This window comes from Enoplosus armatus, chromosome 5 (genome assembly GCF_043641665.1).
Source record: "Enoplosus armatus isolate fEnoArm2 chromosome 5, fEnoArm2.hap1, whole genome shotgun sequence".
Lineage (NCBI taxonomy): Eukaryota > Metazoa > Chordata > Actinopteri > Centrarchiformes > Enoplosidae > Enoplosus > Enoplosus armatus.
This window is the reverse complement of record NC_092184.1, coordinates 21526312-21587259: the sequence shown is the minus strand read 5'-3', so window position 1 is coordinate 21587259 and position 60948 is coordinate 21526312. Positions and strand designations below refer to the sequence as shown.

Sequence of the window (60948 nt, the reverse complement as noted above, 5' to 3'; positions counted from 1 at the left end):
GGCGCATTCTGGCAGGACCTGAAACAAATTGATTTGACAGTGACAGCTTTTCAAATGGTTTGTTCACCATGCAGGACAATACAAGTGTATGCCAGGAGATATTTACCAGCAAATGTTAAGATATTGGGGTTTGATTGAAGAATTGATTGACACAAATGTCCAAAAATGACAAATTGGTGCTTTAAACAAACATACACACACAGCTTCTTTTTTTTTTTTTTTCCAGATGACAACATCACAGGAAGCCATCAGCCATTGTCATTATCATCACACCCCCTTCTCTATGTGATGTTTTCCTGCCTCTTTCCTGCTATTTTCCCCAGTAAGACTTTTGGCCGTCTGTGAGAGGAGAACAAAAAACAAATACACAAACTTAATTCAAATGTAGCTTCAATTAAAATAGGTCATTTTATTTCAACATTACCCAAAACAAGGGGAGAATATAGATCTAGGTTATTTAAGGAATGAGGAGCCTAATATGACACATCAGTTGCTGCCTTATTAACTTCATTGTTTAACTTCCCTGCAAAGCACTAAAGAAACTTCCTAGTTGACTTGACATTGGATAAACATACTTCACCCACAGGGTTGTGGAAAATCACAGTGGATATTAGACGGATGTTGGACTGGAAAAGTTAGATCCCTCTTAACCCATTACTGACCAGACCAGGCTCTCTACAAGTTTACACCTGTACATGTGCACATGAAGTCCAAAGACTACGCGCAGAGGGAAACCGAATTTGGAGAGGATCACCGTATGATTGAGGGAGGGACTAAAAGTGTGCATAATATTCCTTCCTCTGTGGGACTCGCTGCGAGCAGGTACAGCATCTCTGCAGTCCACCGCTCAGCTGTCACACTCAGCTGCCCTGCGCTTCCAGTTTACAGGAAACTTCTCACACCAACAGCCGGTAAGTGCAAAGTTTTATTGTACCAGAATTAACTCTACATCAGCTGATGGGATGGGAGGATGTGTGATATTATCGGTGCTCGGCGCTCCTTTGATGCTTCAGGGTGAAAGTGTTGGCTTCAAAGTTTCTCTCTTTCCCGTCAGGAATTCTCATAAAGCGTGCAGCGCGCTTTTTTTTTCCTGATTGAGATGCGCTGCTTTCGACCTGTTTCATCTCTCTGCGTATTTTTGCGACCTTGCAGGAGCGTTCAAAGCGTCATAAAAAAAACAAAGTAAAGTTGCATGCACATTTTTTTTTAATCTCTTTTTAAAATCAACTTTACCTCAATACTTAATTTTCCCTGACTTTGAGGGTTTGACACTGCCATCAAGAAGAGCACTCAAAATATACAATGTCTAAGTATGTTCTATTTATATAATAAAATGTATAATTAGGGTTATATGAATGCTTTGCTCTTTTATTTCTTGTTTTTTCCCCACCAAATCAATGACATTTAAGTAAAAGCCTAAAGGTAGTGCATGCATTTGAATGGCAGAACTGATTTGCACATTATTCACTTTGTGTATGGGTACTTTTTTTTCTGAAACAAGAGCATCTGAATCTTTTTGAGCTGATGAACATCTGCACGCATTGAGCACTGGTGCATCTTCCCTCAGTCTGTCAGCAGCTGCCACAAACTAGATATGCCAAATTGCTTAACATATGAATGTGAGGAGGATGAGACCTGCCACTGCCCATATACACCATCCCTCCTAATCCTTCAGCTCAGTTCCCAGTCTCTTTTGTTGATGCTGCTTCAAGTAAACAATGTTAAGTGATAAGCAAAGTGTGTAGGAGGGGAGGAAGGAGAGGAAGGGGAAGGAGAAGAGGAGGAGGAGGAGAAAGAGGAGGAGGCAGATGAGAGGAGGAGGCAGTGATACGGTGAGAGAGAAGTGATGAGAAGCCTCTGGATGGATGGATTTGCTTCAGCTGAAATCCTTTCTTTTCCACATAAAAATCAGCACTGTTCAAAAGACATATATCAAAACACTCTTGTACATCCGATAACCTAAATTGGGCAAAGACTGTAAATAACCACAGTTGTCACCTTTCTAAACTGTGGAGCTGATGTTTTTATTGAAACCCAGCTCTAATGTCTCACTCTCCCCCCTCTTTTTCTTTTTGACCCCCTTCCCTCTCCCTCTTTCTCTCTCTCCTCTCTCACACACCTACGTGTACACACACACAAACACACAGGCCCCCCAACCCCACCACACACATAGTATATACCACACACTTGCACACCAAGTGTAAACAGCGTGTGATAGATAGGTTGCTCCACTCTGCCTCGTCTGTTTGCGTGTTGATCCCTTCAGCAGGCCCTGCTTCTCCTGTCCACAGCGTCCGTGATGAGTTACTACGTGGATCCAGTTTCTTCCTACCCGGCCCTTCACCCCTGTGACCGTCTGGGTGCAATGGTAAGACCTCCCTCGTAAATTACCTCCCGCGTTAAGGCTGCCTCAGCTACCTGCCACACAGCAGGCCTGGAGTGTGAGGGAATGAGCGTGTGTGTGTGTGTGTGTGTGTGTGTGTGTGTGTGTGTGTGTGTTAGCTGCTCACCACATGGTAGTGCAGGAATGTGTGCAGGAGCATATGAGCAGTGTGCACCTCGCAGAAACACACTCTATCTGAACGTTTTTTCCTGTTGGGTTTAGTCCACCAAAGTTGCAGTAATAGTGCCTGTATCTGTACATGCTGTTCCTCATGATTTCGTCAAAAGTTAGGAAACAGAGCTGTTGAACAAGATGATTTTCTAGAAAGGCTGTGAAATCGCCCTTCTGAACTCCTCTGTGTTGCACAACAACCCTGCGCCAAGATACACTTCTCTTATTGTAGGTAATATTGTAAATATTGAGACCTGCAGGCCTCCAACCTTGCCATTAAATTGGAGTCAGACCATCCCTACTGAATAACACTTTTCTCAGCTAAGCCACCCGCACAGTGCTTTGCAGCAGTCTGTTTGCAAGAACACCAAGGCTCTTAACGCTTTCCAAATGAGAGAGCTGCATACAGAGTCAGAGACAGTAGCTGGGAACATTGGGATTCCTGTCAGATGAGCGTTTGAAGGGTGAAGGCCAAGGAGCGGCAGAATAAATGCCTCCATTTGTATGCAGAGCACCGGCACATTAGGATAAGAGACTGAGGTTATATGCAAATGGCAACCCCACCCTGGCCTGATAGAAAACATAGAAGGATACAGCTCCCTGGGTCCTAATTGGCTCAGGTGGTGGGGCTTGCCTTTGAAATTGAGACGACTGTATACCAGGGCAGACTTGGTCAAAAGGTGAATCTGGGTCACCCCGGTAGCTCTATTCTCCTGAATTTACATGAATTATCAGCAAAAAGCAGCAGGGCCTGATGTGTTTTTTCATTTTTTTAATGTTTACCCTTTTATTCAATGTGTTATATGCTTCACAAAGACTGTATGCAGAAGGCAGTGGGAAAAATATCAAGGCTTCCGAGCAGCCTGTAGCAATGAAAAAGAAAATGCCAGAAGCCACTGCAAAGGTGATCTTAATTTATAAGAAATTATACAACCCAGTGTGCGGCTCCCCTAGTGCAGTACATGTAACATAAGCAACGCATTTTTAGCAGAGCACCGTATGCAGCTTCGGTTTTGGAATGACATGCAGTCAACCCGCTGATTTAGTTCTCTTCACTAATATTGCTCTAATGATAAATACAAGCTACATCATAGCACCCCGCATAGTTACACTGCAGAGAGAGGAGGCATGAGGGATGAGTGCGAAATCAGTCCCTCGTTAACTCATTCACTACCCTGTACAGTATGTCGCAGACACTCAGTAGTTTACTCAAAAGTGAGTATTGAGATTTCAATAAAATGGCGGAGAGTAAATATAGTGCACTATCTTGTAAATAGGGAGTGATTTCAGAAACAGCCTAGGACTTTTTTTATGGCAGGAAAAGGTGTCACTAATAATATCAACGACAGCTCAGTTCCATAACAACATCCAGAGCTCTTGAACTGCAGCCTATTATTATTGTTATTAATTACACCTGTGCTTTTCCTTTTAACACACAGGTGCATTTAATTACACCTGTCCGCTAACTGCGACACTGCGACTCCTTCTTAGAACCACTAGGGGGCAGATAAACTGGACTGAATTAATATGTGCAAGCACTGTATGTGACACATGAGACGTTTTTACGTGTGTGTCGTAGGTTTTATGTGCCCACATTGCAAAAGTGATTTAAAAAATATGCACCTTTCTTTGACCAAAAACATGTAAATAAGCAACCTGGCACAAACTCATCTATGATGACTCAAATATCTAACTGATTTACATTAAACATTAAGATGTTCATTTTGTGGACTGGAGATACATAAGAAAATATATGGAACATGTGTACAGTATGGTGTTTATACTATTACTTAGTTCAAATTGAAAAGACATACAAGGCTCCTGCAGTGTTGTCATTAGCTGTCCCTGTCCATTTTCCAAATTGTAGACTGACGCTTCATTGCATCTACTATTGAACTGATCAGAGAATATCATGGTGTCAATGTTATCTCCACTGTTATCCATGTCAGTTTATCTGCCTAATCCATAAATCATCCATGTGGCTCCCTCCATGCCTATCTAACTTGTTCCCCCTTGCTGACTGGACTGATAGGAGAAGGCAGCGTCCCACGCAAACCTCCAAAGAACCTCGTAAACTGGCCTCCCTGATCCTCCGGTCCTGTTTGCCATCCATAAAGCTGGCTGGCTACTGATAAATGCTGCTGGGCTTAAACAGGGGCGGCTTATCAGATCGGCAGTCACTCTGTCAGCCGGTCTGTCAGTTACACATATGACATATAACATATGACAGTCTAACATCCTTCTTATTGGTGGCTACATCGTCACGACTAACTGAAGCACTGCTTTTAGTCTCTTTTTGCATGTTACAAATATGAAATGATCAATTCTTGCTCTTTAAATGTCTTAGAAACATGTGTACAGTAACGTGGGAAGTACATTACAAACACTTCATCAATATTCTAAATTGTATTCTAAAAACAACTTCTATAACACTTATTTAACACAGTAAGTTTAAAAGAGCATATCATATCTAACACACTCTCGTGAGAAAAATGTCAATCCCCTGTTCACATCACTTTCAAACAGAAACGTCCAACAATATCTATTGAGTTTTGTTTTGCAGTCAGATGGAAGTTTGGATATGCTAAAAATGGCCAAGTGGCTATCTTCTTCCCTATATCTCTTGTATCCACATAGAATTTCACATCTCTCTTAGCTCGCCTGTCAAGCGTTGACTTTAGACTTCCCCCTTGGTGCAACCTCGTATGTGAACGTTTCTGTGATAAGCAGGATAAAACAACACGGCAAAGATAAACGGAATGAGTCAAATTTAGCTGCCAGGGTTATCTGTGCGGGAAAACAATGAAAAAAATGTTTTCAAAATCCAAGGTTACACTGTCGGCCAAAGCCACTGGATAGTTTGATCAGTGGTTTTCAGCTTAATCTTTCACTACAGAAATAACTGTTTTCATTGGTTAACAGATTAAACTTATTTGCACTAACTATTTGTTTTCCGAGCAGCAAAACACGAGCAAGTTGCACTGCCCCTCTAATGGTTTAAGCATGATTTTGTACTTGGAATTCAAGCTGTTCTAACTGTTGAAATCACTGACTTTATAGCTTGAATTATATCCAACACTCAAATGTTTTACTTCATGCTATTGGAGCTATCATAACCAATATCTCAGTTAAGAAGACCCCATCGGCTATTGTCAGACATACTAACTGAGCCCTTGCTACAGACCGTGTTGATATATTTCCACAGCTCATTGTCTTGGCTTTATAAAGTTTTCATTGAGCTAAGTAACTTGCATAATGTTTATAAAATAACAGGCTTAAGTGTTTATTTTTTTAAATTTTGAATTCAGGTGGGTAGAACTCACAACATTTTATTAGTTCCACAGCCATGAGGTGGGGTAAATCGCTCTTCAACAGCATCCCTAAGCACATAAAACGAAGCATAAGGAAGTAAATCAACTGTGTAACTGTGTAAATGGAGTTCATTTGCAAAAAACAATAAAAGCCTTAAAATGAATAAACCAACACCAGTATGATTGATATTCCCTTGAGTGCACAAAACCCCCCATCATTTATGAAATTTAAAAAAAGATTGAAATATCTTATCAAAACAACCCAACACCAGTTTGATTGATATTCCCTTGAGTGCAAAAAAACCCCCAGAGAGAACTGTTTTTGCAAAAGAACCCTTCTTTCCATGCCGCTCACTTCATTTTGGCTAAACCATACTGTGCGCTGTTTGTCTCCAGAGACAGAGTGGAGGGGTGGCGGTGGGCCCTCAGACCCAGCTCCCAGGTGTGGTTCACCCTCAGCAGCAGTACTACCCATCGCAGCCCCTTTACATCCAGGATATACCCCTGCAGGAGGTACCCAACGGACACGACATGTGCCCTACAGGTAAGAGATGGACACAGACGGTCTGACATTCAGTCATGATCAAAATGTACAAGTACACTGTGTGGACTTGTTGGACCCATAACTTATATTTTTGATGGAGTTAACCTTTAATAACAAATAACAAAAAAAAATTTGTTTGACTAATAGATAACTATTTCTTAGCAGCTTTGATGCACAAACAATTTATTTTAATCTATAAAAATAAAAGAGCTCACAAATTACCTTCTTTTTTTACTCATACTGTACATGCTTATATATAATGATAAAAAAAATAGTCAATAGTTCATAGTTTAACTTCGAGCAAACAAAAGACTTTGTGTTAACTGGAATGCTAAATGGGCAATCAGTCACACTCTGGCATTCATGTCTGCGATCTTGACACACACGTTCAAACTCCCTCATTTAGTTTTTTAGGACAGACACACACACACACACACACACACACACACGCACACACAGTCGCAGCCTGCTGTTCTACGTCTGCTGCACAAGGGATGTTGGTGATGCTGACCCTGAGGGCAATGCCTTTACCAGATACCCCCCCGTCTCCCTCTTTTCTTCTGGGGACAACCAAATGCCCTGCATTTTTCTGCTTCCAATCCTCTTGTTCTATTTTTTCTTTCTTTTTTTTCAAACAAGTTTTATTTTAAACTGGAACATTCCTTCCAGTGCATTTGCCCGTGTTTGACTCTGGCCTCTTCTCGTCCTCAAAAGTGATTGATGCTGGTGGACTGGGACGCACGCCACGGGAGTAGGGTAGGGGCGCTGGGGGGCACAAGCTTTCTTCCGTCACCTCCCTGAGCTGGATGCAGGGGGCAAGACAGGGGGCCAAAGGGCGGCCATCTTTTTCCCAAGCCTCTAGTTTGGTCTCTGGAGAGGTGGAGGGGGGCCGAGTGTGCATATGTGTGTGTGTGTGTATGAGAGGGAGTCAGGATTTGATGGGATTTGCTGATGTTTGTTGCCAGAGACACACTCCTTTGGAGCCTTCACTTCATTGCTCCCAGCGCTAAACCGTTGACATAAACATTGCTGAGTGGAAAAAAATGACCGAGCGTTGACCCTTTTTTTTTTCATCCTTCTCCTAAATCCTACACTATGCAGAGTGCAGGTCTGAGAGCATTCGAGCCACCTGGAGATGTTGTTACAGTCATTTAGCTCTTGTTGTGTCATATAGAGCTGCTGAAGTTTTTGTGCTACCGGCTATACGGCGTTATGAGTCTGGGTGAACCTCAAACGCAGCCAAATAACCTCTGACTGTGTCTCCACACCCTGCAGCCGTTGCTTTGACTCATTTCTCTCAAACCGAAAACACGATCTCCCCTTGAATGATTTGCACTTGCAATTTCAGAACGCGCATATTCAATTTGTATATAATTAGAAATGGAGGTACAAACAATTTCCACTTCCTCCTGCTGTGTCAGTGATTTGGCACTTCTGAGATTTCTACTTTGAAGTCACATGTTTTTTTTAACCACTGAAGTTGCGCCAGTATTTAACATTAAATACGTGTTTTATTTAATCAAGCAGGAAACATCTTGAAGATTTGCTGGAATATAATGACTTCACTTGTAGGGTTACACCAGGTTAAGTTATTCTGTTTGATTCAGGTGTGTAAAAATAAAACTATAATTAGTACATTCATGAAAAAAAGTACAATAAATACGTACAAATATAAATATAATAAAAAAATGAAAAGAAACATATCTTGCTATATTCCTTAAGCCTGCACTTGGGGCAGCAGTAACAAGTAGTGAACACAACAGTGACATCTCATCACCTTTAATTTGATATGGCGAACTTGTTAGCGAACAGTTGCTTATTTACACATACAGCAGTCATGGAGCAGCATTACCATTCATTCAAAGTCGTGTTTTTATATAATATTCACTCTTTTAGCTCTATTTTTGGTCTCTACCAACTCCTCAGGGAAATATCTGGCTCTTCAGCTGCTAATTGCTTCACTGTGTTCACCAGCTAGTTGCTAACTGTGTCTGTCTGCTGTTTGGTGCGGAGCAGGTAGTGTACAGTGGGGTTTTAGAGCTGTCTTAGCTGACTGCTGCAGCCAAAAATGACCAGTGAGAGTGAACCAAAACAGTACATGTCTGGGCCGGACAGCTAAATAATGAGCTGAAACTCACTATGAAGCTCCGTAAAGCCAAGGGGCACTGCAGAGTCAGGTGGTAATTCTCTGAAGCCACCCCTTTCACACTGTCACATTGTTATTTGATACATTTTTATTGTAAAAAATATGGATTGGTTGAAAATAGACTAAAATTGAAGAGAATATCTCACTGGCACAAAGGTTAGGTGATAACTAAATAAAAAATAAGTCCTTACTTGGCAACATTCCCAACTATCCCACAAGCTAAATCCAGTGTCTTGGATACATGGGTTGATGTATTTTATTTAACTTTTAGAGTGGGTAAGTTACATAGGATTTTATAGCTCAACTCACTTCATGGAGAATGTATTGGGTGTCGTTAAAATGAAATGTGCTAGTGTGAGAAAGAAAGAGTACAGAGCAGATGTGAGGCGGGGATGTTGGATGTTGAGGGAACATCGCATGTTTGGCCCAGAGCCCAATGTCACACACACTGCTTCCTGACAACAGCCATGCCATGGTGATGTTTACACTAACCCAGCTCCACTCTTCACTATCCAGCACTCACACCACAGGGCCTGTTGTAAATTCCCATTGTGGAAATTCAGAGTCAGTGTGTATTTCTGTGCGATCTCATTGAAATCCAGGCACAGATATCACACACATGCATACACACTCCACCAACATCCTGCAGTGATGCACTCTCCGCATATTCATTCATTAAATTCACACCCTGCACTCTGGTGTGTATTGTATTACAGCATCCTCCCATTCAGTAAAGCAGGCAGGCACACACACACACACACACACACACACACACACATCCACTCCCAGGCACTCATGAGTTCACTGTACATTTAAACATGCCCTCCCATTTAGTACACGCAGACACAGCTGTGATCTGGCACTCAGGGACCATTGGCCTGTTTTATTTGATGTGATTTGACAGCTGGACAGTTGGAAGAGGAGGGGGACAGGGTGGAAAGCAAAGGGGAGTGGGCGGAATACAGTTTGAGGAGAGAAGACGGATAAGGAAAAGGGATAAGTCACAGGACTGGGACTGGCGTTGGTGGGAGGAGAGGAGACGAGGGGAGGAGGATCTGAGATGTGGAGCCTTGAGGAGGGGGGGGGGGGGGGGGGGCAGGGGGGCTTCGCCTCTGATGAGGGGCACGTCCTCACGGGCGCAGGCCCATTTTTTATTTCTAAAAGTAAACAGGCAGCCTGCGGGGGTCTGGGGGGTTATGGGAAAGGAGGAAACAGTGATGCTAATCAGGCCGGCACACACTTCCCCCTCCAACAATAAAACAAAACAAGAGTGGAAACACGGAAAAGCGACAGACAACTGTGGAGGAATGGGCTACACTGCAGCCATAGTCCTAGATTTGAACTGCATAGTGTGATGACAGTTCTGAGGCAAGAGGTGTTAGTCAATAAACAGAGGAAAGAGGCAATCTGTTCAGCTACACTGTGCATTTGTATTTTTAGAAATCTGAATTATTATTGAGTTTCCACATAAGACTTCTGAGAAGTGGTTGCATTGTGCATTGGAATCAGGCATTTACAGTAGAGTCACTCAGGAATTTCTGTCCCATTATTCAAAGTACTGCTTTGCTGAACTAAAAGGAAACCCTCTCAAAGAATAATTTTTGATAAGCCATTTATTTGAGTGTTTTTCTAAATAAATACTCCTGACCTTAAGAAATGTCTCAGTATTTTCCCACACTAAACGCCACTGCCTGAAGAAAACCCTCTTACTTACCTGTTAGCATTTTTAAAGGGATGCTCTGGCTCTAAAGTATCAGTTTCTAAACGTCCCTTTCCCAGAGTTCTACGAGTTTTGTTTCTAGAAACTGTAAGTGTGGCAAGTTCCTCTTGATAGTGCGGTGACTAATTACAAACCACTTCAGTTGGAGAACATGCAGTTCTGAAACACATGCAATCACTGACGGGTGATGATGCAACAGATGCCAGCTCATCAGGAAAGGTGGCGCTTTAATGAATCCTAAGAGAGACCTCCCATTGTTTTAATGTTTATATCATGAGCTTAGCAATATTCACAGACTGTTAACTACAAAGAGGGTACACCGGTAATGGTACGAGCGAATACCTCTTACTGTGTCTCGTAATGTCTGTTCGTAGTTGAATCGAGTCCATCCTGTAGTAGGCAAAGGTCAATTCTTCCCTATAATCATTCAATAAAAATATCATTCATACAACAATTGACAAAATACATCAACCAGCAGCTGTATTTTCACAGCCAGATTGTTATCTTCTCAGCGTGTACAATTCTTTTGACTGTTTCTACTTACTATAGAACATACAAGCTTCATTTATTCAACGGGAAATACATTAAAACCGCAAATTGATGTATTTTCCCTTAAGCTTGGAGGACTAGCGGAGCTTTATCTGAGAGCGCGGTGGTAACAGAGAGGAGGGAGGGCAAGACGAGAAGAGGGAGGTCTGGGAGGCAAAGAGACTCGGAGGGGGGTGGGGATAATTGAATTATCTGCACAATGGAGTGATGGGGGGCACGTGGTGCCGCTAATGGAGGAAGAGATGTCCTTTTTAGCGAAGCTAATTGTTCAGAAAAGAGCTGAGCCTTTGTTCAGGGAGGCCCTGCTACTTTCCCAGTGCACTTACATGCACACGATTTAGTAGAGCGCACACACTCACACACAGACGCACACACTCTCTGACACACACACATGCTCTCAGAGGAGACTTTGGTATGTGAGGCACAAGAGAAAGATGTGCACACACACACACACACACACACACACACACACAGGGATACACCGCTCCTGTCCCAGCTAACCCTCTGATCTCAGCAGGAGTGCATCCAGCCTGTGGCACCTTCAGACAGCATCCACCACAGATAGAGCTGAGACTGAGCTACTAGACAGAGGCCACAAGGACCCCACTGTTTTACTGTTTTACTGTCTGCTCTCCCTTTCCCTCTCTCTCTCTCTCTCTCTCTCTCTTTCTCTGTGTGTGTGCGTGTCCATCACCCGTCTGTGTGCGTGTGCTTGAGCGTGTGTAGATGAGTGACTGATTGATAACATGCTAAATGCCGTCTATTCACACGACATACCAAACCTGTCAGGCCACATCCATTGTCTGAGACGTTTAACACTTTGATTTTGTCTCGGCTAAGCCATCGTTTCAGATTTTATGTTCGTAAATGTGAAAGAAAGTAAAATCGAAGTACTCTTGTGACTTGCTACATCAAAGACAAATATCACTTGACAGCTGTATGGATTGCTCTAAATCGAATAACCTTTCAGTTAACTCTGTGAAAAGTAGCAGGTGCGACGGTTACATCTGAGGATTATAGACAGGCAGACAACACAGATGTGCCAGCGAGAGACTGACAGCGAGCAGGAGAGAGAAAGCTGCTTTAGCTAGGGGTGCTATACTGCAACACAAGTGAGTGAAGCCAGCTAACTGTCAAAACCATGGCAACAGCATTTGCCAGGTGAAGGAAAGAAACACTGAAACCAACTCTCGTTTGATCTGGGACATGTGTCCTCAAGTGTACTGGTGCACTCACTGGCTGGTTGGCTTCATGAGTGTAAGACAATTAACAATAATCTCTCTGCCTAAATAGGAAATGACAGTTTGTTTCAACAATTGTTGTTTTTTTTCGTATTGTACAAAACTTTGACACAAGCAGTTCCTACAGTTGATATCGAGATCTCTATGAAGATAAACTGAATGTTTGGTATTTAACCGTTCCATTTTTCTATGGAAGTCATTTTCCTCATGTCAGTGTTCATAAGAATGTGTTTGTCTTCAGGGTCATTGTGCAGCAGGCTGACTAAGGGCAATACAAATGGTCATTGCTCCGAGAAACAGATCAGAAACATGCTGTTCTGAGAATACAAGAAAATAAATATATTCAGATGTTTCCTGGCAACAGGAATGTAAAGCAATAACACTTTTTGTAAACACTTTGTCACATTTCGTCATTTACTTGACTTTTTTTTAACAATTTCACTTGAATAGTTCTGTTTTTATCATATAAGTTTTAGTATGCATTTTGATTTATTACTGGTAAAAATACAATTTAAGTGCTTTTTTTATAGTTCTAAAAAAATCTGATGTAAAGAAGTGAAGACAGGCAGAAGAAAACCCAAACTGAAATGGGCTACAGTGACGCCAGCCCAGATATTAGTCAGCAACACCATTAAACCCCTAATGGCTGCCCTTAGGCACAAAAGCACCCGGGCTGTCCTTTTAAGAACAGATACGAGGGAGTTCATTAACAGAAAACAAAGAAGTCCAGTCAGAGAGAGTGAGACTGACTGACTGAGATGAAGTGAGAGGTACTGTTCCAGCTTCTTCCATTCTTCTCCTCCATCAGCCCCTCTACTTTGCCTCTGGTGAGGCAGCTCCTCTCACCGCAGAACCCACCAGCACTCTTCCCAGACGAGGCTCCTATCAGGCCAATGAAACCTGATCCAGGGCTGCTAATGGAGCTGGTGAAGTACCACCGGTTGAAAAATCCATGTGTGATCAATATCCCTGGCTCCCCAGCCCCCATACACACATACGCATACAGTACACGCAGAAGTATCATATTGACGTGCATGATGGTTGCGCCATATGACTCAACTCTAACAAGGTTTCTTATGATGAGGTTGGATGTAAGGAAAAAGAGGGCTGATGCCTTAGAGAAATCCATTTACATTGTTTCATGAATGAATAAATACCTGAGTCTGCACTACCCCTTCAGTGTGTCTTTCTTGTTCCTCGCTTTTGTTAAGAGCAGTAGGTTCCAGTGGAACTGTCAGAATTACTATTATAATCTGTTATTACTGCTTCTGTTGCCATGTGTTCCCTAATGGCAGTGGCTTGCTCAGAGTGGAGCCTTGCTGTGGCTAAAAAGCCCAATCTTTCTCTTGCCTTTGTTCTTTTCCAGTGACAGAACAAGTTCTTGATTTGATTTCCAGTAAGGCATGGCCATTGTTCCTGATTATTGTAGATAAGAAAGCACAAACGTATAAAAAAAAACAGAACAGGCAGTTTGCCCTGTTCAAACTGAATTTTCATTGATGGTCTTAGTGAAAGGAAACCCACTTTGGTTGATTTCAATATACATACAACTGACCTATTTTTAAACCATGCTCCGCTTATATAACTCATTTTCATTTAAAAACAATTGCATCCATAATACTGTACCTATTTGCAAAGATGTACCTTGCGACTAATACCTGATGCAGCTGTGTAAAGAAAAAAAAGAGACACTGTTGGTTTTTATTGATCAGTACAAGGTGAACAGGAAATACCCTGAGGTGTTTATGAGAGTGAGTTACAAGTTATGAGGAAGCCTGGACCTGCAGAATATAGGACACAGACAGTCCGGACTCTCCTTTTAGCTCACAGTTAATGGTTCCTCACAATTAATCTACAGCTAAACCGTTTGTACGCAGCTATTTTCAGATCTAAAACCATCTCCAAAGACAGATTGCTCTCTCACTCAGCCTCATGTATCATGATAGTGTTCCTAAAATGTTTCTATAAGGTCTCACAATGTGTCAAAAATGGCAGCCATATTGTACTCCATGCTGTTTTTGTTGCCTATAGTATGCCTGTAACATTCCACTACAATTCCTTGTTAGAGACCTATAGTGTCATTTGTAATTTAACATATTTTAACTTTTTTTTTTGGCATGAAAGATGATATGATGGGTTTACTGAATGAACTGCTTGATGTCATATTTGGGTAGCAGTGTGGTTCAGCATTACTGCAGCTCTTTCTCAGGCTACTCAGCAGCTCTCACATCTCCAGAGTGTTTCTCGTCCCTGTAAAACGCGAGTAATTTGCGGGAACATGTAGACTCCTAACTGCGTCTGATGACGTGAAGGGGTCTTGGTAGAAGTTGGTTCTCACAGAGACCTCGGGGGAGGTGGTAATAGTGTGTGAGTGTGTGTGTGTGTGTGTGTGTGGAGGGAGTTGGGGGGGGGGGGGGGGGGGGGGGGGGGGGGGGTATTGTAATTGAATTGTGAATCAACTGGCAAGTCAGCCCCAAACACCGCCCCCTTCAGCTGTCGTCGCTCTAAATGCAACGCCCATAGCACAGAGATAGAGAGGAAGGAGTGAGTGTGTGAGTGAGTGAGTAAGAAAGAACGAGGAAAAGAGGGAGTGTGTGTACATGAACCGGAGAGGGAGAGAGGGAAAGAGAAAGATAAGTTAGGAGTAAAAGAATCTGATTTGCTTTTTTTTTTAGTGTGAGAGGAGAGGTAAAAAAAAACAAAGCGAACCTCGGCCAGCAGAATTGACCGGAGCGCCAAAGGAAGAGAAGATTTTCTTTCATATTGTGTTTTTTGGAGCTGTTAGAATAAAAGAGGGACGCGGCGTTAAGTCACACCGATCTGATGATCATGACGGCAGCTGTCGATATGAAACCGACGTTAACAATCATAAAGGCTGAAAAGATGGACGGTGAGTAATACAACTCCTCTGTGAGGGCTTGACAGCTAACACGAGACTAACATTACTCCGAAAGGTTTCCTTGTAACACAACCAGCCGGCGGCAGATTACGTTGATGTAAACCTCAGTGATCATTCTCGGTAATTAGATGCGCTGTGAGGGACATAACGTCCTGAACGTATGTCAGTGTGAAGACGGTGATGGTTGCTCAATATTGGACATCACGCAACACTTGAGAAAAATGCAATCACGCCAGAGGCTCTACAGTCCCGCGATAGCCTACCAGCATGTGTTGCTTAGTTTTATTGAATGAATCATGCTCAGACCGGTGTGCCTTTTCATCATTAACAACATGATGTTGTGTGTGACACAAGGGCCCATATGAAAAAGTTGTTTGTACATTTGTAGACATAAAAGTAGACTTAATGTGGGCAAATAGATTGTCACACAACAGAGTAACAAAAATGTCTAGTTCATAGAACAATTATTGTGACATTTCCAGTGTTTTAATATTTAATGTTGCTGACATACTTTCAGACACACTGTGCTTTAAACTAATGACTTTTTCAGATTTGCTTTTACATGTATCCTTAAACAGTGTGTGTAAGTGTCACATTTTGTTTTGGGTGTGTGTTGCTCAAATTGACTATTGATACATGCTCTGTAGTTCTGATGTAGTGAAATCCCTCTCTTTCATCCTGCTTTGATCTCACTGGGGATATCTCTCTATCTCCTCCCCCTCCCATCTAAGCACCCATCTCTGACCCAATATTCCCTGCCATAGTGGGAGAGCCGGGGCATTCTGCCCAGCCGGCATGGGAGACGGGCAGTAGTGCCTAATCGCCCCCCTCCCCACCAACCCCACTGTCTCCTCTACCTCCCTCCCTTCTTCTCCACCCCCCCCCCCCTTTCCTCCTCCGCAGTGGTTGAAACTGGCTTTCCAGAGGGAAGGAGAGGCAGGCTGAGGTGATGAATCTGCAGTCCTGAGGCTTGCCTCTCTGACCCCGCTGCCTGGAAGACTTGGCTTGCTCCAGGGGTAGTCCAGGGCACATACAGGGAAGCCCACAACTCTGAGCTGTGTTTGTGTTTGGCTTTAAACCTTTGTGTGGTTTCACTTCTCATTTTAACACAGAGTGATGTTCCACATGGTGGCATGTTTGGATGATTTGCATCGAGCAGCTTTTAACGTGAACTAATCCCCTGTGCTTTTGCAGCTCAGGTGGCGTTGAGCCTGTTGGTAGAGCAGCAAGCAGCATTGATACATCATGGAAATTTGATACTAATTGCTGTTGTTGACCCACTAAGGGGCTGTGACTCACCACGTTAACCACCTTCGCCTCACTGTCAGTACCTGCAGATAGATTCACACACACACATCTCACAAACTCACATAAAAAGTGCTGACAGCTGCAGTTAAGTTGCCAAAGCGTAGCACTATCTTGCAAAACCATTTTGCAATGCTCGCTCCTGCTTACGCTCACTTGCGTGCACTCGGGTCACGCTGAGGCTGCCAAGGAGTAGTTCACAGCTTCACACAAACGCATCTTTTCTCCGCGTCTCTCACACACACTGACCCACACACTGTTCTGTTCACTCCTTGGTATGACCATGCTTACAAAATAAGTGTACTACTAATGTGCAAGGCTGTTCCTGATCCAAATAAGACACAACAAGCGACGGTCTGTGTTGCAAAAGGACCATGGCAGGCTCTTTGCTTACAACTTACTGAAAGAGATAAGTGCTCCATCCAAAGCCAGAATGCATTTGTTGGGTTGTCGAAGTAGCAGCTGTCCCTGTGTGGACATGGCTGCTCGGCATTTGAAAAGCAAGCACAGAGCTATGGTATTGTGGGAATTACAGATGCTGTCATTTTTCCTTTCTCCAAGCACCTGCAACCACATACTGTACATATGTACATGCATACATACATACCCCACTAACAGGCTTAAGGGGTTTCCAACCCACCTTACCATATTGTTTGTTTTCCTTTGTAACAGAAGTGCGGCCAGTGTCAGCTTACCCAAGGCCTGTCCTCTCTCTCTCCAGCGGAGGTAATACCTTTTAAAGCGCTCACACACTGCCAGGGTCAGAGGTGCACCCAAACAAGGCATCTAACTTTCCACAAAGTTTTTGTTCCTCTGTTCAGTTATAGTAGTCGATTCCTGACACAGCACACTTACTTCCATGTAACCCAGATAATGGTAGCTTATTATTGAAAGCATCATGTAGCCAAAACAAAAATGTCAGCTCTCCAGAGACAGCTTTTAAAGACAGGGGAGAGCGTTACTTAACAGGGAAGGTGTTGGATTGTGAAATTACAGAAGTACAAGTGCCTCATGTCTCTTTCACTCGTGCGTTGCTGAAGTTCTGTTTGAGTGTGAACGTATAACTCAAGTAAGATTGTTCTGTGCATATCCAAGTATACGTTTAATACTCAAGAGAGTTGTCAGTAATTAATAATACACAGAGTTGTCTGTTGTAGACTTGAGTGAGCCGTTCCTCTTTTACTTTCCTTCTCTGTTCATCAGGTCTGAAGGTCAGGGTTCAGTGACTGACAGGAATGTTTGTGAGCATGCCCTGCTGGGTGGCATGCATGGGGGCATAGAAGGAGCTTGAGTGGGAGGCTCACTTTTATCTGATCAAAACGCTGCTGTTTGCTGTAACGCGTCTGCTGAGAGCCCTTATAAGGCATCTCGTTCCACGCCCGCCTCGTACAGTATGCACACAAGCACACACAGGCCATGTCACACGAATGACTCCTAGAAAGGCTTCACTGACTTCCTTGTCCAAGGTGCCTCCCATGTCTGCACGGTTGGGAGAGGGGCAGCTTGCGTTAGAACAGAGGGTATTACATAAGCTTCAGGTTTTTGCTTCGTCGTGTTTGTGTCAGCACTCCTTCAGTAGCGCAGTGTAATATATGCCAATGTTTGAGTGTGCCTGGCTGCCTGGCAGCTGTGCAAACACTGTTTGGGTGATCCAGACTTCTCTTGATGTGGTCTGTCAATGAATCGGGCCAAACAGAGCAAACTGGCCCGTTTTTCATCTGATGTGCGCCGTGTCAAACGGAGGACGATATGGTTTGCCAGATCAAAACTTGATTAGTCAGCCCAGGGTTCCAGTGCATCACCCATATGTTATTAGGTAGTGTTCAACCAGGCCATGTCTGTGCCTAGAGGGCACAGCTTCCTCAATGAACTTGTCAACAGAGTGTGCGGATACTAGTGAAGTAGCTGTCTGTGAGTTTCCACAATGACCTTGTCTTGCTTTCTTTCGCAAGCTGCTCAGTGATGCCACTGTGTTGCATCAAATGGGTTATCCCCCCCATTCAGTCAGCGTTTCATTCATTGCTCCTTCATCCAGCCCGTCATGTGCTGTGTTGCCCATATAGACATAAAGCCATTATACTGTGTGGGTCCTATCTCGGCACTTCCCTGGTGACTACACGCCTTAATCTTTGCTTATAAAGCTTAGTCATAAAGTAAGGCGTGTTAGCACCAGATACAGCAGTCTGCTAAATAGTAAGCATATGGTGAGAGAGAGGGGGTGGGGGTTGAGGGATGGATAAAGTGAAACCTTCCAAGGTGTGGTCGACATAATGGTAGTGAATAGTCGTCACTATGCTCAAACATTATTCGAGATCAAAATGATCAAAGTGCTTCTCCTTGCAATCAGTCTTCAACAGCTTCTAGTTTTACTCACATTCCACAAAAAGCCAACAACCAAAACAAAGGAGAATATGTTCCTTGGCTGGGGAAATAAAGCATTAACAAGCTTTATTTTGTAACAGACAACTCTTTTCAATCATTCACCCACCCACTCGCACAACTCCTCCTCTAGTGTTCCTCCCCCTCCTTTCCCTTTTTCCCTCTGTTTCCAAAGTCTTTCTGTTGGCCACATGAGTTCCTCTCACGACACCTTGATGTGGTGTATAGTGAGTTCCTGGGGAGTACACTTTGTCCCATCCCCACTCATTCCTTGCTTGTAATCCCTGAGTCATGGCACTAGACGCCTGCTGCCCCACACGCCACTGGCTGTCCGACTGTGCGTCTGCTTGGCTCGCTTACTGGTTTCTGCTACCACAGGCCTCTCCCCTCCCTACATTACCAGTCTGACTGTGAACCCTAACTGGCCTGTCGGTGCCCCAAAATGGCTCCACATCCACCCACGCATCTCAACGTCGCCCTGAGTGTTTTAAAACTTTTTTTTGTCCTCTTGTTCTGTTGCTGTTTCTGTTTTATGGCTCCACATTTAGGAGCTGTGTTTCCTATAATGGAATGGAAACTGGGCTACTTTAGAAACATGCCTGCTTTGAGAATCAGTCCACTGTCCTGAAAGGTTTCAGCACGGAGGTTCGGCTGTCCTCAACGAGACCATGTCACTCATTTTGTTCAGTGTATGTTCCAGATTTTCTTCCCTTGTTTTCTCTTTTGTCTGCGTTTGCTGCACACCACCTGTTTTTGGAGTCAGCATGTAATGCATGCTGCTTTTGTAATCAGGTGAACAAATGGGGCACAGCCACAGACTTAATGTGTATCAGACTTACAGCATCAGAGTTGCATTGATTGATTGGCTTGCCAAAGCAAAGAGTGATAAAGAAGGGTGTGTTCGTGTGGGTGGCTGGCTCTGCTGTGTAGGTGTGATTCTGTGGCACTCATGATTCGTTGGATGATGCAGTCACATGGGAGGCACATGTGTTCTGGCAACCATGGAGGAGGTCGAGGAATGGGACTCCGTGTGCATTTTTAGGCTGTCTCTTGACTCTAGCTACGAGAGTAAAAGCAGCTGGATTTCGTTGTCTATCTAGCCTGACCTCCCTAGTATCAGCATTTTTTACATATTGAAATGGGTTGACTACTGACCGTGTCTGCTGTCCACATATCCAGAACATAATGAGAACTTGACTTTGATGATATTTGCTTTCAGAAATGCCATTGTGTTGGTGAGAAATGATCTTTTGGCTTCACATAAATGCTCATTAGAGATGCTCTGCTTGCTACTTAAACATGTGTTTGTTTTATGTATAGTTACAAAGTAGCAGTGACAACTTTTGACTCATTGAGCAGGAATTTTACAAGATATGGTCATTGCTTTCATCATGACCAGTCACATTGTCAAATGAAGCAGCACGATATCCCCTGAAGTCCAGTCATTTGTGGATGGGATGAGTCACAGCCTGTCTGTGCATGCTTATATGTGTGTGTGTGTGTGTGTGTGTGTGTGTGTGTGTCTTAGAGAGAAAAAGGGAAACAGAGAGAGAGGGAGATAGAAAAGACAAGGTGAGCACAAGTTTACACATCTGCAATGATATACGCATGTTTTGGAAATCACTTCCATCTCTTATTGCAAAAAACTGTTGTAAGTTTCCAGTTATCAACGTGTGGTTTACATCTTTGGATCAGCCAAGTCAGCTAAAGCTGAGGTGTGTCACATCATCATGAAAACAACTTGTATTTCTTAAACAAGATAAAGAAAGAGAGATGTGGCCAGATGTTTGATGTTTTATGCTCCTATTAGCCATGGAGCCTACACTGAGCTTAAAATAGAAGGGTAATTCATCATCTTGAGCTGAAACCATTTTTGCCACTTAGACCACAAGTCATTTTTGGTCACATTAGAGGAAAACAAGAAAGCTGTGAGAAGCACATTAGTGATTGTAAAACGGAGGTGGAATGTGAGGCACGCAACATGAAAACACTGCGGTCTGGGGGGAATTTATTTATCAAGTATCCATCTGTCGCCCATAGCTTGCCTTCAAACAAGCAACTAGCTCATATATATATATATGTGTGATGTATAATTGGACCCAGCCACTACAACACTTACATGCGTATGTATTGCACCAAAGAACGGTCGAGTGGCAAACAATTCCATGAATGTGTGTGAATGTGTGGCGGTGTGCTGTCCCACATAATTCACACTTATAGCAGGAACCTGGTTGTGGAATGCATCAGTTTGGACTAAAAATGGGGCAGGCACCGTGTTTTGTGGAAAAAATGCAACACAGAGAGTAAACTGTTTGTCAGATATGTCGTGTGTTTGGTTTAACGCCTAAACAGTTCCCCCAGAGCATCCCCTGTCTGTTTACAACAGGGATGGAGCCTGGACAGGGCAGCTAGCCTGGATACCGCTAGGCTAGTACCACCTGCACTCTCCAGTACAGTTCTCGCCTGCCCTTTTTACCGCCACAATGCTTAGCACTGATGGATAAAACAAGACAGTCGAGTCCTTTTGGACTAAGTAGTGCTTTCATTATAAATATTTAACATATATGGAGGTCATGGAAAACCTTCAAGTTGTGTGAGATTTGTCTCTACTGTTTGTGTAGTGCATACTGGGCTTTAGCTTTTTCTCAATGTTATTTGCCTGCCTTCTCAAAGTAATAGAGAACTTCAAAGTTGTGCAATGGGCTGTTGTGAGAAGTACATTACTGTTGCTCAACCTTTAATACTTGAGGCATACCTAAAAACCAGGCCTCATCGCACTGTTACAGATCACAGAGCAACAAAGCTTGAAGGCAGTCAAATAAGCAACACAGAGCCAAACCCTGCTGAAAACGCCTTGTCTCTGTTTCCCTCGTTCTTCTGGAAAGGAAAGAATTTCCGCCAAGCTTTTAGCAAAAATAAGTTTAGCGTCTGTTGGTGATGGCGCGTATCATTTCAAACTCAGAGGTAATGTCATATCAAGCGCTGAGACTTTGGCATAAACAGTAGAGTTAATGCACTTTCACATCATAAGTTAATATGATTTCAGAGATGGAGGGAGTGGAAGAAAGAAAGACAGCAAGGCAGCTATGGGGTATTAGTCTCACTTATTGTCTGCTTCAGTAGCCTGTATGTCTGTGGTGCTGATGATCCTGGACAACTCCAGTTTCATGGCCAAAGACAGATGTCAGCAGTAGTGGCCTCGTCCTGTACAGCTGCTTTACACCACCACAGGCTTGTGCTTCGAGAGGGCAGCCAGAAGCCAGTGGTGGAGACCTCAGAATAAAACTAGTTTTTCAGCACTGTTGTCTTCTGTGATGGTCCTGGGTTTTGCGTTTGATTTCTTTAGGTTAACACTGTCCTGTGCTGGAGCAGGCTTGGGTCTAGGTCTGGTCTGGCTTCTTCACTTTGGCTTGGGCCAGGCCGACACATCTATTCCTGGTCCTTGGCATTGAGATGGAAATCTAAACAGCGGAGCGGCTGGCTGAACAAGCAGCCCTCTCAAAACCAGACTGCCACCCCGTCCTCCTCCTCTTGCTCCACTGCAGCCCTCAGCCGCCACTTTATCACCCTGTGGCACTGAATGGGCCCCCTTCATGTTGGTCGGGTTTATGACCCCTGCGTTCTCAGACCAGGGGTCCAGATATGGATCTCCATCAAAGGGTCTCTTAGATACCACTGTCACCTCTGGTCTGCTGTGGGTAGACTGGTCTGCCTTAAAGAGCCGATTATAAGCCTTTGGCAAGTAGCCAAGGCCTCCTCTCTTTTCCCTGCACAGTGTCGTGATCCCGCTGATATGTACCTGTATGCATGTAGGGATATTCAGCATATGAGGCCTTAGTGGTGGTTCTGAAATGTTTGATCCTCATCTGAACCCACAACTCACCTCGCTTCCCTCAGGAAGTGGCAACTTAGCCACAGGAAATTGACTTTCTGATTTAAAAAAAAAAAAAAAAAAAGCCCACCATATACTCAGCTCCAGAGGGGCACAGAGAGGGAGACGTGAATTACCACATGCTTTGACACTGATATAAATAAATGACTATTTGACCCTGAAGCGTTTCAATTTTCAAAAAACCAGCTTCGAATAGCCTTTTAGATGTCATGCTCATTTTTTTTTCACAGCCAACTCTCTTTTCCTCCCGCCAACATGCACCCAGTCATTGGATGAACTCTATAGGGCTATTTATAGCTCAATTGCATGATAGAGAGCATATTGTCCCTTATTTGTTGGGTCTGGTTGCCTGCTCTGCTTGTATCATTGCATCATTCTGAGTGGAGGCAGCAGTCCAGGCTTTATGAATGAAACAAGTCTCCGCCAGAGGCTGGGAGATGGCACTGATCCCACTGTGATGTCACTCCAGAGACGAGGAGAAGAAAGGAAGCTTTATGAGACCTCCCATTCATTCTACTGTCTTTCTCTCTCCACTGTGCCCACCCCCACTTCTCTTGTCCTGTGATGGGCTCATATTACAGGCTGGTGACTCACCCCCCCCCCCCCCCCCCCCCCCACACTCAGTTACCCCTCACCCACCCGAGATCCTCCCTTGCTATCTTCCCCAGCCCTGTCCTGCCCTGCCCTACCCAGCCTGTTCCAGCCCCGTAGACTTTGGCCGCAGTCACAAAAAATCCCAATTTCACGCCCACGCTCTGGCGCGCAGGCGAAGGAGCCTGCTAATTTAGTTCAACTTGTGTGTGTATGTGTGTTTTTTTCATATGTGCGCCAATTTAACAGCTTAAGGTGCCAAACAGATCCTCTGTCTAAGGTTGGGTAGGGGTTTGGTCACAAGGGCAGGGGAGTGAAGGTGCACAGTCTGTCAGTGAGAATCCCTGGGGGAAAATATTGTCGTCACACTCCGCAGCCTGTCCATTACTCATATCACGGCAAGAGGGGAGTGGCTAATCAATACCTTTTACTGTACATCCAGACTAAACATCAGTCTCCCTTCACCAGTGATTCTTAGAATAGATGGACACATAGATGAATTATTCCTTCTACATCATTAGGAGAAATTGGTTTCATTTCATACTTTTCACTCCAGACGCTGTTTTTACTCTGAGTCTTGTTAGTGAAATGCGAATGCCATAATGTTGCCTGTGATTTACACCCACTCCCACATCTCGTGAGCTAAGTGGATGGGACTCATTTGCGGACAGACCCACACCGTCTAATGTGGAAAGTGATGACTTGTGGATGCTCTAACTCTCAGTACATACTGACCATTCTGTATCTAATGGGACTCACAGGCATTGAAATCCTATCAGGACTTCATCATTTACTAGAGATTGTCTAGATCCACGCTCGCCTCTCTCACTAATGGATGCACACTGTACATTAGCTCTGCCGCAGATAGCTTTCATATGGATCATTCACCATGGAGACTGCTCTATTATCATTGCACTTTTAGAACTTTTGTTTGCCTTTCGGCCTCGCTGTGTTCTCTGCTTCACTTTTGCTATGTACATACATATAACATACTGTTAAGAAGGTCAAATGTGTTGTTAAAAGTGGAATTTGTCTTTGTTGAAGACAGTCCAAACTTAGAAGAAATTTGTTGTGCTTTGAATAGCTGCAAGACTGTAAACAAACTCATTTTAAACAAGTCATTCAGAATAAAAACAAAAGAAATCACACAAATTGCAGTTCACATTTTAATTTGCTCTGTAATCATGGTTCACATATTTCTCTCTTTAGCGTGTCTAATGGTAGTTCTCATGCGCGATGGTGTTGAGTGTCTTTGATGGAGGATTTAGTGCTAAAGTGGGTTCAAGTCTGTGTGGGCAAGTACAGGCTGGGGTCGGGTTGATAAAAGCGATGCAGAGGGAGGAGCGTAAATGGTTCGAAAGTGCAGACAAACTCCACTCGATCCAGCTTAAATAAACTGCCACATTTCACCCTTGCCTTCACATCAAAGCGCAGTCTGTGTGAGCCCCAGTTCCATCTTAGTTTGCAACATGCACGTCTTTGCACTACCAACACTACTTAAAAAGAAAATTGAGCTCAGTAGAGGCCTAAACCTTGCTGTCAGGGGCAACTTGTACACAAAGACAGCTCGCTCAGGTCTTATTCGCATTGTGAAACTGCACGGTTTATTTTGACGTGTGAGCTGTGTCTGACAATAGTTTAACCGGGGTCTTATGTGAGATTGTAAAACGGTGTTTATTCTCAGCTCTTCTGCCTTCCTTTTACTTCAGACTCGAATTAATAACTTTCAGTTTGTTTACCAGCATAACCGAGAGCAATGTATTATTACAGGCCTAATTGAATCACGTGAAGAAGCAAAGAGCTCTAGTCTGTCCTCTGTCTCGGGCCTGTTGCGAGGTTTCTTTCTTTAGAGAGACAAAATAGAGGGGAAAAAACAACCAAAGACAGAAAAAAGAAACTGGGAGACCTAATTTTACAAAACAGCCAGACAGACATTGGTTACATGGGCGAAGGAGGGACAGCTGCTGTGCATTCCAGACGAGGTCGAGACGTCAGCGAGTGGTGAAAACAAGCATGAACTGTATGTTGCCCCAGTGTACTGCTGGCAGATAAAACCACCAGTCAGTGGAGATGCCAGAACATCTGGGTTAGACGAATGGCGGTGCTGTGAGAGGAGTGACACAACTTTTCCTCATCACTAGTTTGCCCTCGAGCCAAGCCTTTTGGGTTTTAACAATTTTAATTGACGTGTAGTGGAGACAGACAAGAAGGATGAGCTAAAGAGAGAGTCATGCTGCAAAAATCGAAGCTTTTTGAACCCCAGATTTTGCGTGCACCATAACCTGCTGAAGCCCCAAGATGCCCTGTTGTGGTCTGTTTTGCCTTGCGTTCTTTACCCCCCAAGTTGATCAGACAAGATAATGCTCTTATGTTATACTGCAGACTCTTAACAGATCATGATATATGGCTGTCTTTGTTGTGTTAATACATGTGGGTGCTTTGCAGATTAAATGATAAAGGCATGTCAGTTAATTTGTCGAGTCTTGGCCAGATTAGTTTTTAGCACTCTATTCTAGTGTTAGTGGCCCGGGGCCCTTTCCCCTTCTCCCCTCATCATCTTCCACTGCTTTGCCCCCTTATCCCACACTTCTGCAGCCTGGTCAATCTAATTAGATGAGTGCGAGTCATCAGGCACTGTTTAAAGCCATCAAAGGGAGGTCTTGTTCCGCTCTAGGTGCCCACTGGCTGTGAGCAGCGAACAGTAAGCTCTGTGTGTGACTGAAACCCTTGAGACAGCCCACCCCCGACTCTCCTAGCCACCCGCCGGCAGCCACGGTGACATCATCACCCCATCCCTCGACCCTTGACCTCTCAGAATGTGTGACCCCATGCTTGGTCTGACGACAGTAGGCCCACTGTGTAGTCGCGACATGGTAGGAGGGCTAGCAGGGGTCATGGTGTCACTGATGGGCACCAGGGGATGCTCTCCCACCCAGGATGTGCGGGTAGGGGGGAGGTTCATGTTTGTAGTATTCATAAATAAATACTTGTTGTGCTTATTTTAATGCAGAATGCCAGATGAATAGCATTTGCCTGAAGACCCTGCCTGAAATACCAAGAACTGTAAACTGTTTAAAAAAAGAAGTAGTTGCCACTTGTATGACATTTTCTGAACTCTCCCAACTCATCATGCACCGAATTCTGTTTATAAACTACGGAAGATTATTTCCACTATCTGCTATTCAGCCTATTGAATCATGCGCATGTGTATCATTGTGTAAAAATAGTGCGAATGAAGCGTTACCTTAGTTTTTAAACAGTTTAGATCCGACGGTGGGACAGCGCTTGTTTAGATAGATCGGCTCTGATACGGAGACTGTTTCTGTCTAGACAGAATGTAATTGTTGAGCCATGTTGGTGATCACGGTCAGATATAACTGTGTTGATTTTGTTTGTGTGTGTGCATGTGAATATATAATTGAACCACATTCACAAGTCTCTCTTTCCTGCCCTCTCTCTGTCTCAATTTAATTTTCCATTCAATAAGCTTTATCGTCATGAAATACAATACAGGATGTATTGTCGTAGCTTGGCTTGTCAATACGAATTAGTATATGATATTAGCATATTAGTAATTGCAATCCCAAATGAAATATATATTGATATTGCTCGAAATAATATCATAATCAATGTTCTTTGTAAATTGTGATTGGCAGATCCGGAGTGTGGAGATGTCCCGCTGCTAACTCCAGGAAGTAAAGAGATGATGTCCCAGGCTCTGAAGGCCACCTTCAGCGGCTTCACAAAGGAACAGCAGCGGCTGGGTATTCCCAAAGGTAAGGCTGTCGGCGGCCTGTATTCTTATTCGTCCTTCTTAACATTTTCATTGGGGAAATTAAATCTTATCTGTAAAGCATGAGCCCTCAAGACCACCTCAACGTGTCACATGTCAGGCGTGCACATTCATTAGATCACTTCACATCATAGCCTGCTTTAGATCATTCAGTGAGGGCATCTCTTCGAAGGATTCTCTGAAAACCAGCAGGCACCCTGTTACAGAAATGGCCTTACATTACATACATTTCAGTCCAGGCAGACCGACTGACTGCAGAATCCAGAGAATCTAGACACAGAGACAGGCCGTAAAATAATGAGTTAGCTTCCTAAATGGAGTCTGACCGCAGTGCCTCTTCATGCTGTTTGGAAACAGCAGGACTTTCAGTATCTGTCTATGTAATCATACTATATCTGCAGACTATGATTTTGGCTTGTCATTACCACTGCTGTTTACAGCCACCGCTGCATCCTGGTTTGTTGTCGATTGACTTGTTATGGGTAGATATATTTACCACAGAGGCAGTGTGAAAGTTGCTAGCGTAGCCAAAGAAAAAAACATGCATAATACAGAGTGTGCTGCTGTGCTAGAACCAAAATTTCATCTGCATTGTGTCAGTCACAGGTTGAGATGAATATTTGAATAAATGTGAAAGTGTAGGATATACTGGATGCAGTGAATATAACAATCCCCAATTGTGATCCTCTTCAGATCCCAGGCAGTGGACAGAAAACCATGTGGCTGCGTGGCTAACGTGGACAGTGAACGAATTCAGTCTGAAGAATGTTGACTTTGATAAATTCTGCATGAACGGAGCCACCTTGTGCGCGATGGGGAAGGAGCGCTTCCTGGACTTAGCACCTGACTTTGTGGGTGACATCCTCTGGGAACATTTAGAAATGCTTCAGAAAGGTAAGGAGACAAGTTAATATACTGCTTTATGGCATTTTTGTGCAATATTATATGGTGATCTAGTAGATGGACAGACTTTTGTTTATCTTACATTAGTATGTGAGAAATCCTCGCACCACACTGGCCGATATCACTGCTTGCACCAATTTAGGACACGGTTGGCTTTTGCTATAGTCACAGGAGCCAAACAGGAAGATGCAATTTAGCTCAGGTCATTAATTTTTGATAATGCTGGATGCAGTTACATGATACATGGAAATCAATGACGAGGTCATTGACGCTCGTTCTCTATCTATTTTTCATGAAGAGGATACAAAGCATTACCCCATCAATGGACTGACCTCCAACTTCCAGGAATCCCGTTATACCTCAGACTACTTTGTCAGTAAGTACTCGTCACACTCGTAGTCAATCACTCCGTGTAACAGCATAAGATGCATGCCTAAAGTATGAAAGGGAATGGAAAAAGAGGAGTGGTTTAGTGTTGTGAATTAAATATTTTGGGATTTACTCTAAGATAAATGTATCTTTTCCCATTGTACAAAATAAATAAAAACAATTTGGGATTCAGATCCCACTAAAAAACGTGTGCAGCTATAAGTGCATGTTGGCCACATATATTAGGAAATAATATTACCTTAACCTTGCCTCAAATGTACAGCATTCATCTCATGCACTCAGGGCTTGTTTTTGTTATGGACTATTCACACTCAAAGCATTTGGGCAGCAGTTCAGCACAAGAGGGATATGACTCCGCTCTCCGAAGATTGATCTTCCTCCTGTGCTTTGCTCCTTGCTTTTCTTCTCTGCTTTCTATCTAAACTCCCACTTCCCATTGTGTCTCCAGGCTATGGTGTTGAGCATGCTCAGTGTGTCCCTCCTTCTGAATACTCAGAGCCCGGCTTCATCACAGAGTCGTACCAGACACTTCATCCCATCAGCTCGGAGGAATTGCTGACGCTCAAGTATGAGAGTGAATACCCCGCTGTCATCCTACGGGACACGCCCCTCAACCCACTGCAGGGAGACTACTTCTCTGTCAAGCAGGAGGTGGTATCCCCTGACAACATGTGTGTGGGACGCCTCAGCAGAGGTGAGGGGGTCACACACCAGACATGAGGAATATAGTTGCTAGATTTAAGCACAGTAGAGCATTAGTCTTGAGAAGGGAAGAATGTTGTAATCAACAGTTTGTTTGGATTGAGGGTTGGATAAATATGCCCACATGTCCGTGCGTGTGTGAGTGTAAATGTGAAGTGTTTGTGTGGGTGTGTGTGATTGTGCTGAATCTACCAGAATCTTGTCATGCCACATCAGTGTGTGTGCATTAGAAGAGAAGAAAAGCAGGCCCTCTGGTTGGTTTGTGGTTCAAGAAAACCCGTCTCGTACAGGTTGAGAAAAAAAAGAAAACTCTATTGTTTTTGTCAGAGTGATACACGAACCAAAGCCACAACGTGTTCTCTCGTCGCCTGTCCTTTACGTAAAACAGTTCAAGTGGTGTAACCTTCAAGTTTTGTTCTTTTTTTTTTTCTCCTTTCCTCGAGTCAACCTTCTGGGTAAAGAGATAGAGGTGTCATCCTCAGTTACTAAGCGTGGGGTTTTCTCATGAAACTGTTTGCTTTTCTGAATGCGGCAGGCTTGTTTTCTCTCCCAGCGATAGTTTACAGAAGAATTAGCAGCGTGGTTTACATGCATAGCCATAAAGCTAGGATTTTCTTCACACAAATCCCCAGCTGTATAAATGAATAGCATGTGCCATGTACACTATGCAAGCCTCCTGCCACTGCTTTAAGCATTTGCTTGCAAGGTATGAGGTCTATTCCCCATGCATCACACATACCAAGCTTTGTGAGCGTTGCGTTGTGCTCTCCCAATGTGGGAAAGTATTTTGTAGCCCAACTGATATCCACATGTGGCTTCAATTTCAGCAGTTGAAGATTCCGGCATCAATCGAGGCACTGCATTATCTGTCATTTGATAATGACTCACCATTGAAAGACTCCTCTTATCTTTCCCAAGGTCAAAAATAGCAAGGCAATTTGTGTGATTGTCTTCCATTTAAAATCTAATCCAAATGGTGGTTGTAAAAGGGAAATGAGGTGTGAAATGGAGAGAGATGTGGCACCGTACAGAACAATATAGCTTTGTGAGAAGGAACATCATTTACTGCTAAGGTGTTGTTTATGTCACTTTCGTAAGTATTGCAGCATTGTCAAATTCTACAGAAAAAAAATCAATTAGCTTTGGAGTATCGCACTGAAAAATAGCTACACATCCATTCTTAGAAATGTTTTTTAGAGGAAAAGCAGAGTAAGAAAGTCATACATAATGCAAATTCAGGCTTTATTAAGTTTTTAAAATGTGATATGCTCCTTTTGTAACAATTTTATTTCTCTTTTTCTTGCCGTTTCCACTCGTCCTTCCCTCACAGGTAAGCTTGGCGGCCAGGACTCTTTTGAGAGCATCGAGAGCTTTGAGAGCTGTGACCGGTTGACCCAGTCATGGAGCAGCCAGTCTTCATTCAGCAGCCTGCAGCGAGTACCTTCATACGACAGCTTCGACTCAGAAGACTACCCCACTGCCTTGCATGGCCACAAGCCCAAGGGCACTTTCAAAGACTATGTGAGGGAGCGCTCAGACCTCAGCAAGGATAAACCAGTCATCCCCGCAGCCGCACTGGCAGGATACACAGGTAAGATGTCTAGAGGTCGTAGCTACTGTATATATGCATTATCATTTTGAGCCCTACCTCGAAAAGTGCTGCAGCCTTTTATAGAGCTTTTTCACAGCAGACATTTTCCAAATGTCACAGCAGGGAAAGCTCATGGTAACCAATAACATTAATTTAGCTCTGCTCCTTTTTAGGTGTGCCAGTAAGCTAGCCAGCATGCACAATCCCAGGGCCGTGATACTGGTGCACCTAAAAGGAATACATCCAATATTAATTTATTTACAAAGTGTAACAAAATGTAGAACTATATTATTTATCTATTTATTATAGTATTATTAACATTACATTTAACAGGTACAGTTAAAGAATAATATTGGTATTTATGATTATTCCTGATAGTGTCTGCATGCCATCAAGTCCTGTTTTTCTAGCTTAAAAATATCCTGTTGGTTGATATCCACTTTTATACAGTGTGTAAAAAAAATCTAAAATGTTAAGAAGTCTTTTTCACTGAATGTATTGGGCAACTGTGATTTGCATGGTTACTCTTTTTTGTTTTTGTAATTTGTGAGAAATATTTTCAAAATGCGCATAATGTAGTTCCTCCCACCAGTTCTGTAGGGAATAAAATTCAGTGCAGCTGTAACACACTTGTTGATGCTCTGCAAAAGCCCCAGATGTGGGGGTGCCTTTTTTAGAAGAAAAGGGGAAAAAAAACAAAACAAACAACACCTTTTGCCCTGGCAGCTCGAGTCATGCACATTACAGGAAACAAAATAGATTTTGCTCGTGCCTTCTTCTTCTTCTTCTTCTTCTTCTTCTTCTTCTTCTTCTTCTTCTTCTTCTTCTTTTTCTCTCTCTCTCTGTCTCTCTCTCTCTCCACACTCTTTTGTTCTGTCTTCACTTCTCATCTACCACCTTGTTATCTGCAGCCCGCATCTCAACCTATTTTTTCCAGGTCGTCCTAGCAACGCTGGTGAAATATAGAAATTATGCCTGCCCCTGCACATAACACCAGAGTGAAATTATCTCTTCATCTCATGAGGCACCTTCATACTCGTACACGCTCAAAGGGCCTGGTTTATGTATGTTCTCCAAGTTCAATAAGATGTGGAGATATCTGCAAACTCTTCTAAAGCAAAATGTGCTATTTTAGCATCCATCATGGTACTGAAAAGTGTATAAAAAACTACTACTGTTACTACTACTTTTAACAGTTTACCAGGATGTGTATGTTAATGTTGAGCCATAAATTCTGCTTCTATAATTACATGAACGTAGGAACACAGGAAACTGATATAAATAACTTCTCTTGGATTGTGTAAGCTGCCTCTTTATGTTAAATATTGTATTAACACATGAAAATGATACTCTCCATATCATGTGTTGCAAAAGTAAACACATATGAATCCTTTGTAGTCATGAGTAGAAGGCCTGGTTTGAGTTGAATCTTCATAACAGACGTTACTGTTTAAAAATTGGATTGTAAGGAGCGTTAAACAGTTGCAGTGTAGACAGTGAATCGCCTCTTAACGCCAAAGTGTTTGGGACTTTTTCAGCCGTGTTTAAATTATAGTCACAAGGCTGCCAGATAGCCAGCATTGGAAAAGGGGAAACCCGTGCAAATTTCTCAACGTCATTAACAATGCATACATCAGACATCAACAGACTGTCCCTAAGTTGGTATGCACGACATAATTGGTCATCTGTATGGTTATTAGTTCAAAAGCCACTTATAGAACAATGAGTCATTCATTCGTAATGATGTTGGAAAGATGTCGTAATGTACATATAATCAAATAATGACGAGTAAGCCAGTCTGAAAGCCCCTCTAGTGACCATTAGAGGCTGTGTTGCTCCCTGCACCCATGTTTGACAAAAGTGGACAGAACCAAGAAACTAAAAATAAATGGATGAAAATAAATATGATGCATAAGCTCATATAGTCAGATGCGAATGGGACCTACGACCGACCAGATAGATTTCTGGATGACCGAGAGAGTTTCTTACACCTTCTGAGATTCATGCAAGGTTTAGTTTGAAGAGTTTTTAAACAAGCAATGACAACATCTGCCTTTAGGAAATTTGCTTTGGCAAAAATTCTGTATTATTAACCTGAGCATGTGGAAAATATCTTCTTTCAAAAGCCTTTTCAAACGTACATCACAACGCACTGACTCCATTTACCGCTTCCATCATGACGTCTGACATGTATCAGTTATTACGGCAGGGTAGATGACTCCAGAGAGCTCATGTGTAAAAGCCTGGCGAGTGTTTCCTGCCTAATGCATAGTAATGTATTCTCACTGAGGAGAATGTGCTTCCTCTGAGGTTTTACAAAATGGGGAAAAGGGAAAGATGGAAAAAAAAAAGAAAATCGCGCTAAAATACGCCAATTATCCTGAAAGAGAAAAATGTCAAGCAGCCTGCTCTGGTCGTAGCTGTTATGAGGAGCAGCGTAAGGAGAGTGCAGTCCTTCAAAGATGGAAGCATTTTTTGTGTGTTTACATGTGTGTGCGTTCCTATGTGCGTATGTGTGGGTGGATGAAGAAATAGAGAAAGAAAGGGAGAGCAAGAGAGAGAGAAACCTCAACCAAAAAGAAAAAAAAAACCCCTCAAACTAAAGAAACAGACTTTTATAAAATTCCAAATCGATGTTTATGACAGCTTGACAGCTTGCTCTGTTCGGCTTCCTGTCCCAGTCGCGGGGTGACAGGTGAGGCTTGTAGTGAGGACAGGGAGCCTGATAAGGCTGCAGAGAGATGAGTGAAGCTTCAGTTGTCATCTCCGTGGTTTCCTGTGACAATTTGCCATTTACACCTCTGTCTGCACTGACATCAGGCAGCCTTACAGCGTGGTGAACTCTCAGCAGTCTGTATCATGATACTTTGCTTTGTGTCTCCTCCGTCTCCCTGTCTCACAAGTACAAACATACAAATACACTCAGGGATGCTTTACTTGCATTGCAATTAGATTTGTTCAAGTGGTAAAAATTGGTAATAATATTGATCTGTTTGATTTTTGAGACTTCATCAGTTAATAAGTGTTTTTATTAGCTTTTCAAATATGAGAATCATGATTCGAAAACCTTTTGAGGTTATTTTTAACATTTTGTTAATATTATTTCTCATTTACAAAAATTAATCCATAGATTAATCTTTAGTTGTAGCGCCAATCACCACCCAGCCTTCTTGCTGTAGCTCCAAATGCTCAAGACTCATTTAGCGTGCCACGGCTTTGATACTTAACAGTGCTGTGAATGCGAGCCCCCACCCCACCCCCCCATTTTGCCACACTGTATGCTTTTTCAATGAGGCCCATTGTGCATGAATACTTGTAACATATTTTTGGAAACTTTTGTCAAAGGGTCGCCTACATTCTGGCGTGAGAGCACAGGGGGCTGGTAAACGGGCACTGTATGACCCTCATGTGGGCTCCCTGTTACAGTAGCAGACTTTCAGAATGCGCGTCAAAGCTCTCTGTCTGAAAGAGACCCAGTGTTGCACAGCCACTTATTTTCCAAAGTCAGGGTGGCTGTTGTCATGCACCTTCTCAAATCCTAGCAGGAGTAAAGAGGGCTCGCAAGCGCCATTTCAAGTGTTCAACCCACACGTCTGTTTCCCTGCAAGCTTTTGTTTGTGTTGTATAAGGGTACATTTGGTTTTGTGAGGCACTCGAGAGAGGTGACTTTTGCTTAGCTACAGTTTTGCTGAGGCGGTGTGCAGCATAGGCAGGTGTGATTTCAACATGCGAGCCTCAAAAGTGGGTGGGTTAGAGTGTATGCTGAAAAACCGCAAGATCAAAGTGTACTGCAGTGAATCTAGTTCAGAGACAAGACCATATTTTTTTGGGTTGCCTTTGTTCTGCTTTCCCTCCTTTTTTTCCACGAGATGTAATAAGCTGTTGTTATGGCGCTGAAGTTCAGTTTTAACAGGTTATACGTTACTCTTTATTCATGAAAAACTGCAATCTATTATAACAGTACAGATGACTTCGCAGCCGCTCTCTTTCTCACACACACAGTCTGTATTCAAGTCCCTGAGATGTGTAGCTGAAGCCTAAAGGCAACCCGTCTTATTTTAAACTAGTGATTTCATCAGTATGGAACTCGTACAGACACAGACTCTAGATTCACATACTGCACAGGGCAACTGGCAGACAAGGGAATACATGATGAATGGGACTGTTGTATTTAGGAGGACATTTGGTTCCACTGCTGTACTTCAGTCTGACCCAGATTAGAAGGTTTACTTTGTCCCTCTTCAGACATAAGTGAATAATTGATGTGAATGGTTAACACTAGCAGAATTAAACACTGTAGAGATGCAGTATATTGCACCTTTTTTGTTATACTTCTTTCACTTTTCAGGGATTTTCAATCTATTTTTATCCGTTCATTAAGGTGCATTAACAGTATATAGATTTTGCAGTTTTATGTAATGTGTTTCACTTTTGTAAAATCTTCCTCCCCCCAACAATGTGTTTTACTACGCTAGGATTTTATTTAGCATCAGCATACCTTAGATGCAATGTCTTATTATGTATAACACAGTACTTTGGAGCATAGAACTAATGATAGGACTAAAGAACTTGAGTCTGGATCCTTATATCTTTGCCCAGAGCTCACACTTATTAAATTAAATCCACATACCAACCAGTGTCGACACCAACAACAATGTGTCTTCCCAGTGTAAATAACTTTTTCTTTCTTTTTTTTTTTTAAATGCACACCTTTTCTCCCTCTCCCATCTGTTCTGTAGGCAGCGGCCCCATCCAGCTGTGGCAGTTTCTTCTGGAGCTGCTGACCGACAAGTCTTGCCAGTCCTTCATCAGCTGGACAGGCGACGGCTGGGAGTTCAAGCTTTCTGACCCAGATGAGGTGAGAGGTCGGGACCCCGCTGGTCACTGCTACACGTGCTGGGAGGTCCTAAGTAGCTAGCCAGATGAACAAGATGTCTTCTGGCTTTGTAAAAACGTTTGCATGCCTTGTTTGGCTCCATCAATCTTTTTGTGGAAGGGATGACTTTGCTGTTTTTGCAGGATTAGTGTTTCATTTCAAAATGACTTATAAATACCCCCCAAAAAAGTAATGTTAATTATTCAGCACTTAAAATGTAGATAGTGACATTCTCAGATTTTTTTAAATTTGAACTAATTTGTCACACATTTGTTATATTGTTTTTTTTAACTGTTTATGACACATCTTGACACGCTTATTTCCTGCCCTGTTTTAGGTTGCTCGGAGGTGGGGCAAGAGGAAAAACAAGCCCAAGATGAACTATGAGAAGCTGAGCCGTGGCCTACGCTACTACTATGACAAGAATATTATCCACAAGACATCGGGGAAACGCTACGTCTACCGCTTTGTCTGTGACTTAAAAAGCCTGCTGGGGTACACCCCCGAGGAGCTCCATGCAATGTTGGACGTAAAGCCCGATACGGACGAGTGAAAGCAAAGAAGCAAAAGGAAGTGAAGACAAAAGTTAAGGAGCCACATGGACTGGGGCTCATAAAGTGGTCTTAACTGTTTGATAGAGTCGGTAAACCGTTTTTTTGGGGACCAAAATGTTTTTAATGACCAACTGTGGTCTTTGTCAACTTAGAGCTCCTGTCTCTCAGACCGTGTTTTAAAAAGCAGGCACAAGCCAAAAGCCTGTATTCATACCCTGTTGCATTTGAGATGTGTGTGTGCACATGGGTGTGTGTGCACATGGGTGTGTGTGTGTGTGTGTGTGAGCGTGCGTATGTGTGATATGTACTGGTATTATTTAGCAGCTCAAGGCAGATGGAGCACTATCGGGTAGAGTTCAGGTTCCGTTCTGCCTAAGTAGCACAGTGGGGAGACGAGAGGACCAAGACAGAAAGTCTGAGAGAACCGAGACAGAAAGAGCAAAATAAAATGATTCATGTCATTGTTGGGGTAAACGGATAGCGGGCAGAAAGTTCCCGCTAAGACAAAAAAACGAATGCCAAAATGTAAAAACTGAACTAAGGAAGGTATAATGTCATATTTCCATACATGCTCACTGTTTCTCTTCAGCAAAGAGAGAGATTTCAGCTTGGACCAAAAAGTATTGTTTCTAATTTGTTGTTTGAGGAGCATATGCTTGTGCCAGTATTATGTTATTGATGTTGAGAACACCCAATGTTAATTTAGCAGGCATATATTGGAAAGAGTATTTTTTCTTAGGATGTCAATGAAGGTATTACAGTGGAACCAAACATTAGATGCCAAGATTAACTGTTCTGTTCTCTAGGAGCCTTTAACTGAAATGTGCTGATTCGTTATCAGACAACACTATAGACACTGGCCCTGTGCTTTGTAGGGTGTGAGGACCTGGTGAGATTACTCATACCAAGAGCATCTGATAGACAGACAACTGAAAGTAGCCGTTGCTTTAGAAACCGACGCTTTCACCTTTTACGTACATGTTTGCCACCTTGGTAGAGACGCATATTGTGACTGAAACTTATGCATTTTTGCATATACCACCAGTATTAGCAAACTGTAGACAATCTATGTGGGGGAATTCAGGAGTCCTTGGTAGGAAGAGGTGTTTAATGTGCAGATTAGATGCATAATTTGTCGGTTCACTGTCCATGTTAGTGTTGCTTTTGAAGTGTTATGAATAGTCTTCTGTCTGTCTGTCTGTTTGTACAATAAAATCACAAGTGAAAAAGTTGAGGGAGTGATTTTACAAAATCTTTTCTTTTGTGATGCAGTACATTTTGGCCATGAGGAAGCGGCTGCAGTAGTAGTGTGAGAGTACAGAGTAGGAAAAAGGGACAGGCAATAGAAAAATGTTGACTAGAGAGAATCGGAGGTTGTGTGGGATAGATGAAGGTGACTGAAAGGAATCTGTGGATACTGCAGGTGACGATCACTTGTGAGGTCTGATAAAGAAGCGGACAGAAATGATGCAAGTTGGCACTGCTTAGAGGTTTGCATTAAATGGGTTATGTATTTCATGTTCCTCTGCCATCCTGGTTGGCTGCAGCTTTCAGCTGAAACCTCATTGCAAATAAGAGACATTTAGGACTCGTGGCAGATATTTGTATTTAAGTTTCAGGTCTGTGTGATACTTATCTATGACCAAAATAATATTCGGCTCATAGTGAGTAACTCATGTATGATTCCACCCATATTTGTGCAGTTTGCTCGGAACACATGCATAAAGATTCACTGGTTACATTTGAGCAAATTGGCAGCAGTTTCCTCCCTACAGTGGGAACAGTGGCTGCACGCTGGCCTTATGGGAAATGCCAAAGTGGAATATCATCTTAGAATACAATGTTATTGTTTACAGTGGCTGAATGTTACCCATATGGATGAAAATAGCTTTTGAGATGTCTATTTGTACAGATTGTATTTCATAATGCTTTATTGAGACCCAGATTACACAAATAAGCAAGAGACAAAGCAGGAATAATAACCAAAACCCATGTGAGGTCTTTGGCCACGGTGCTTCGGGTATCGTCCACAATGTTGGAAGACAGGGACCAGAATTCTCTCACATTTTTTTGGAGTGTTGACTTTTCTTTTGTTAATGTGTTGGAAAGCACACAGCTTTAGGACAAAGAGAAACGCATTCACTGATCTGGGTTTCCCACTGAGTGTAGAGATGCTGTGTATGTTCATAATGTTAAATTGGTAACAAGCTTGTCCGCCATCATTCAGCACTGACTCACAAACCCTCACCCATGCTCGTCATCTGACACAAAGAATTCAACAAATGAATTGGTAATAACCTGCACTGTACTTTCATTCTTTTCTGCATGTTGATGTCAAGGTTTCAAAACATTGTTTTTTGTTCAGGTTCGTTTTCTGATGTCAGTGTTTTATGTTAGAGAGAGCTTTACAGATTTTTAAACATAATTGTTTTGGTCCTCCTGCCCTGGAAAATAGTTTTTTCCCCACACAAGGTCATAATATTAACAAGGTTGGCTTCATAAGATTAATGTCCTAAAAGAAAACATTCTGTTACCTAAAATGTTAATATTTTGAAAATTATTTTGTCAGGAAAATATACTATTGTTAAATGTCATACATTACAATCTACTGCAGGTCTTATGTAATAATGAACCTTAGTTGGGCAAGTGTATACACACCAGTAGTTTGTGGCATATGCATATCTCAGAATGGATTCAGAAGGAAAACCTTTTTTGTTTTGGATGTTGTTTTTTTTGTATATTTTATAGTGTCTCTGTATTTTTGTTATGAGATCATTTTTATTGTATTTAGTTCACAAACATTTGAATATTTTTCAATAATTTATATTTTATAAAAGACAAGAGACGCAGACAGCTGGTGCTTTCATGGGAATTTAAAGGTAGCAGGACAAAGTAATGTAGCGATTTGTTTTGTTTGTTTTTTTTTATTCTTTTTTTTTTTTTTTATATATATATAGAAAATAGACCTGTCTGCTAGAGAAAAAAGGCTGATGCTGGCCCATCAATGATTTCTGCTGGAAAGGTTTTATAAACTGTAGCTTCTATTTCTAAAATGTACTTAATGTACTTCAAAATGTTATAAAATATATGTGAACAAAGATTTCATAATTGAGTGTGTTTTGATTGACGAATGTACATTATTATTATTATTATACTTTGCTATATAACATTGACATTTATTAGTGCTATTATAGTACTAATATATACTCTATAGTATAGTTTGCTATATTCTTCAAGTATTATGAACATTATAACTGTAGTTTACAGATTTATATGCCATTATGGTGCTATTTTATACCTATTCTGCAGGAAGTCTTGTGGTCTAAGAAGTCAGTGCTCCTAAAGCATTAGGAGTCATCTACAGAACAAGCAGTGACATATTAACTCACTAAGCACAGGACAACAGGAAACAATTAATTTAATTTAGTTTTGAAATAGATAGATAGATACATAGTTGGTGGTTGGTGACGGTTTCAATGAACAGTTGATTCTGTAGTAGTAGTCCCTTGTTCAAAGTGTCTCAAATTAGCCAAACAAATCTGTCCATTGTTCAAATCACCACACTCTGCTCCTTCAAAGGGGGCCTAGGTTCCCTTTGAAATACATGTGGGCCATGGTGTGTCCCAGTTTTAACGAGTGTGTCCCAAGCACACTGATGAGGTGACGTCAAAACAGAACCAGCACACTGGGGCCCATTCATGTGCTTGTAACCCCGGGCTCATATAAATTCCACTGCAGATAGGAAACATACAGGGCCATGGCCTGATGCCCCAAACAGCACAGCTGTTTGGCCCCACTGCAGCAGTGTAGCAATAAGACCAAAACACAGGTCCAGTAGGCTGTTGTTCAGTTTTAGAAAATGACAACCTGACTGTAGAAACAAAACACAACGTACATGAAAATATCTTAAACAGACAGAAGTTTAGACATGTGTTAGTTTGGGACTCATTTACATAAGTGACAAATGTAATGTTTAACAATGGAAAAATTACAATGATGCTGATCAAATAAGACAAACGTACTGTATAAATCATTTGAAATTTGAGTTTGAGTGATTTTACACTCTTCACATGTATAGTAACCCCAAAGCAAACACCAAAATCAGACCCATATTCTCTTGTTGGACGCGTTGGCGGTGTTCTTGGCAGAGGGCAGCCTGAGGTTAACCAGGTGGTTCTTCTCCTGTTCCACCTCCCTCATTCTGACTAGGCCAATGATCCAGACAAGACGTGATCGCCAGTCAGGTTTTTAAATACTTGCCCGGCCAGCGCACGTTCCAACAGACCTGGAACAAAACCCAAACCATTATGATACCACTTATACCTGCTTATTCCACATCCAAACCCAGACACAAAGCTGGCTCACGCAGACACACTTTGCCTTCACCCCCCACCTCTTCTGTGCCTCATTCAAAGAAAGCTTCCACTGATTTAAAGCCTTGTTTAAAAGTGAAAGACAGCAGAGAGAGACTTAAAGAGAAGAGGAAGTCTGTGCAGAAAGTGAGAACTGTCACACCTGGTAGTGGCAGAAAGATGTCGGATGATTTCTGCCTCTCTTGACAAAAAGTATCACCTCCTGTCGTCAGCAGCTTACAGCTCTCTTGACACTGGAATGCGGCCCGTTTGTCAGATTTCAAACCTAAATATTTATCTAAAGGGTCTTACCAAGCTACATCTGTCTCTGCATGTAGTCTTAACATGACTGAGAAAGACAGGGAGGGAGATTAAATGATGAAGATGGGAAATACTGGCCATATTAGGGGCACAATTGCAATAAAACTTGAACCTCTGGAGTGAATTTATTAGGGGAAATCAGTAAGTCATCATAACTGCCCTCTGGAGCCATCCTAGTACAGGATTTTGTGCATTCAGTTTGGTCTGTATAAGTCTGTAGGGTTCTCCACGCTGACAACCCATTTTAAGCAGAACCCATTATCACATTAACGGTGCATGCTGGGTATATATGATGCACTGCGTATGCTTTTTAGCCATTTCTTTTTCACACTTACATCTCTAGTGCCACTCTTAAACTTTACCCACTCTCAAAACTATATGGTTATATATAGATAGTATCTGTATATAGCATCATTACAGGAGAGATGAGGGGTTGCATTACATTGTATACTACTTTTTACCACTCCACTGTACTACTGGGGTGTCGGAAGCCAAAAACATCATGGGGTTGCTTTACTCAGCACTTAGATGCTAATGGGTCATAGCACGTGTTTGTACTTTTTAGGGGACAAAACAACAGAGCAAAAAGAGAGTTTTCAGTTATTTTTAGGAATATCTCTAAGAAGAGGGAATAAAAACTGATTTATAAGTGATGATTGACCGTTGCAGCAAAGCAAACCTCATCTGTTATTGAAGGTCTGGGAGAAGCAGAAGCAGTTATTAGAATTTTAAAATTCAATTACTAATCCTTTTATCAATCCGACAACAGTATTTAACACCATCTAAATATTTCAAGCTCAGTAGCAGAGCTTTCCTTTGCACTCCACTGCTTTCCAGACACGCACACAACGTGTTCTTTACTTTGGATCAAGTCTTAATTAGTAGCATAACATTCAAATGAAATAATAGACAGCGCTGTGGCTGTGCCAAATTGCAAAATCAGTCTTAGCAAATAGTAAATACTAAACTGAAAACATGTGGCAGCTAGCAGCACAAGGTTTTGTGGTCCTGACAGTAACTTGTAATAGATTTAGTAAATCTGTCTGTATCTCTTAAACCAGGGCTGGTGAATGGTACCAGCGGAAACAGCTTTTGTGGTGAACTACAGTGTATGTACACCATAAATCTCCAAAGAAAGTTACATAAATCGCCATATGAGAATGTTACGGAGCATGTGTATGTCATCTAGCAGAACTGGTATTTAATGACACTGAATTAAAGCCTGACCACACTCTGGCTCCAAAGGAAATGTTGTATGGCATTTTTAAATGTAGGGACATTAATGGATACAAAAATCTAACATTGGAGGGCACAATACCACACAGATATCATTACTGCTTTTCTCAGCTTTTAACTTCAGTCGCGATGCTCTAACAGTCTACACTCTTTGGATTTAAGACCTAATGGAACTTCTGATATGATAAGGATGAAACACAACTATATCTATCCTCACTGCCCTAAATTAACATCCTCTTCATAGAAAGAGAATCCCTGTGACGCACAAGAGACCAACTCAGTGGTTCCATTACGCAGAGAAGTTGTGAAATATGACCAGTGTGTCCCAGAGGGCCCTGATGGCCCAACTTAAGACACAGTTGCCTGGGGATATAGTCATGTCGCATTGTCCTTCATGGTTGGGCTGACTTGGGCCAGTATGAACTCCTGCGGTGTCCAGGGACAAACACATAAACAGAGTTAGATCCACCGTGTCTTCTCAAATATGACCCTTCTCATGGATTTTGGGGAGAAAGAGGCAGACAAATGCGGCAGAGAGTTTAAAGTTGGTTGAGGTGAATTGTCTTCTGCTGATTTTGTATCTATTGCCATAAGGTTTTGGACAGTAGTGCATTGGGCTTGTATGAATATGTCCATGCTAGTCATTTAACTCTGTTCATAGTCCCTTCTGTCTGGCTAATATACTGTCAGGTAAGAATTGACTTACCATTAGACATCTTCCAATAAGCAGTTAAATGTTGTTTTACTCAGAGGAAAACTCTGAGCTGTTTGAAACACTAGCACAAGTGACTGATATGTGCTAAAACACTGGTGAAGATTCATGCATATGATTGAGAATCTGATCCTGTATTCAACTTTAAGAAATGACAAAAGATGTGTATGATCTAGTGTCTTCAATAGCATATATTCACTTTCTTATTCAACAGAATGCAAATTAAACATAACGGAGGCTATTTGACAAACCAATAATGGCTGTCACAGATAAAATGGCATCTTCCTTAGCTAGACCTATGGTCTCATGGTTTGTCACACACTCCATACCGCTCCTGTTCCTCCACTCCTCTCATTCACCGTATTGTTGTGTCTGAGATGTGTTGAACCACATGTCTTGGCAGGTGCGGTGACTGTATTATCCAGGCTTATGAAGGGCAGATCCAGGCCATCCCCTGCTTTGGCTGGTAATTTGCATTTTTATTGCCGTTGTCGCATCCTCAGTTAATACACCATTGACTCCCAGAGCCACCCCTGGACCTAACGGCATCACCTTGCTATCCCACCTGAAATGAGAGTGGCTGCTGGCCCCCGGATCTGCATTGGCTGAAGCTCAGGTACCAGTCGACCTGGCATTCTGGGACGGAAATGGAGTGTCCTCTCATGTTAATGTGGACTTTCCATTAGGAAAGATGATTGATTTGTGCTGTGCTGTTGCTGTGAATAGGCAATAGACTGGCACAATAAAAGAGTGAGATGGGGCTTTGTGTGCAGGTGAGGCTGTATGTGAACTAGAGTGTGACTGAATCAAGGTGCTGATGATGGTGGGGGTGGGGGGTGGGGGGGGGGGGACGAAGAGAGATGAGAAATGGAATGGAAGGTTGAATGGGGGAGGTTAGGGGGTGAGAAGGAGCAAAGGAGGAGTGGAGGGTTTAGAGGTGCAGAGGGATGGGGAGATGAGTGGTGGGAGATGGCAAAGGTGAGGAAGCTCTCAACTGCATTCATTTCAAATATTGTCTCCAAACTAGATGAAAGGAGACAGCAGAAAAAAGAGAGGTATTTAAGTCAGCTTTCTTTCCTCACAAAAGACTTTTCTTAGGTTTCCTTTTGTGAGACAATTGAATAACTAACCATTTGAAAGCCATTTCATTTGAAATTTATATACCTATATACATAGCTGGGGCATAGAGAAACATTGTAAAAGTGTTTGCACAAGTGCTATGGGAGAGAAAGAGAGGGAGAGGGAGTTCAGCTGGATTAAAACAGGTTTTGGTCACTGTCCAGTTGAACAAGCAAATGTTTTCGCTTTTCTTTTACTGTGAGTCGACTGGGATTCAGCAACTTTCCCAGGACATCTGCTCCCAACGCCCACGTTTGAATCTCCATCCAATAGGACTGCTTCTCTCACCCCTAAGACCAGCGAGTGCTGTGCAGCGATTGGCTGCCTGGGCCAGGGCCCAGAAAGAGAAGGCTGAGCCCTGAGAATTTTCCGAAACATTTTCTCCTCTGTCTTGGCTTTCGCCAACATCTGCTTCCAATCAACGTTAGTGAAAAGACTGCTTCTCTTTCTCCCTGCTGTCTGGGTTACACACACACACACACACACACACACACACACACACACACACACACACACACAAACTTACACCAGGCAACCTTTTTCCAGCTTTGTTGTTGTAACTGTCAGGTAAAAAGTGACATAGACGTGCATTATGTACATTGTCTTACATATGCAAGTTTATCCAACTGCTTTTCTAAATGGGGCCTTTAAACCTTTTTTACTATATCGTATATACTTTTAGACATGATAGACTTAACGTGCAATAAGTTACAAACCTTGGACTGCAGAGAATGATACATCATTTTTCGTGAATCAATTCATGAATCAGATCTGACTGAACTGTCTGGGAGCAAAAAGGGCAGAAATTGGTGAAGAGAAAAATATTTTCACAGGCACACACACTCAAATACACATTGTAACTGCTACCCGCAGCACTTCATCCCACCCTTTTCATGAGAAAATATTGCTAAGGGTCAACTTCCTTGACCACAAGCGTCAGTTTCTTCCTTTCTTACTTACTTACTCTCTTTCTTTCATTCACAGCTCAGCCCTCCTGTGTGGTCATCACTGTTGCTCCTATTGCGTGACTTTCAACTACAACAAGTCAACAAACTGCAGAAAACCCTGCTTATTATAGCAGGTACTTTCCACAGATACTCAGAAATAAGCATGGTGATTCACTGTAGCCAAAGAGAAACACAGAATGTAAGCAGCAGTTACCCCAGTTCTTAGCAATGGCTTGCTATTATCTGTAAGGCTGACTGTTGTTTCTGCCAGCAAACTGCTTAATAGGCTTTGGCCCACATGGCTAAACAATCATGGGAGAAATAACATGGAGGTTATGAGGTTGGTCAAGTGAAATTTGGGAGTTATTATGACAGTTCTGTGTAACAGCTAGATTGAATTGTAGAGGCTACCCATGGACAAATCTAAACATTTCTCACAGACAGCAATAAGGAAAACAAAAAGGGCTACCTATATCATAATATATGATTAAACACTGCTGAGGTTCCAGGATACTTTGAATTCCACAATACCAATAACTGCTATTATACTTTCTACCATAATTACTCATCCGTTGTGTCAAAAGCCACAATGTAAACCTGATGCTAATGGAAGAACGGTTGCTTCCAGAGTAGATAAAGATATTACCAGTGGCTGCCTGATTTTGAGCTTAATCCCCATTGACCTTTGACCCTCAACACCATTGGTTTTGTGGTCCTGCTCCTGCTGGGCAAGGCCTGATTTACAGCGCAGCAGTGCTGACTGGTCTTCAAGAGTAATCCTGGGTCAGACTGAACTAATAAATCTGTGGTGTGTCTCTCCAGGAGAAGGTAAGACTAACCTAAAGTTTGCTGCAGTTATGAAACGGGTGTTCTTTCTTTCTTTCTTTCTTTCTTTCTTTCTTTCTTTCTTTCTTTCTTTCTTTCTTTTTCTTTCTTTCATTCTTTTTGTTTGCTTGTTTGTTTCTGGCAAAACCTATTTAGTTTCACCTTTTAAAAAAAATTGATATTCACTGTATATATTCACTGTATGTAATGACGTAGTTTTTTGTGCAGTCAGCAAAGGCTCTTACTTAAAAATATTTTGACATTCAACATTTTATTTGACATCTGTTACAGAGTCCAAACAGTTTCTGTAAATCTATCTACGCCAGCTCACCATATTACAGTACCATTGGGATAGTTTTCTCAGAACATATGTAACTGACGTTAACCAGACATATGTGTTAAAATGAAATTCTTCTTAGTAGCGGGTGGTGTCAGAATGAAAGTTTTATAATGCAGAATCAATAAAAACATGTATATATATATATATATAAACCATTTACAGAGAACAAATGCCAATCAACTTTACTAAAACAGATATGGAAGGAGAGATTTCATATCCTAGCTGACTGTTTGCTCTATAGAATGGCATATAATCATATCAATTACACGTCATACTTTCACTCAGCCTTCATATCGCTGTCAGTCTCTCTTTAGCCTGCATTACAAAACCTCACTTACCAGGCATTTTGTAAGTGAATACAAAAAGATTGAAGGGGCTGATGATGGAGGAAGAATGGATAAAAAATTAATAAATAGGTAAGGGACAGCTTGAGATGATGAGCGAAGGGAAAGATGAACGCTGTAGGTTAATGAAAGTCAGTGAACGTCATCAAATCTAAATCTATCCATCCTATACATTTGTTAAAACTAAGTACGTTGTTCAAGTAAAGACATGTTTTCACCATGATTTACTTTGGTTATGTACTTCTTTGATTTGCCCCAATCATACATTTAAGCTGCCCTTTGATCCCATGCGTTTTACATACCTAGAGATAATATGTAAGTCATTTTTGCTCTGGTACAGTTTCATTTTCTCACATTTTAGTTGTAACAATAGATTTTATGTCAGTGAGAGCATCTATTTATTTGGAGATTGTGATACTCTCACTGACACTGCCTTCTGTTGCCTTCAGGTGCATGCTCTGTACTGCAGGCTGGCTGCTCACTGGCACTTGTCTGGCTTAACTCTCTGTTTCACTTGCTCCCTCTGACACAGCTCACTGGGTCCAGCACAGCAAACACAAAACATAGAAAACTAAACCAAAATACAGTCAGCGCAAATATGGTTCAGTTAGATGTACAACGGAGGAGGCTGTGAAAGGCTAAATCTCAGCACCTGCTGTCCCCCTTTTTGCAGTGAGTCATGAGAACTGGCTGATGATGTGCTCCATGACATGTTGCATGCTCTGTTTTGGCGTACCTTGTAGTGGAGGTGGCTGAATAATAGATGAGCTCAGACTATGATTTTTACAAGATATGTTGGAATGCTACCATGAAAGGTTGGAAATAAGGGAATAATAGTTTGGGTTAATCATGATTAATGATAATTCATGTTCATTGAGTGCTTTGGAAAAACTCCAGTAAAACTGTCTGATTAGAAAGACTAGAGAATGACTAAATATTTTGTCCCCATGAGGACTCTAAGCACAGCCCCCCTCTGGAAAGACCACAGTGAGTGAAGTAAGCTGCTTCGACCTTTGGCACTTCAGAGGTTAAGGTTTTGTGGGAAAGGACAGAAACGCCGCGGCTTTGTGTGAAGGCACATGTATACAACATGAATGAACTATTTTCGTTGCAATAACACAGTAAGTACATTTGCCTGATCTTGAGCTGTGAGCTATAATAGCATGACGTGGAGGAAGGGAGTGAGAAGTGAGACGGAGTCAGACTGAAATATCTTAATAACTACTGGATGGATTGCTAAAGTTGTACTTTGTGTTTAGCACTAATTAGCACATGCTGGCATGCTAACATGTTGAACTAAGATGGTGAATATGGTAAACAATAAACCTGCTAAACGTAAGCACGGCAGCATTGCCACTTTAAGCATGTTAGCATGTCGACAGCCTCAGAGAGCTGTTACAGCAACTAAAGACTTGTTTCTTACTGTTTATTGGTTAAGTGTTTTATGGCCCCGGTAGAGTTATATTTATAATAATAGAAACATTTAGTCATCCGGATCTTTGTTCAACCGTAAAAAGAAACTTTCCCAAGCTGATGTCTTTGATAAATTATGTGTATTGTGCCAAAGCAGACAGTCTGATCATGTTCCAGTGGATGATTTGCTTCATTTACAAAACCACAGTCATTTTTACTGAAACTTAATTTAGCAATTTGACTTCATCTTAGTCTCGAGTGTTGTGGTAGTGCTGCAGAACATCATAAAGCTCACCTGTGCAGCACCACGGTCAGCTCCACTCTTCTCCAACACACTATAAACAACTCCTGATTTACAGTAACTACTAGCCTTAAATGTATCAGGCTGTGGAAAGACACGGTTCATTGATATCATGTGAGTCTCCACTGCTAATGCTTTTCGTCTCCGGAAATGTAATTGTGCTTGGCAGCTGAAGGGGACCAAAGAAAGTGGAGGGCAAAAGTAGCCAGTCTGTGATTTTATAGACAGGAAGCTCCTGGGAATCCTGTGTAGAGGACATTTTTAAATTGAGTTTGAGCTGAATTTATGTGTGAGTAATAATCTGTGTTTGTTTGTTTTTAAGTGTGTCAACAATAATAAACCTCTAGATTTAATTGCATGAATGGTGTCTCAAGATTTTAAGACATGTTTAAAAATGCAAATGTTTGTTCATTACACAACAACTTACAAACTCCATGACCATGACCTTACATAAAGTTGTCCTACTGCCTTTGTATCCTTTTAATTGTAGACACAATAGTGAACTGTAATGCAATTCTTATAAAATTCTTCATACGTAATTTAGTTCAAAACGAGATTGTTGTTGCAGAGTGTGTGCCTATTTTACTAAATGTTACAATTAGAAATTTAGTGTGTCTTCAAGCAGGTGTCAAGGAATGTTCTATTACCGTGAATGCTATAACCCCTACATCACGCACACTAATGAGAGTCACAGCAACTATAAGAACAGGCACAGGCACCGGTGGTGAATGACTTTGTGGCTTGGTATGATGAGTCTTTCCTCCATCTAAATGTGTCAAAAACAAAAAAAAAAACATGATTATTGACTTCAGGAGGTTACCAGCAAGTCCGCTGCCAACTGTTATAACAGCAGTGTATTTCTCCCTTAATCATAACCGCGGGACAACATCATCAGTATATTTTTAAATGAGCAGCAAATGTCCTGGAAACCCACAGAGTCAATAGCATCTCACCTATGTTTACATAAACTGGCTTAAAAACTCTATGTGGTTGCTATGTAATCATGTGTTTACTGTGACTCTGCAACGGTGATATTTTTCCACAATAAAACAATCTGTGTGCTCACATCCCCTTTTCTCTCACTGTGTGAGAGAGAGTAAAGTCATATGATGATGTGCCAAGAAGCTCTTGCTCACATAACCACAAACCTTCCCTCCATGCCCTACCCCACAATCACACACACACAAACACACACTGTGGCAATCCTTGCTTATGCTGCCTCCCCCCAGACTCTGACAGTGCATGTATCTCACAACACCAGGATGAAACTTAAGAAAATGTAAAAAGCCAGGACAAGTTCTCTCCTGGCTGTCTTCCTAAGCGTCCTTGTCTCAGGCAGTATAAACAGATCTCTCCTGGTGACTCACAGCTAATGTAAAGCAGACACAGGTTGGTCTGGCGCCAACTGGTGACCGCTTCACTGAGACAATGAAACCTAAAGATGACAAGAGAAAAATATAATGCCATGTTTAGCATGGAGTGGTGTGACGGGTGGAATGGGGGGCGTGGGGAAAAGAGGGAGGATAGTGGCTGTTCACACGCTGCAGAGGAGACAAGCACTCCTCAGGTCACAGAGTTTCCCATACAAAGTTCTGCTCCCTCGCATATGGACGCTGAATCAGTGCATTAGGTTAGCGGGAAGAGTATAAAACTCTCAGCTGAGAGATTGGTGTGCATGTGAACGTATAGCAGTCATGATTTATGCTTCTTTGTGCATTTTGTGAAGAAAAAAAATCATTGGACTTGGAACTTCAGAGCAGTTTTGCTCTGCTTTATCTCCTCTTCTCACATGAAAGCATTGTGCGTAAGCTGCGGAACAATATCCATTCCTATGGCAAGAACTTCTGCTGGAGACATGCAAGGATCTTAAAATGATAATGCTGTCTAAGCCTAGATGAAGGTCAATGATCTCTCTGTATTCCTCTTTTTGCTCATATCTTGGCACTCTTACCCTCTGCAGTGGTGTGTGTGTGTGTGTGTGTGTGCGTGTGCTTGGGTTGTTATAGGATTTGACACAACACAGATCCTCCCGCTCTTTATCGGTTTAACACACAGGGACTAGCCAGAGATTACTCACCAAGCCACCATGCAGTCCCTCTCGCTCTTCATGGACAGTGTGTAATTCTCATATTTTAGCCATGCAGCTGGATAAGAGTCATTACACTTAAAGTGATTGTTATAGCAGCAATGATTCTAACAGTTGCTTGTATCAAAAGCAGTATAAAAAAAACACAAAGACCAAAAAACAACTGTCAAAGCTATGTCAATCAATAGCCCTCTCGTGACTGTTTCAGGCAAGCCAAACAGATGTTTACACAGATTTGTTTAAGTGGTTACAAGAAGTCACGACTGACTGGCGCAAATTCAACCTCACTGATTCCCACTGCAGCTTGTGTGGCACTTTCTGTTTGGTCTGAGGCAAGGTGAAACAACACGGCAAAGAAAACACTCATGAAGCGAGCTATCTTTAACAAGCTCGGCCCGACTTGCAGCCTGACTGCTGCTGCTGCTGAGAGGGCTTTAGTGACAGGTTTGGAGCCTGGGATGACTGCCTGAGCGCGCTCAGTGGGACACCCTCCCCGGCTTTTCCCACATCACTGGGGGCCGGGGGGGCCAGGGGCTGAGGCAAGAGGTGCTCCACAGCAATCTTCTGGGCTGTGGCTGGGAAAGGCTACGGCCCACTGTTCTCACCATCTCCCCCTGTAGTCACTTACCCCGCAGAGAGAGAGAGAGAGAGAGAGAGAGAGAGAGTGAGAGAGAGAGAGCGAGAGAGATGGACAGAGAGAGGAAGAGATACCCAAGACAGACTTTGAGTCCGAGGACAGCTGATGTGTGCTGAAAGGGGACTCACTGTCAGGTGACAAGAAATTGAAACAAAGCAGAGCAGAGTGACTGACGAACGTGGTCTTGAATGAATTTAAGGGGAACAGGGTTTACTGTGATCTTGGATAGATAGCGACTAAATTAGATTAACATCATTGTTTTCCTGTTGATTATGTCTATTCCCACATCCAAAGATTATCTGTAGTCATCCTTCTCAAATGACTCATCGGACAACTGCATAACATTAACAACTCTGCATGCCTACGCAACATGTGGACCTCATGCTTACATTCCTGCATTTGTTTGTTTCACATATTAATCTTACCAGTTATTAGCTGTCAGAGCATGCAACAATGGTTTGTGAGGTATTAATGGATGTGAATGGATGTCAGTATTACACTTGAGGGTTGATCTAGATAAAAGTGCCAATTACAAATCTGAAAATGTATCTATTTGTATCAATTTGTCTAAAAACATGACTCTGGTATCAACTAAATATCAGTCTGGTATCAGTTTGTAATGGACTGATTACCTCAGGACTTTCACTGTCTGTTTACTTTACACACTGTTACTGCATTATACTGCTGCTGCTGCTGCTGCTAGGGCTCATTGCCTTCTGTATTTGCACTTCCTCTTATATATTTTTAACTGAATGTATTTAACTCTGACTGTATTCAACTGTACATATTGTTTTCTTTTACACTATACATATTACAAACCTGATCACTGTTTATGCTGTATATAACCTTGTGCTGTATCTCCTATTATTATATACAAGGATAAAGTTATAGTCATAGCTGCATCACTGACATATCATATCTGCTGTAATTCATACTGTCAATTTTGTATATTGTTTTGTTTATTTTGCATGTCACAGTCACATCGCTTCCAACTATCACTACCCATTGGTTTATTGTACATTCTATACATTCGTTTATCTTTATATATCTACATACACTTGTGCTACTGTTCGCACTATCTGGTTGGAGGCTAAACTGCGTTTGGTTTTGCTGGCACTTACTGTGAGCAATGACACCAATGTTGAATGTAATGTAATGTAATCTGATGGTAATTGTGTCTGATCTCACTCTTGAGTTCGTTATGTATTAAGCTTTTTATTGTTATTGGTAAATAACACAATTATTTAGTAACATCAAAATTACCATAAATTGAGCCTTATGTATTATTCTTATGTTAGTATTATACTATATTATATATTTCTCAGATTATCTACTAACATGTTAACAAATCAAACAACATTTAATGTCACGTACAGTTTGCCTTTCACTCAAAAACACAGCCATCAGCGTCTTTTCGTTACATTGCCAAATTTTTATTTCCTGTTCTGATCAAAAGCCCAACAGAACGTCCAAAGTGAATCCTGATGGTGTAATGTGACTCAATGCTGAAAAAAGTGTAAAACTGAAGTGAAAGTTGTAAATACTTGTGAAAATCCACAGGGAGGAGTGCAGGCTTACTCTTGAAATTCTTACAGTAGAAATCAACGGGTGTGTGAAGTCACTAAAGCAGCTACAGCACTTTAAGTTTCTGCACACTCAGTCACCCCTCCCTGTTAGCCAATGAGAATGAGTGGTCGGCAGTGGTAGCAGAGATAAGGCCTGGTGAGCAGGAGGAGATGGGGGGGGGGGGGGGGGGGGGGGTCTGTTTTTAGGGTCATTGGCCAGGCAACCATTAGCAACTTGCTCTACAGTTGTAAACACGGTGCATTAGAGGTGGAGTGGTCACACATGCATATCAGCACGCACATGTACCTCCATTCACACACACACACACACACACACACACACATACAAATAAACACACACCTAATGACCAAGAGGGTGTACTCTGCTGATTTGACAATCCTCTCCACTTTCCGTTTAGCTGGAAATGCTCTCTTCAATAGTTCTCTCTCTCTCTTTCTCTCTCCTTCAAACACACACACACACACACACACACACACACACACACACACACACACACACACTCCCTCGCTAAAAGACGCAAATACAGGAAACCACCTTTATCAGAGACTCCACCCCAGAAGTCATTTTTTTTTGCTGCATCCGCAAAGCTGAATGCCTTCAACCTGCTTAAACTGAAATATCAGTACTATGACAGCCCAACACCGCAACCCTCGGCAGAAAAAAACACAAACTAAGGCACACTTTGTTTTCATAGAACTTATCTGACTGATAAGAACTCACTACAACTGACTGTCGCATACTGCGTCATACTAAGGAGAAGGATTATTTCAGAACAAAATATACAGCATAAAGTCATTTTGGGGGTGAATTATGGTTCACTTAGTTAGTGCCTGTCTTTTTCTTCAAATGGTCATTTCATTTTGTACTAATTTGGTCAGATGTTAAACAAAAGAAGTCTTGTTTGGGAACATAAAAGTTCAAAGTGCTGCATATTCATTAACTGCAACTTCAGCAGCATGGCACACTGCTTGTATAAACACAATGTTCCAACACAATCATCCCGTCCCTCCCTAAAGATGTTGGTTTATACCGACAGGCCCTCAACAGCAATAAAGGCAGCTGCTTTGAAAGTGAGCTCTTGAGTTAAGGAGCCCCAGTGACAATATCAAGTACATTCATTAACTTCATGTTACTGATTACTTTGATTACGATGGCAGACAAGCAGTGTTGGTGTACCTTACTACAAGAAAAGTATAGTTGTGTATTACTTCTCCACACCCACGTCACATTTTCTTAGGAGGAAACTTAATTGTCATGGATTATCTTCACTGGAAACATGTTTTCCATTTTGAGAAGTGTTAAGTTCTTGTACAGCACAGAAGTCACAGAGAGGTCAGAATGGTCTTTGCCACTGGAGATGGGTGTGCGTCCTCTGTCCCATGTGTGGTTAGGTTTAAGCTACTCAAATACTTTATGAGGCTAGCGAAAGATTGTGGTTCCAGTTAATGAGAGAACGACTGGAGTGGACCTGCCAAGGCATTTAGTTTATGTGATGTGATAACAACAAATTAATTTACTAGTGTTACCTGTGCCCTCACACTAATCAACACGTAGAAAAATAAAACAAACATTTAACAAGTAGCCAGTCCATATGATTTGGAGGTATTTGCTGACCAGCAGAGAGCTCAGCCCCAGACGTACTATCCTTACAGTGAAGCTGCAGGTTTCACACACACTTCAAACCCTGCTGATTCCTGAATGCAGGCTTATCAGTAGCTAGCTTGCAAGCTAAGACCCAAGACAACTTTGGAGTTATCAGGCACATCTTTCCTCTTTTGGCAGAGGCTAGCTGCCCATCTACGAATAACACATCCGGACCAGTCTCTCCACAGAATCCATAGAGAAGGAATTTTCCCAACTCCTGGCAAGTCAGGTAACAAGGCAACCCCACCAAAATATCCAAGTAACAGAGCGTTACTGGCATTAGCATCTGTGATGTAACAACTGAATTTAAAATTTTAATCTCTCCTTACTGAATAAAAGTAATCGTATTACTGCCCATCACTGCAAACAAGACTACACCAGCCTGTTAGGCGAATATGTCCAGTCCACATTAATCGTTCGTGTGTGCATGCATGTGTGAGCGTTAGTGTATGTGCCTAGTGTGAGAGAAAGAAAGAGAGAGAGAGAGCGAGCAGGAAGCTTGAATAAAAAACATTTCACGAAAGGAAAATTCAAAACCACCTTGGGCTTTTCAATGAACTGACAGAACACAATTCTCACGTTGTTGCATATTTCATACCTTGTTTAATATAATTAGAACAAAGTTTACAGGAAGAAAATCGGCACGAAACACATTCATTACAGCCACAAATTAATGTTTACAAAAAAGTGATGAATAATAATCACTGTGTTGATAGCAGTTGTTTAAAAAGGGGCGTTGGTGGTGAAGACAGTGTAGAAATTGTACAGCTGGGTCTGAATTTGTGTGAGCAGTTGCAAATACTTCCCTTAGTTTGTTTTTAATCATGATTAGATGTCATCAGATAGGCTTAGTCACATATGTATGTCAACACAATGTTAGTGCTACACAGAGGATGTAAATGAAAGACAAATATGTGATTTATAATGGATAAATCTTATCTTCCTGCCATACTAGGTTTAGATAAATGCAAAGGTTATTTCACACTACTTTCTGACTAAATTCTGACTGGAGCATGTGGCTTGTGGCCCTGCAGCAAATTATTTATATCAACCATAAAAATGTGTTAGAATTAGATGATTCTTAACGCATACGCACACAATCCCTCTTCGACTAGACACATATGCATACGAGTGCAGGAGAGATAGAAGTCATCCCTGGGGTCTGCACGTAGAAGCACTTTATAAATTACAACATTGACGTCAGGAAGACATTAATGCAGAGCATCTGTGGGTGTCAGGGGGTAGATCTATGTATTTCTGAGCACGGCCATGTTTTTTTATTTACCTGTGGATGAATAAAGAGATGATTTATCAATTCACCTCTTGCGTCCCCCACTCTTTCTCACCCCCCTCCTCTCTCTCCTCTGGGAATTAATCAGCTGTCTGACACATGCACCGAGGCAGACAGGGAGGCAGACAGAGGGAGGGAGATAGGAAGAAAGATGATGGCAGGGGGGGCTGAGAAGGATAAGGGTGGCACGAGTCAAATTGGAAACATATCCTTTCAACATGTCCTATCTGAGCATTTTATCTGTGAAAAGAGGCACAAGGGGGATGACCCCCACCGTTCAAAGGCCTAACTCAATTCAGTGATGAAACCGTGGCCGACTCCTTATACCAGCCGAACCAACTGCAACGGCTGCTGGGAAATGGAAGCGTGGCGCAAACTCCTCTCTCAACACTTGCAAACCATCCACAGGACAGAGATGAAGGGTATGAAAACCAAGGGGGAGACAGTCATGGTAATTTGAGCAGTCATGTAAGAATGAATTAAAGTAAAAAACAGATCATTTTGAAATTAAGAGAAGATTGAGGGCCAGTAACAAGGACAAACGTGGACCCATACGACACCCCTCCCCCTCACACCTTTGAAGAAGAAGCACTGGTGTGCCTATGGCCCATCACCCAGCTTCTATTTTTATGTGGGCCCAGGTGGGATTGGATCCAGATGGGGCACCTGATCACCTCTGTCTTTCTCTCTGCTCTGCTGTGGGCTGGAGTTTTTATGTGCTCAGATCCAATGCTTTCAATGCCCGCCACACTTCATCCCCTAGAGACTAAGTGAAGAGCTGGGAATTGAATCAAGCAGTGAAATAGCATCCGCATGTGTGCAACTGAACGAGTGTGCGCCCTATAATGACATGGAAATTCAATAACTGTTTGACAAGTGCGATTTCTTGATCATTCTTTACCATGCAAACAAGACATTATCGGTAACACCATGGCCAATTTAGAATTTAATCCTCCCAATCCACCTCACAAAACAACTTCTCGCTATAACTGGCAACAATAATAACCATTAAAATAGCTTGAGGTTTGGTGGCTTATGTTTCCGTAAAAAGCACAGTGCGAAAAAACAATACAATACAGTACAAAAAAAACTGTTCAATGGTGACTTTGCAGCTTGACTGCATTATGGACCCATTCATTTTAAGTGTTAGGGCAAAAAAGGGTCGTGCCTTATGATCCAACGGCAGGGTAGAATACCCCAGACCCAATGGGTTAACCTAACAGGAAACCCGGAGGATACACCCTATTAGGCCTGTACTTCCTGCTACTTTGAGGCATGTACAATTTATGAGCCCAGAGGTACGTTGCACTGCTGCAGATCTGATGGATTTCCTCTTTCGTTCTCCAAAAAAGACAGAGTCGGAGCATTTTATGAAAGAAAAATGGGGGAAAAAAAGAGAAAAAAAGGCAGATAAGGTGAACAAAAGAACCATCTGCAGGGCACTCTGCAAAGCCTTGTGCCAAACGGTCTGGAAAGAATCACACATCTTGGCAGTACATCCTATAAATATGCTCTGATCCTTATAATTCAAATGAAACGTAGGAGGATATTAAATAGATCCCATTGCCTGAAAGCCAGTGTATATCAGTGCCAGTGGTGTGAGTACAGTAACTCACCAGGAATAGACGCTTACTAGAAATAACTCAAAATTGATAACAGATTTACATAGAGGGCTTTGGACAGGTTACAATTTCCTTTGCCTCATCTAAACAGTGTATCTCACATCTTTGTCCCATTGAACTGACATTCATGTACGTACAGGATACTTCTCTGTTTGTCAAATGTACTATTTTTGTCAGTACGTTTTCAGGTGGTGGAACTTTGTTGTTGAAGTCTCTTTTCTCAGGAAATGGTTTAAACAAGCATTAAAAATGACAACAGCAGCTTCACAGTCACAAAAGAATGAAAAACCCCAATGCCATATACAGCAAAACAGCGTGGATTATTACACTACTTAAAACATTTGAGTCAACCATATCCCTGCCAAGATGGTCAATGTTGTATCACTGGGAAATGACAAGTAGCCTTGCACTTCTTCTCACAGCAACCATTCTCTTCTAAAGGTTTTTATGATCTACAGCAGGAAAAAAAAATCATCACGAACTGCTGTCTATCTGGGGTGATGGAGGGTTCTGGGTTTGTTTGTGTGTGTGGGGGAAAAGAAGTGGTGGCACTTACACGTTTGCCAAACCATCAAACAATGTCTCCGCAATCTGTCTGCAGGCTTCACACACTCATTTCATGATGTAATATGTGCTACGGCTTCTCGTCTTCAGATTTCGCCTCACCTTGCAGCGCTGCAGACTATTGTGACAGACACCTTGTGGTGTGCAATCCAGCAAGGGTTCTTCTCCGAACATAGAACAAGTTAGCATGGTTGTAAGGATTTGCAAAATGACTCCTATGTGTTTGTTCTCTGGGGCAACGAAAACAACCTGCAATTAAAAGCTAAAATATGAATAAAATATAATTGTCTACAAATATTGGTGATAAAATGTATGGCTCTGTGTATACTTAATGTTAAATGTCCAACTTAATTAGAGCTTTTTCCATTGCTACACCAATGTTGGTTCAGGGAGCAGGAGGATGAGCAAAGACAGAGATGAGGGATGAGGGAAGACAGGAAGTAGGAAGTACAGGAGGAATGGGGTTAGGATGAGATAGAGGGTGGTTTAGCAGGGAGGAGGGCTAAATAGAGAATTGGGAAAAGAAGCATATCAGGAAGAGAAGGATGAGGCAGGAGATAGGCAAGCAGTCTCCACTGCTGTCAAAGATGATAGAGTAACTCAGCATCTTGTAAGAGACTGTCTCCAACTATTATCACGTTGCAGTAAAACACTGATCCCTACTTTGCTCAGATACAGACCTTGTAGGTTTCAATTTTGCAAGAAGATCAAAGCCTGGGTCAGTCCATGGGGACACTTTAAACAATAACTAATTCACCATAAATAGTAATTCTATAGTTGAGGGTGAAGATACAACAACTTATCAATCAATGACAAGTTCCATAACACTGGACATGACATGATGATTAATGAAATGCAGTAGGACCAAACTTGAACAACATGAGCATGCATTTAAATTTGTGCCACCTGGCGAATGAAAGTCCAATATTTGTTCTCCTTTACGCTTTGTTTTTGGTTTCCTCCAAGTTCTGAGGAAAATATCCAGAAGTATCTGCTAAATTCTCTAATATGTTCAACAGCTAGTCGCTAACTTTGTCTGTCTGCCGTTTGGTGCTGGGGATCTAGGGTAAGTTTTGAGTGCTCTTATTGCTGAAAACAGCTGCCTGCTGTGGCCAAAAACAATGCTGATGAGAACAGTAAGAGTAAACTAAACAGTAAAGAGTAAACCAAAACAATGAGCTGAAAGACGCTAAACTGCTCGGTAGCGCTGTGGGGAACTGCAGAGTTGGGTGATAATTCTCTGTGGGTTCGTCACTATGAGCGACTACCTTTCACATACAATCATGTGATCCACTGACAATACAAAAATATTGATTTTAGCTGCTTTAAAGAATCCCCTAATACATTTAAATTCATAATCAGAATTTGGATTATTGATACTCAACCTTACACATGGTCACATACACACACGGTTTCTCGCTGTCCTTAATCAGAGGTCCATGTCCAGTTTCTCTACACACTCATATAACAACACTGAAGACATTATGCTACAGTGACTCAAGTAACAAGGCTGTGTACGTGTCTAAATGTATCAAATATGACATCAGATATAAAAGTAATGTTATTGTTCATAATTCAGTCTGGAAATGCATTTAGTGGAAAGGTGACTTTGGCTGTCATCCAAGCTATCTCTTAAACAAAACAAAGGAAATTATTAGGTCCTGAAGCAGTGAATGAAGTCACGTAGGCCCTAATGACAAAACTGTAGTTGGCTGATTATCACATTTGATTGACTATTTTAGCTGCACCTTGATGCAACAGATAGAAAGAGTACAATTGCACCATGTCCTTACTCAGTGAAAAATCCACCCATTTGCCAAAGCATTTAAGGCCAAAGCACTTGCCCTGTATCAAAAATAACTTGCCTCTCCCACTAACAGATGATGACATTTGGAATATGATTTAGCCTTGTCGCCAAGTTACTATCAGCGTGGGGCCTTAGGTAAACACATTTGATGGGACACAAAGGTCTAGCACCAACACTGGAGGGGGGGTCAGGCAAGTGCGCAGGCCCTTGGCCTGGCTAAGAATCAGCAGAAGCCAAGCAGGAAACATCTGGAAGACCCAGAGCAAACAGATGTCGGAATGAGATAAGAGCCCATGAGTAAGAGTTCAGCCTCCCATCTCTGTATGATGAGGCTTTGTAACATCCAGGTGGGCCATAGCCTTGGCTCCAACAGCTCAAAGGTCCAAATAATCAAACTACAGGTTTTTTTTCTCACACTAGCATCTGGTCGAGGCTGTGAATGTTGTCAGTAACTTGTGTTCCATTGTTCCTGGTCTCATTTTGATCCATTGTCAGCCAGACTCTCATGAGACTCCCTTTATACAATGTTTTCGCCTCTCCAGGTCACCACTTACATCATTTCCTTCCATAGTTTTAACTTCGTCTGCGCAACAAAGTAAAGTATGCATCAATGGTCAGCCATTAACTTGTATTGCCCACGCTTCAGCTCATTGTTGTGCCGGAGATTGTTTGATATTGAATTGCAGTGTCAACTGTATTGTTTATTTTCAATTGCTCATCTAAACACTTGAGGCCATAGTCTCTGAAAAACAAAAGACTGGCACAAAACTGGCAAAACTGTGTATGCATGTGATTGTAATGTGGAGTTTAAGCTGTAAAGAATCATTGTGTTCCAGTTTTTAACCCTTTGCCTCACTGCCACCACAAGAAAATACACTCTCTCCTCCCTTATGACTGCTGATTACTTTGAGTGAGGAAAATAACAGAGATAAATTATGAAGAAAAACTATGTCATTCGCACAGATGAGTAGAAGCCACATGGGAGGGTTGGTTCCTGTTAAACTATAAAAAGGTCTCCCTTGGGACATGAGATCTGAAGTGGAACTCACAGATTGTTCTGCAATCAGAGGCGACTGCACACCACCAGCCTGGATCTTCATAAATTGATAAATAATGGGTCCTTGGTGGCAGAGAAAAGTTACAGAAAAGTTAGTCAGAGTAAGAATGTGAATAGATAATTTCAAATGGATAATATAAGCAATGCTGTTGAGAAGTTAGCATCAGTATTTGAGGCTACTCTTTTTGACTCTACTAAATAACACTGATAATTAAAAGAAAGAGTACATTTCTAAATTGGGCATTGTAAGCCTGTGAGGGTTGAATGAAGGAGCCACTCCAGTAAAGGTCAGTGGATTATATGTTGTTCTAAATAGCATAATATAAATTAAAGGAGGGATATGTTGATGTCAATGGTAGATTTAACCTTCTTTCCCATGAGTGATGATTGATCATCATGTGGCATCACATGATTTAATACGACCATACTAGGACACATCCTAGGGGATCCAGACATGACCTCGACTCTATTCTGCCTCATCCACACTCTTTTACCCGGAATAATTAAGAGGATTTACCTTTAACTACCCTTGGGATGACCACATGTCCACCACACAAACAGGAAGTAGAGAAGAGGTCAGTGAATGAAAGGAGGAAGTGCTGGCAAACAGCAACAATGCAAGAGGAGGAAACCCCCCCCCATTATAAATAGGAACAGACCCCCGCAGTGTGGTGATCGGGGTCACGACTGCAGGGATGGGAGACAATAGGGGAGCAAGGCCACTGGCTGACTAGTGTAGGTGTGATGTGTCTGCGTGTCTGAGATAGTAGAACGTCAAGGGTCATGAGAGACACAAGCAAGCG

At 42.1% G+C, this 60948-nt stretch overlaps 1 protein-coding gene across 3 annotated transcripts; it reads left to right on the top strand.

Annotated features, from left to right (window-relative positions):
• Positions 1-757: 757 nt before the first annotated feature.
• On the top strand, positions 758-39040 carry ets1 (v-ets avian erythroblastosis virus E26 oncogene homolog 1). 3 transcript variants are annotated; one of them, XM_070905912.1, is made up of 11 exons: positions 758-911; positions 2292-2368; positions 6262-6409; positions 16942-16995; positions 26788-26907; positions 27618-27818; positions 28126-28203; positions 28666-28911; positions 30250-30510; positions 35250-35368; positions 35724-39040. In XM_070905912.1, the coding sequence occupies exons 1-11, from the start codon at positions 758-760 to the stop codon at positions 35937-35939; spliced, it is 1674 nt and encodes a 557-aa protein (XP_070762013.1). In that variant the 3' UTR covers positions 35940-39040. The 3 variants fall into 3 exon arrangements, with proteins under 3 accessions (XP_070762013.1, XP_070762014.1, XP_070762015.1); XM_070905913.1 differs by lacking the exons at positions 758-911; positions 16942-16995 and having other exon boundaries at positions 2297-2368; XM_070905914.1 differs by lacking the exons at positions 758-911; positions 2292-2368; positions 6262-6409; positions 16942-16995 and adding an exon at positions 14818-14955.
• The last annotated feature ends 21908 nt before the right edge of the window (positions 39041-60948 follow it).

What these genes read in the sequence shown, in the direction of transcription:
- ets1 (XM_070905912.1), top strand. Translation starts at nt 758, where the DNA reads ATGATTGAGGGAGGGACTAAAAGTGTGCATAATATTCCTTCCTCTGTG. An exon ending in ACACGACATGTGCCCTACAG is followed by an intron (nt 6,410 to 16,941) that starts GTAAGAGATGGA and finishes CCTTTGTAACAG; the next exon opens with AAGTGCGGCCAGTGTCAGCT. An exon ending in AGCTTTCTGACCCAGATGAG is followed by an intron (nt 35,369 to 35,723) that starts GTGAGAGGTCGG and finishes GCCCTGTTTTAG; the next exon opens with GTTGCTCGGAGGTGGGGCAA.